This window comes from Engraulis encrasicolus, chromosome 11 (genome assembly GCF_034702125.1).
Source record: "Engraulis encrasicolus isolate BLACKSEA-1 chromosome 11, IST_EnEncr_1.0, whole genome shotgun sequence".
Taxonomy (NCBI): Eukaryota; Metazoa; Chordata; class Actinopteri; order Clupeiformes; family Engraulidae; genus Engraulis; species Engraulis encrasicolus.
The window spans coordinates 41,298,670-41,368,982 of record NC_085867.1 but is presented as its reverse complement, the minus strand read 5'-3'; the positions used below and the strand labels follow the sequence as shown (position 1 = coordinate 41,368,982).

The 70,313-nt window shown below is 42.0% G+C and overlaps 2 protein-coding genes across 2 annotated transcripts; one reads left to right on the top strand and one right to left on the bottom strand.

Moving 5' to 3' along the window:
- Positions 1-23,153: 23,153 nt before the first annotated feature.
- LOC134458363 (sphingosine 1-phosphate receptor 3) lies at positions 23,154-28,812 on the top strand. Its single transcript, XM_063210650.1, has 2 exons — positions 23,154-23,260; positions 23,801-28,812. The coding sequence occupies exon 2, from the start codon at positions 23,960-23,962 to the stop codon at positions 24,977-24,979; it is 1,020 nt and encodes a 339-aa protein (XP_063066720.1). The 5' UTR covers positions 23,154-23,260; positions 23,801-23,959; the 3' UTR covers positions 24,980-28,812.
- A 1,282-nt stretch (positions 28,813-30,094) lies between these two features.
- Positions 30,095-67,063, bottom strand: shc3 (SHC (Src homology 2 domain containing) transforming protein 3). The gene is made up of 12 exons (XM_063210649.1): positions 65,965-67,063; positions 55,100-55,170; positions 53,722-53,785; positions 51,418-51,537; positions 50,221-50,274; positions 49,403-49,454; positions 45,933-46,062; positions 44,065-44,224; positions 38,399-38,450; positions 37,541-37,747; positions 31,379-31,737; positions 30,095-30,860 (listed from the first exon to the last, which is right to left on the bottom strand). Exons 1-12 carry the CDS (start codon positions 66,628-66,630, stop codon positions 30,735-30,737), a joined length of 2,061 nt encoding a protein of 686 aa, XP_063066719.1. The 5' UTR covers positions 66,631-67,063; the 3' UTR covers positions 30,095-30,734.
- Positions 67,064-70,313: the final 3,250 nt, after the last annotated feature.

Here is a 70,313-nt window from a genome sequence, read left to right as displayed (position 1 = left end):
TGTGGTAGGTGAATGAAGTGCTAGAAATGTTGAATTAAATGTATGCCAGGGCTGAACTATTAATCTGGCGGGGCAGGGCAATTTCCCAGTGGGCCAACTGTCCTTGAGGACCGATGCTGTTGCATTATGTTTATTTGTTTTTTTTCCCTTGCAGACTGGCCTTCAGTTTATCTGGGTCAGCCTGGTGGATTGAGCGACTGATAATATCATAGAAAAGCAGGGGGCTGTTAGCCAGGCGCGCCCTCCCAGTGACGCAACACCTTCAGCTTTTCAACTACTAAGTACTTTCTGAGTTCCCGCAAATATGGGAACTCCTTTCACTTTGTCGGGAAGCAAACAACCATAAGCAAACTAAGGGAGGCGGGTCAACCGTGCTGTTTGGGAAATGTTAATTGCTATGCTCTTTGTCAGGCCAAGTCTCGAAGAGATTTGGACGTCGATGATAATCAGGCTAGGGCAGGTTTTCCCAAACTGGGGTGCGTGCACCCCTGGTGGTGTGTGGCCTGCCATAAGGGGGTGCGCGAACTGAATAGAGCAATGGTGGATATGTGAGTTTTTATCTAGCATTAATGAACATTAAGTAGTTTTTAATATGGTGCATTATATGCTGGAAGGCTCCATCTGAAGTGTAGTTTAATTCCAAGACTATTGGAAAAGAGGATTCCCCAAAAACGACTGTGCTTAATATGCAGTGAATGAGTAGTGAATACATACTTGCGCGGCCATCAGCACACCTAAATATTCGCTCAGGGGGTGCGCGAACCACATTGAAATGTACAAGGGGGTGCACAGGGAAAAAAGTTTGGGAACCCCTGGGCTAGGGGGTTGTGTGAGGGGCTGGCATATAATTTCAAAAAAATGCCCGGGCCGTTTTTCGTCCCACACCAGCCCTGCTTAGAGCGCGGGCTCTTACAGTCACTCACACCCGTAGTATCCTCTTTGCCTGCAGACGTGATGTGATGTGATGTGATGTGATGTTGTCTGATGTGTTTTTGTCTTCAAATGCCCCCCCATCTCCCCTTCTCAGAACACACACACACACACACACACACACACACACACACACACACACACACACACACACACACACACACACACACACACACACACACACACACACACACACACACACACGTTTCACGTACAGTAATTCAGCTCAGCTGTTATCTCGCTCTCATACTCTCTCATATTCTCTTTTACTTTTCCTTCTCTATCTCTCTATCTCTCTTTCCCATACTGTTCATCACTTTCTCTCTTTCCCATACTGCTCATCACTTTCTCTAGTTATCAGTCTCTGTCCTCCTCTCTCTTACCCTATCATTTGCCTCTGTCTCTCTGCCCCTCCTTTTGACCTGCTGATCTCCCTCCCTCCCTCTCTCTCTCTCTCTCTCTCTCCCTCTCTCTCTCTCCCTCCTCTCTCTCTCTCTCCCTCTCCTGTCTCTCCCTCTCTCTCTCCTCCTCTCTCTCCCTCCTCTCTCTCTCCTCTCTCTCTCTCTCTCTCTCTCTCTCTCTCTCTCTCTCTCTCTCTCTTTCTCTCTCTCTCTCTCCCTTCATCCCCACCCATATCCGAGTAGCAAATGGGTTGTAATGACCTCTTACGAAGTCATTACGTAAAACTCGTAGGCCATCGTCACGGATAAGCAGTGGTGACTTCAATGGCAAAGGATAGATGCAGTGATAATCTGCACACTCCTCTCATAAGCACCACACTGAAAACACTCAAAAAAAGGTTGGAGTCAGGTCCCAGGGCCAAGTTTCCACAAGTTTTTAGGATGAGAGGTTTAAAGGATCCAAACACAGGGTTATATGACGTTAACTGAAAAAAACAAAAAACAAAAAAACGAGGGTTAATCTTGAGGCACTGAGGCATTCAACTGTTCGGTGTGTACAATCGACAAACCATTCATACTTTTATTTTATTATTTCATTTAGAAGGTGCCACACACACACACACACACACATGTCACACACACATGTCACACACACATGTCACACACACACACACACACACACACACACACACACACACACACACACACACACACACACACACACACACACACACACACACACACACACACACACACACACACAAACAAACACACATTCACACGCACAAAAACAAACACACATTCACACACACACACACACACACACACACACACACACACACACACACACACACACACACACACACACACACACACACACACACACAAACAAACACACATTCACACACACACAAACAAACACACACACACACACACACACACACACACACACACACACACACACACACACACACACACACACACACACACACACACACACACACACACACACACACACACACACACACACACACACAGTGTCTATTGTTATTGCAGCTCCTGTGGTTAGTATTTACCGGCTAGCATTGAGTCAGAGACCGGAGCTTATTTACAAGAGTCTGAATGGCAACATGATGATGGGCACTGTGCTCTAAACACACATTATATTCGGACTGGACATGGTTGAATAGCCCGCTGACCAAACACATGTCCTCGGGAAGGGCACGTTTTACTGAAAGTTCTTCCATAACTTTAAAAAAGCTAACATAAAAAATAAAGTGTTATACTCTCCTCCCTCTTTCTTGCAAGAAAATGTGGAGAGGTTGAGCTGTGGTATCTCTCTCTCTCTCTCTCTCTCTCTCTCTCTCTCTCTCTCTCTCTCTCTCTCTCTCTCTCTCTCTCTCTCTCTCTCTCTCTCTCTCTCTCTCTCTTCTTCCATCTCTTCTTCTGTTCATCTACTCCACTTTTTCTCATCTACCCAGCTTTCTAATCTACCCGACTTGTCCCACTTTCTTTGTTACTAAAGTAATGTAAAATTGTAATGCCTTACATTTAGGCCTACATAGTATGGAAGCATGGGCCTTAGCAGCTGTTATACTTAGGGCCACCACCAGGGGGAGACATGCCCATTACTTAACAGGGGACACTTACTGTGCATTCCAATATGCAGACTTCCATCCTCCACTTGTGCTTGTGGCCTCACATGTTGCTAACGCCCCGCCTCCATGTAGAAAACAATTAAGTTTCCCGGCTGTCAGCCTAGTCACAATACATTTTTGGGGACTGTGCTTCTTTCACCATCTCAATTGCAAACCAGGAAATGACATTAGAGTAGAGTAGAGTAGAGTAGAGTAACTTTATTAATACCCAGGGGGAAATTCAGGAATTAGAATTGTGATTTTGCAAGATACTGTACTGAATTAATTTTCTGTCGTCAATGACGTCATCTTGAGGTCACACGCAGGCAAGTGAGTAAGGGAGGACAGAAGTCCGCATATTGGAATGCACCCTTCCAGGTGTGTCAGCTGACCTAATGCTATACAGGTGTGAGTTCCAATATGCAACCTTGCGTCCTCCACTTGTGCTTGTGGCCTCGTACCAGGAAGTAATATGTCATGATGACATCACTGACAACAGCATTATACTTCAATATCTTGCAAGGGCTCAATTGTGAAGTAATTTTCTCATTTGCAAACTGGATGGTGAATGTGGAATAGTCCCCCAAAAACTGTTTTGGCTACGCTGACAGCGGGGAAACTTTATTGTTTTCTCCCGGAGGAAGGGCCAGGGGGCGGGGCGAGGCCACAAGTGGAGGACACAAGGTCACATGCACCCAGGGACACAGTATAGGGCACAGAGAGATAATGCGAGCGGGCAAAGCGTGCGAGCAAAACATTTTTTTTTGCAGTTATTTATTTTAAAAAGCTTGAAAATCAATTAGATTATTGCAAGTAGTGCATGTGCGCTATTTTGTGCACATTCTGCAAATTACTCTGTAAGCTAAACTTGAGCTGAATTTCGAGGTAGCAAGGTTGTTTTTTTCTGTGAAACTCATAACGGGGCTCAGCTAATCAATACCCAGGCACGTGCCCCTGTAAAATAGGCCTGGCGACGCCCCTGGCCTACACCCGTCACCAATGACAGAGATTCCTGTATTCTCTGTCGTAACGATATGTTATATTGTATAATAGTCTTACATTCAAGATTCAAGGCTCATTTATTTGTTGCCTGCCCTCCTGTGTTTGCACAGTTGGCAAGGAAATTAATGTAGTGACTGCTCTCTTAAATATAATAAATAAGTAATAGGAAAAGATAGGAAAAGGTTGAAGCAAAGGTGAAAATGTTTAATATTATATCTTTATAGCATTACCTTGGTAACTAGGTATGAATAGATTCAACAGTTGATGTTACCCTGTAGTCTGTTGTGAATGCAACTCGAGTCACTGTGGTGCAACAGAACTCCTCGACCACAAAGTGGCACTGTTGTATACTTTCAGAAAAATCCCTGTCGTCACCAACCACAGCTTCACTGTCAGTGATTCAAGCAAGAAACACAAGCCAAACTGCAAGGCGCTTGTTACAAAGTGTTTCAGTGAGCGAGTCAAAGTATTTCAATTAAATGAGCCCCTGTCATACACGTATGTAGCCTATGTTAACTTGGCCTATGCCAAATCGTAAAGTTGTTTTTGTAAGGCCAAGCACCTCTAAGCTCACACATAGACCTATCTGAATGGCCGAGCATTTTCCACTTACAATATGTTTCTCGTTATTAAAACATATCTGGAAAAAAAAAATCTGAAAAAGGAAACCATCTTTTTCATTGAATCGCAATGATCTTCCTCTATGCATGATTTATGTAGGTCGAGGTTATGTGTGGGGGCCATCTTAAAACAGTTTGGGATGGACCGCTGTTGTGTGGGGAACATGAACGCAATATAATTACACAGTGCTATGGGAACCTCAGCGCTTACTTACTTTGCCCATGAAGTAAAACAGCACTAAGTGAAACCATGCCAGCACATCTGCAAGAGTAGCTCTTTTTGACGTCTTCTTGACCCACAAATGCTCCAAGCCACATACTTACGTACATCTCAGGCAGAATATCAGGTTTGTAAGGGGAAAACTGAACAAAAGCTAAGGGAAAACGTGAAGGGAAAACTATTTAACACAGAACATGAAAAGTTCTCAGAACAATCTAAAAGTTTTGAGAAGAACCCCAATGTTCCCTGAAGAGCCTTTAGGGGCTATTCCACAGTGGCAATGGAAGGGGTTCTCAAAGACTTGGCTTTATGAGGTACCTTCAAGAAAACAAGATAACCAATTTGTCACATAAACTCCTCTGAGAACATTTTGGTTCCCCAGAGAACTTTTTGTGGTTCTTCAACAGTGGAAAACTGAATGCTACATTACATTATTATATCACATTACATTACATTTAGCTGACACTTTCATTTATTCAAAGCAACTTACAACTATTTTCAGGGTACTGGTTATAGTCCCTGAAGCAATGTGGGCTTAGGTGCCTTGCTCAAGGGAAATTTAGCCATGGATGGAGATGTAAGGAGAGGTCAGGGGGGATTTGAACCGGCAACCCCTAGATTGAAAGACCAACTCTCTAACCACTAGGACATGGCTGTTCTTTGGAGGACCTTAACATTTTTGGTTGGGCCCAGGTTTGGAGGAAGACGTGAATAAGTGAGCCATACTTACGTCCAGAGGCGGACTTTCCATTAGGCAAACGTAGGCAATTGCCAAGGGCCCCGACCAAATCTGTCCCCCCTGGGGGCCCCAACTGTCACACCAGTTGCGGTAAACACACTCAAAAAGTAGGCTGGATCTTAATTTTTCACTGATGTAAATTAATCAGATATATATGAGACAAAACACTAACATAGCATCAACATTTTATGTCTATACAATGACTTTTGAGGGCCCCATGTTTACATTTTGCCAAGGGCCCCAAAATGGCTAGATCTGCCCCTGCTAACGTCTATGTGAGTAGGTAAACCATACTAACGTCTATGTGAGTAAGTAAGCCATACTAACATCTATGTGAGTAAGTAAGCCATACTAATGTCTATGTGAGTAAGCGAGCCATGCTAACGTCTATGTGAGTAAGTAAGCCTACTATGTGAGTAAGTAAGCCATGCTAACGTCTATGTGAGTAAGTAAGCCATACTAACATCTATGTGAGTAAGTAAGCCATATACTGTAATGTCTATGTGAGTAAGTAAGCCTACTAACGTCTGAGAGTTTCTGCTGTGCAGTCCTGACCAGCTACCAGGAGAGCATTTTTAATCATGGCCATAGCGTGGACAAATATAGTCTGCACAGATGTTCACGGCTTCTCTGCATTCTTCCTGCATTAGGTCCTACCCTGAGCACTGCCATTGCACATCTTGTATGAAAATCACGAGTCATAATAATTAGATATTAAAAATCCAAGGGAGGGAGTCAGACCAATGTTCCAAAATGTTCCGTGGTTAGGTTTTTGCAGAATATGCTATGTGCAAAGTCTGTGGCTTTGAAGGTTTCTTTTGAAGCCCAACACAACAAACTGTAGGCTACTATAGTGCAAGAACACAGACAACAGATGCTGTGTGCATAATGCATAAAGCACCCGCACCATATACAGTACTTGGAGACCTGAGTTTGAGTCCAACCTTGACTATTTCCCTGTCCTACCCCATCTATCTCTCGCAACATTTTTCTAGATTTATTTTTCTAGATTTTTTTCTTTATTTATTTATATTTCTATCTTGTCACTAAGGCACCTAACAGCCCAAAAAATATGTTAACAACAAAAAACCACTAAAGACCACTACATGACAAAGCACAACACAACACAACATGACACGACACACAGCAAAGCACAGCACAGCACAGCACAAACCAACACCATACACAGCAAAGCACAGCATGGAATGACACAACACAAAGCACACATCACAAAAAAAAACAGAACACGACGCAACCAGGAAAGATCTGCAAAGTATCGGTTTAATTCCAAACTCAGGCCCAGCCACTATGCCATGCAGGCCAGAGAGGGGAGGGAGGGAGGGAGAGCGCCCAGCCCTGCCCACCTCAAAGATGTGGTGCTGCCTGCCACAGCTAGTTTATAGCAGAGCTATGCTAAACGGAAGGCCTTTCATCATGCACATTTGCTGCCTTATACAACCAACAATTTCGGGAGCTGCTGGAGGAGGGACTTTTTGGAGAGGATTGTTTTCTACTCAACATTTGCTGCTACCGTATTTTCTGTCTCTGTGTCTGTGTCTGTTTCTGCCTCTCTCGCTCTCTCTCTCTCTCTCTTTATGTCTGTCTCTTTCTTTTTTCTTTCCGCCACTGTCTTTGTCCTAGCGTTTGTCTCGGTCTCTGAATTGCTCTCTGTCTCTGCATCTCTCTCTGCTTTTAAAACATGCATAGTACACGTGTACATTCCTCTTGTTGCGCTGTCATGCTGTCAACCGTTTTTCTTTTTCTTCTTCTTCTTCTTCTTCTTCTTCTCTCTCTCTCTCTCTCTCTCTCTCTCTCTCTCTCTCTCTCTCTCTCTCTCTCTCTCCTGTTCAATGTAGTTTGTTTCAAGACCTCTCTATACATCCAATTAATTATAAATTAAAACTTAAATGCTAAATAATGGTGTTACTTGTTCCATAGGTTATTTAGGAAAAATATCATAGAACTAGAAATGCACTCGGAGAGTGCAGACCTCTGCAAACTGTTGGATAGAACATTTGACTGTGTTACATTCTAATTTCCCCCCCAAGTCTTTCTACCTTGTCTCTGTAGAGTTACAAACTGGAATGTCAAAATCCGCCCCAACCCTGCAATGGTGAAGATTTTTTTTTTTAATTCCTGGATAGGGATGGTGATCCGGATCACCACCAAAATTGAATCACATTTTCCTTTTGTCATGTCCAACAACTCCACAACATTTCATCAAAATCTGTGCATAACTTTTTGAGTTATTCTGCTGACAGACAGACAAACAGACAGACAGACAGACAAACAGACCAACGCGACTGAAGACATTACCTCCTTGGGTGAGGTAACAAATCTATTAGTGATGCTTTGAATTGTCTCATGCGACAAACTGGAGCATTTGAAAAAAAGTGTAATGCTCATTTTCAGCATCTCAGTTGGAAACCAGCTAGCCACGACCTATAGAGACACTATTAGGGGACACCCTGTTCTTTATTTGGGTCTCACTATTACATCACACAGGCGTTCTAAACTGAGCTCAGAAGTTCAAAAATGGGTTCTGGAGGAAATGTCCCGAGACAATAGTCTCCACAACCCTTCACAGTCGTCCTAAATGCTCCACTGACCCTCCGTGACCTTCAGCCATTCTTTGTCTTTCTTCGAGCCCTTTTTCTCCACCTTTGCAATAACAAACGCTCCCGTGAGCCCTGAGTGGGGCGGATGGATGCAGAGGATGCTTTTTGAAAGACTGCTGTGCCATTACATCAGTCAGGCCATTGTGTGGACGTTTCCTGATTCAGCACAGAGGATATACCATGCACTCCACACAACATTTTGGATCAATTGTTTGGTGTCATTGGTGGCGTTGACACAATGACATGGAATTAGTTGCAGTCAATTTATCATCATTGACACATTGTTTTATTCACACGTTGTTTCTGTGGTGCTAAGATAGTGGTAATACCATAATAATAATAATAGGCTATTATATGATATGGGTCTAATAACATTCTTAGAAAACCCAAGATACAAGCGCACCTATAGAAGTTTCATAATAATCTAGTGATGTGGGGTAGTGTGGTGTGGTGATGTGGTGGGATGTGCTTTAATGAGGTATAGTAATATATGATATATAAAACATGGCACCTGATCAGAATTTCCACAATATTTCATGCCATGATGTGACATCTCACATGCCAACATTGATTTTTTTTCATTATTATTTGTTTTAGGGCTTTTTAGGCTTTATTTGATAGTACAGAGAAGATGGAGACATGGAAACAAGTGGGAGAGAGACACGGTGTAGGGTTTTGACATGACACGGGCCAGACTCAAACCCATGTGCCAACATCAAGCTCTACTGTAAGACTATTACGTTTAGGCCTACATGAGACGTTTAATTCAGAATTAACTGACTTTAATTCTGAATAACAAATTCCTACTTTTAAAATGTCAACTAACACCTCTTCATTGGTAATTAAAGGAAATATCAACGCAAACTCGACAGAACTATTTAATTCGGAATTATTAATTCGGAATTAAAAACATCATGTAAACGTAGTGTGGTATGCTATCCTGAAAATGTGGCACAGTATCACGGGGTCAGTCCTTTGTTCCCACAGCCCATTGGTCCCACAGCTTATTCCTGCTGCTCCATGTTCTCACATTTCTAAGAGTCTATTCAAATTTAGGCCCTATGTCACTGCACTTCTAGCCTCGCGAGCCATCCTACGTACTTCCGCCAAAGGATTGGCTCCACTACTGTAGTCTGGCCGTGCTACTCTGTGGAGTGCCTGGAGCAGTAGAATTTTGATCGCAACGCCCCCCCAGAAGACAGCAAATAAGCGAATACGCCCCCCACGTGGGGGCGAAAGGGGGAGGACGCTCGTGACAATGACGTACACATCTGCGCCAGAGCCATTGGTCTGCGCTAGGGATGCAAATTATCGATTAATTCATTAATCATTAGTTGATAGCCTTATCGATCGACTTACGATTAATTGATAAGCAGCGTTTTCCCCCCGAAATCTCAATGTTTCTCGAAATTTTAATTAAAATTGAGATTATAATAGAATATTGAAATTAATTCTATTTCAATTCTTTAATCCAAAGGTGATTTAAATATTCCCACTATTCACATCCCTCTTCACACACACTCTTCACATGCCCATTTCACCTGGGTCTCTTGTCAGTTGAATTATCGATTAATTGCGATTAATGTTTTTTAATCGATTAACACATTAAATTAAATTTATATAGATAAACTATAAATAGATTAAAGTTTGCATCCCTAGTCTGCTCTATGTTGTTGTTGAGTAACTGCCAGCGATTGGGTGAGAGGTGTCCAATAATTTCAAACCATAACTGAGTGCAAACTTCCTGCTTCCTACAATCGCTTCAGAGCAAACAAATGCCAGACCATGAATACGAAATGAAATGGTAGTATTATGGGATGGTCAGGACCAGGCTACTGCACTTCCCCACCTCCACCATCTCACTTCCTTTACCACAATGAGCCAATTCACAGGAACTTTTACAGAAAAGTTACAAGATGAGTGCGTGCCATACAGAGTATTCGTGATAGTCAATAAAGATTCTGATTCCGTGAAGATATCATCTGCGGTGAACTCTCTTCACAATTCTACCAGGAAATTTGGCAGTAGGGAAATACCCATGGTCAGATCGGTGCCTAGCACCACTAAGACCAGTCATAACACAGACATGAACACACCAGGTCCAAGTTACCATGACAACTAACTAATGTCAATCCATGCCAGGTGGGAAATTCCAACACAGACCAAAGCAACAAGAACTTGATGATCAATCACCATAACAATTATGAACTTTATGCACGTATGCACACACACACACACACACACACACACACACACACACACACACACACACACACACACACACACACACACACACACACACACACACACACACACACACACACGCACACACACACACAGACACACACACACACACACACACACACACACACACACACACACAGACACACACACACACACACACACACATGCACACGCATATAAACACACACACGCACACACACACACACACACACACTCACAAACGCACACACGCACACGCACACACACACACACACAAACACAAACACACACACAAATTTTATGTTAGCATTTATTCTATTCAACACATGGCTTTATTTCAAGTCGCGCTGTATTATCCAAAAGCAATTCTGACTGGGGGTAAAAAGGCAAAGGAAAAGAAAATGAAGGGCTTGGTTAATGCGGCACACGCTGAGAGAAGCTATAAATCTGGGCAGAGTCCAACAGAAACAGCAACGCGGACCTCAGAGCAGCGTGTTTAAAAGGCCATTCTGCTGTTCTGTCCTCCATGTCTGCTCCTAGGTCTGTCACAACCAAGCAAGCAAAGTAGGCAATTGCCTTGGGGCCCCCCAGATTGAAGGATCATCAGTAATGATTGATACGTATTTGTATGTAGATAACAGCCGTGACAACTTCATGTGTGGCACTGGCAGCAACTCTCTAAAGTCAATGGCCGAAAAGTAGCCTACAATAATACTGCTATCAAAATATCTCTCAAGGTGGCCCCTCCGCAATAGTTTGAAGAAAAGAAGGGGGTTTACTAGGCCCCATGTCTCTCTTTGCATAAGGCCAACGGGTGCCGCTGGGGGGGGATTTGGTGGTGGGTGGTTGGGTGTTATAGATTCTAAGGGCCCAAGCACTGATAGGGGCCCTTAAGGGGGCTCAAGCACTGTCAGGGGCCCTTAAGGGGGCCCGACATTTGAATCTTTCATGGGGCCCAAAATTTCTGGCGGCGCCCCTGCATAAGGCCCCGAAAGAGCTTGAAACGGCCCTGTCTGTTCCCAAACATAATGTTTAGTGGGGCTGCTCCACTAGGGGCTCTATAATTGTTGAGGGGCTTGTCCTTGCCGCACGTCCAAACTAAGCAAAACTTGGTTGACAGAACCTTGAGCTGAAGGTGGTCTGACTGACTCTACCACACAGCACAGTGTGCCCATTACAGATTTTTCTTTCTTTTCTTTCTTTCTTTTTGAGAAACATGCTGGTGGAGCAGTAAGGCAGTTTTATGAGGCTATGTAGTATTGACTGAAATGGCATTATGCAGTCGTATTGCTAAACATCACTTACAAAAAGTATCAAGGCTCGTGTCCTGCCAATATTTTGGGGGATGAAGACTGCCACTACCTGTTTCGCCAAAAGATGTGCACATTACAGTGCAAATGTAACCATGTCTGATGAATAACAGTAAAATATGATGTAGACTGTGGTGAGCAATAGGCCAACAACATGAAAAAAAAATCAGACCCTCCTCAATACCTGCCTCGGGCAGATCCTAAGAGTATACTGACCAAACACTAGTGGTGTGGATCGGCACTGCCCTCACGATCTGATTCGATCACGATTCGGGAGGTAGTAGATCCGATTCGATTCGATTCTATTTGATCCAACCCGATCCGATTCAATTCTACAATGCATTGCAATGCATTACATTTCTACTGAACGCAAAGCAAATGTTTAATCAGCCATGATGAGGCAATACAAGTAGTCAGATACTGAGCAACAATTTATTGGCTGTTTTCTGTATCAGTCTGTATCAGTCTTGCAATGTTTTGAAGTGCTTTTATTTAATTTAACATTCATTTGCTCCTGAAATATCCATGGAAGTAATTGAAACTTTAAAAAATTGCCGGATCGATTCTGGAACTTGCCGGATCGATTCTGGATGGTGCATGCCCCGCATCGATTCGGATCGCCAAATCGATCATTGTTGACACCACTACCAAACACCATCAATAACCTGCTCTGTGGCCCCAAACAGGGCAGCAGCCTGTAGAAGAAGACATCCTCCAAACATGATGGAAGTGGGTTGGCCATACCCTTCGCAAAACCTGCATCAAACAAAGTAAAACAGGACTTCTGGAATCCTCATGGGAAAGAAGAGCTTGAAGATAAAAGCTCAGAAGACACAGCACACTGCTTTTCTTTTTTTCTTATTTTATTTATTGGAGCGAACAACGTGATTCGCCCAGTGCATCATCAGGTTTGCTGATTTTTCCTGCCTCATATCTGCACCTGTATCGCAGAGGGCTTGTGCACAAGCACTCTCTTGAACTCGGAAAGAAGAGCTTGTTAAGAGCTTGAGAGAAAGTTATTTGATTGACCCGCTTTGATGGAAATGCGCCCAAGAGCCAAACATAGTGCAGCCTGCATGAGATGTTCTTGCGATTTTGGCTTTGGCCAACTGGGTTTGCCCTCAAACATATTAGATATGTTTGCAAAATGGCCAGAATTCTCCATTAAGACCACCTCACTAACCAGTAGGTCATGGCTGCCCACCACACAACACTAGTACATTACACAAATCTTTATACACACTTACAGTACAATGATGCAGAGCGTGCATAGTACATTTTTGTAACTTATTGCACCTGCTTTTGCCATTAATTTCTGTAAAAACAGCCAACAGTGGAGCCTGAGAGATAGATCTCATTTGAGAGTAAAGTGTTTCTACCTCTTCTCGTAAGTGTATTTTTTCCTGTCTATAAAAACATAGTGATCTCATTCAGTGATCTCATACAGAGAGACCTCTAGAAGAAGTGTGAAGTCTGTATTCTAGCATCACCCAGCCCATACTGTTCTACTCACCCTGTTTCTGCATGCTCACCAACACCATTAGAAACACACAAAAAATCATAGACTACACACCGCATAAAAAATCACTCGCCACCCCACACACAATCTCACTGAACTCAACCTCAAAGCTGGCACATGCCTCACACATTCAATAACCAGTGATCCCACTCCTTACCTCCACACATCACACTTCTTCCATCCAAAAAACAGTCTAGGGCCCTGTAATACAGAAAAAAACATGTTGCTGCTGCTTATCATCCTCAATAGACTTGACTGCTGTAGTCCTGAACAGCAGTCCTTAGTGCTATTGTCTATGTCTATGTCTGTGTCTATGTCTGCATGGGAAGGTAAGAAACATAATTTAAATTCTTTGTATGTCCCGTGCATGTAAAGAAGTTGACAATAAAGCTGTCTTGACTTGACTTGACTTGATCCGGCCATAGGTACAGGACACTCAGATGGTAAGGAGCACACTTCAACAAAAGCTTTGTTCCATCTGCTATCGCTGCACAAAACAGCCACTCACAGTAACCAGCTTGCATTGGACCCTCCTGAAAGTGTGCATAGCATCTGACTGTCAGTGTTATCAATGTTGTGCTTGTGTTGTCTGGCAGTATCTGAGCGTGCATGCATCTGTTATTCAATGGTGTGATGTCCTATTGTCTGTCCGGAATATATACATAGTGTATGAATATCATCAACGTTGTGCTTTGGATTGTCTGAAAATGTCTGAGTGAACATGAATTATGTTTAGCATCTGAATCAGTGGTGTAGTCTACGTAGAACGCGGGTATACGGAGTATACCCACTTCTAAATTTCAGGGTTTACAGTATGCCCACTTAAAATTGATTGATCCATTGTTTTGAATAGCACAAATATATACAGTATACCCACTTCAAAAAATGCTCAAATATACAGTATACCCACCATAAAAAAGTAGACTACACCACTGATCTGAATACTCAATGGTGTTTGATGTCTTCATGTCTGTCTTGAATTCTTGATGAGAATGAATGTCCCCATGAGGACAATAAGGCTATCTATCATCTATCATCAGATAAACACCATCACGTGCACACACACTCCTCAGTCCAAAGCTTGCATAAGCACCAAAAATTACGTACATCACTTCTTCCTCAAATCTTCGGATGTACAAAGACTGATGTAAAAAAAGTGCATGAATTTCTCTGAATTTAATGGGATGGGTGTTAGCTGTGACAGTTGTTATGACAGAGTTGTTATACGACAGGGTGTTTTGTCACCTAAAATGCTTGTTAATGGATTAAAGCACTTCTCCTTAACATGGTTTACAAAATCAAAAACAAGCAAATGTTCATTTTCATTCAAATATTTTATAAGTAATTTAGGATTTAACTTGACAATTAGTTTGTTTGGAAAGGATGTGTATACCATAGACTTCTTCCTCAAATCTTCGGATGTACAAAGACTGATGTAAAAAAAGTGCATGAATTTCTCTGAATTTAATGGGATGGGTGTTTCTTATTAGCTGTGACAGTTGTTATGACAGAGTTGTTATACGAAAGGGTGTTTTGTCACCTAAAATGCTTGTTAATGGATTAAAGCGCTTCTCCTTAACATGGTTTACAAAATCAAAAACAAGCAAATGTTCATTTTCATTCAAATATTTTATAAGTAATTTAGGATTTAACTTGACAATTAGTTTGTTTGGAAAGGATGTGTATACCATAGACTTCTTCCTCAAATCTTCGGATGTACAAAGACTGATGTAAAAAAAAGTGCATGAATTTCTCTGAATTTAATGGGATGGGTGTTAGCTGTGACAGTTGTTATGACAGAGTTGTTATACGACAGGGTGTTTTGTCACCTAAAATGCTTGTTAATGGATTAAAGCACTTCTCCTTAACATGGTTTACAAAATCAAAAACAAGTAAATGTTCATTTTCATTAAAATATCTTATAAGTAATTTAGGATTTAACTTGACAATTAGTTTGTTTGGAAAGGATGTGTATACCATAGAAACATCTAGGTTATTTATTGAAGAAAAAAAAAACACAGAATTATTTTTGCTTTACATGAAATGTACCCCTAATTATAAAAGGACTCTCTTACAGTATAGGCCTAACTTGATCAGGTTTTGAAATGTTTATGCAACTTACATAACTTTTAATTCATACATTTGAAATGCACTCCCAACTTTGAGTTGTCCTTAATGCATTGGTGAACTCCAAAAAGTCTGTCTGTCTGCGGAGGGATGATTTGTATCCTCTTGCAATGCGCTTTAATGGTGATTGCAGAGTAGTCTCTCCAGAGTGAGTGTCTTGCCATGCATATTTAATGCCCATGACCAAGTTTGCTTTTTGAGCTTCCTGCTTTTGTCTAACAGACAGACACAGGAGACAACCCAGGTCTCTTCAGCGGCCATATACCCTCTTAAGAGAGCATACACATATACTGTATACTGTCTACAGTACTCATTCAGATGAATTAGTGTTGTGTGTTATGGCCACAGGAAACAAAAAGCTGATTAGAACTATAAAAAGTAATCTATATATTAATGACCATGCCCTCGACTTCAGCTACCTTACTTTTTGGGAAATTAACAGCTGGACTTGGTTAGAGTCTGCAGTAACTTAGAGCTTTTTGTTTAGTCTGCAAGGATTGTCATTCATTTGTCTTGGTCATTCTTGGTGATTCAACAAGAGCTTAATCCAGCAGGCTGTTAGGATGCTGAGCTCTCTCCACTCACATCAGCTCCACCCAACAGGCTGCCAGGAAGCAAGGCCTGTGCCTTCCCAAGACAGAATTCCCCAAAGAGCACTTGGACTGAGTGCCAGCCAGGTGTTCACAATTTTCTGTATTTTGTCATGAATAGAATGATGTAACTACCTCACTAGCTGGTATTTCAAGTAGCAAGGAGTCAAATCCTTGACATTCAATAATAAGGATCAACTGATACATCTTGTGCTAATGCAATTACTTTTGAATTTGCACCAATTCTGGTATGTCAACACTCTATGGTGAACTGAAAACATTTTGCAGGCCAACAAGATGACTTTCAAGTTGACTTTCAGGCTGACTTTCGACATGGACGACTTCATTTCCACTATAACTTTTGAACTGATGGAAGAATTTGCACCAAATCTTGTAGGCTATGTATTGTATAGTGTGTTTTAGTTGATACATGAACTGATTACATTTGGGAAGCCTTAAATGGTCAAGGTGGAAGTAGGCTATCTTTATGTACTAACCAGAGGTTTGGGAGATTTTGAGGATATAGTACCTCTGACCGTCAAGAGTGATTGCATAGGCCTTGTTGGTTTTCAGTGTGGTTTGGTATGGTTTGGTGTGGTTTCGGTGCGCTATTTACAGTAACAACTTACAGTTTTTCTCGATTGCTTACAAGCAGTCATTTTAATACACTCTTATGTGAACCATTGAACACTAATATGCACAAGGTAAAACTATACTCAACTTGAAACACAGTAGAAACTTATTTTCTTCAGTGTTCTACTTACTAAAGAGGGTATTTTTCTGTAGTACAGATTTTCTCGATTGCTTACACACATTTTTCGGAATCAGTTCTCGAATTCTCAAAACTCTACACACAAATCTCCAAACCTCACACACAACGGGCAAAACTCACTACCTCTGAAAAATGCACGTCTTGTCTCAAAACAATGTACTCTCTTCTAAAAAGGTCATTTTGGTCTCATATGACACACACAAGTAGTCATTTTAATACACTCTTATGTGAACCATTGAACACTAATATGCAAGGTAAAACTCTATACTCAACTTGAAACACAGTAGAAACTTATTTTCTTCAGTATTCTACTTACTAAAGAGGGTATTTTTCTGCAGTAAAATACTGAAATATTGTTTTTAGACTCGGAGTACACAGATGTGTAAATATTTTACATATTTTTCTGACATTTAAAAAATTGCACTAATTTATTGTAAAATATTGGGTAACCACATGAAAGTGATGTCTTGTATAACATATTTTTTAGTTCAAAAACTAAACAAATGTGTTTTCTCCTTGCATCCACTCATTTTTCATCAATATGACATGCAATGTGTGTCCTTATGGGGTGATGATTTCAGATTGTAAACTGGTATGAAGAGAGTTTGCCCATGTGATGAGGAAGTGAACTTAGTATGGCAGTTGATTTTAGTATTTTGAATGACAGTGTGTTCAATGCGACAACCAGGGTGTTGTGTAGTGTTTTGAAAAGAGTGTGTTTTAAAACTGAAATGTGAGTGTAAAGAAGGAATTGTGTTTAGTGTTCAGTGACATTGGTTAGGGGAGTTGGGAAATGGGTGAGATGTTCCGAGAATTGTGTGCAAAGTACCAGAAATTGTGTGTAAGCATTCGAGAAAAACTGTAATGAGTTTAGGTATACTGGTAGCCTACTGCTAATGGACAGAAGTGTTAGTGGCTTGCCACAGAACCCTATATAAAGCAGTGAAAACGTTTTGTTAAGTCAATGCTTTGCTTAGGCAATGTGGTCGCCATAACCATTAAATAAGGCCACTATTCTGACACATCTTGCGTAATAGGGCTGTAACAATACACTCAATTCATGATTCGGTTCATATCACGATTTTTGACCTACGGTTCGATAAGTTACACCCCATGATTTTTAATATGTATCTTTTTGATGATTGTTGAAAGGTAGAGTAGGTTACAAAATGTTACTAATAAAGTTTAAAAAGTTTAAAAATAATGATATTTATTTGAAGCTCTGAAGCACCATCACATAATATCATGTGGTTGTTTTCTGGACTGACAGAAAACGGTCTGACAGACGGTAACAAAACTTTGAATAGGCGTATCACGATACTGCCTTCTTGCATCACGATACAGTATCGTGACTCGGTGTACACAGATGGTAGATACGGATCCATCAGGGCCTCTAAGTTCAGCTTACAATCTCGCAAACAAACTCATATCAGAGTTTGTTGTGTTTGAAAAAAAATGAAGGCAAACACATTTGAGGAAAAGCATTTTAATATTACATGACAGCACCCATGATTGATGAGTTTTATTTTTATGTTACACTCTGCGGAGAGCACTGTATTTGAAATCATTGCCAGTTCTTCAGTCTCTACACTACAGTCTGTTTCCAGGAGAAGGCCATTACGGCACGAGACCATGAATGCATTGGCTCCCGAGAGAGTCTGAGAGGCAGTCAGAGCAGAGGGCCATGCTACTTTAAGCGGTGGTAATGAAATGTACGATTGGGGGGAGAGAGAGAGAGAGAGAGAGAGAGAGAGAGAGAGAGAGAGAGAGAGAGAGAGAGAGAGAGAGAGAGAGAGAGAGAGAGAGAGAGAGAGAGAGACTAGTTTTACAATGATGGTGACTATTAAGAAGGTTCATTATTTGAAAAGATATCCCTTCCTTGGAGTCATTGGAGCACAACACTGAAGACAGGCCTATACCTTTTGGATGAAAGTTTAAATCCATAAAGTTTTTTGTCCATGGGCTTACAACTCTGTTATTAAGTATTGAGTGATTATTTAGTATCTTCACAGAGCACACTGTCATGTAAGATAAGATAAGATAAGACAAACTTTTATTGTCTGTTTGCACAGAAATTTGTCTTGCATGACACTTCTCCACAATCCACATGTAAACGCACATTAAAGACACACAAAACACAATATGGCCTATAGAGTCTAGTCATCTAGGTCCATAAGCTGATTAGGGCAGCACAGTCGAATAAATATTAAAAAGTTACTAATTAAGTTACTAAGTTAAGTTACTAAAAAGAGGAAGTTAGCCTACTAAAAGTTACAGAAAAGTTAAGTTACTAATTAAGTTACTAAAATAAATGTACTAAAAATGTCTACTATTCTCCCCTTTTGTTAAGCAATGCTATAAAATGAGGGAGAAAAGAGTGTTTATATTTAATTTTTTGACAGCAAGGCGTTCTGAAACGTCTTCCAGAAGGGAGGAGTTTATATTCCTGTAAACATAAAAAAGCTGTTAGCCAAGAGTAGTTAGGGGCTCTGTTTTATGCTAATTGACATCACTTACATGCCCAAACAATGGTGCTGAACCCAATTCTAACTTCCTGAAAATGGTGTGTTTGTGTGTGTGTGTCGGGGGGGCGGGGTCCATCATTGAAGATGATGACACTCTAAAAACCTACTTTAACAAGGCGCCAACATGATTGGGTGGCTAAAGTTGCAGTAAGTTCTCCTTACAGTATTTCTCAGATATTGTGTTTCCTATAATAGTCCGTGATAGTGTGGCAACTTTTGTTAGTATATTGTCACCTTCCAACACTGGTCAAACATTGTATATTCGTTAAACAAATGTATCATCTAAAGAGAAACTGAGGAGATATCTTCAGGCCACTATACAGGAGGTGTAAATGACGTTCGGATTGGATTCCACCATCAAATGTGCCACCCAAACCTCTGCCATTAAACATCTGGTTTAAATGTACTGTAAAACTGCTCTGAAATTTAAACATGGCTACCAGAACAGAGGTCCTTAGTTTATGTTGAGATGAAGCTTTGGCAGGATGTATCTGCTTTGGCAGGATGTATCTCACTAGGTTACGGGCTGCCAGTGCGGGTAATCTGGCATAGAGGGCATTTTCCCAGTGGCCTGACAGCCCTCAGTGGCCGATGCTTTTATTTGGTTGTTGTTTTGCTTTTATCTTTCCCTTAGTGACCACCCCACAATTGAGATGGGGAGTCCCATTGGTGTTTCTTTAATAATAGACATTGGACCATCATGTTATGGTGTAGTTATAGTGTAGGAGGGAGGGTGGTGACTGTGTGAGGGGGCTCGTCCATGTCAAAAATGCCCAGGCCGTTTTTAGTCCAAGGCCAGCCCTGGGGGCAGCTATATTTAATACTGAGCTCATGACCATGTGTTACTCTCTTGAACTTAGAACGTTGACATACGGTACTCTAAACCGAAACACAGCCGGAACAAGGATTTTTCTGTGTCTCGGTCATAACCCTTAATTTGCACTGCGAAAGTCCACGGTTTATGCAGGCCTGTACAATATGCAATTATAAGGGAAAAGTCTGCCTTTAATTCTGTCTCGCCCACCTATTTTGCTTAGCCTGCACCATGTGAATCTGAGCTTCCCATACAGGGAAACCATCTGTGAGTCGCCATTGCCTGCTTTGTATATAGAAACTGCTAAGCATGGTTTACCACCTGAGAGGAAATAATATGGGACCTCCAAATATGATTGTAGATCCCAAGGTGACATGATGGGGGAGTAATTCACCAGTGCTCTCCACCATCCTCCTCTATGACTGAGGTACCCTGAGCACGGTACCATTCCGCCGCACTGCTCCCATGGGGTGCCATTGAGGGCTGCCCCCTTGCACGGCCCGGGTGAGGCATAAATGCAATTTCGTTGAGTGCAGTGTGCAGTGTTCACTTGTGTGCTGTAGAGTGCTGTGTCACAATAACAATGGGAGTTGGAGAGTTGGAGTTTCCCAATCAGGCTTTCAAAATGCCCTGTCAAGGCACATGTATGCGTGACAGCAGAGGCACATCTTGTCACCAGGCAGCCGCTTGGGCCCCCGAGACCCAAGGTCACGACTATTCAATTGAGGGCCCCATGGCCAGATCCGGCCCTTGCATGGCAAGGGTCTGGCCCTCCATAAGGTCTGAGCAAAATTAAAACATAGGCACGCTATCTGTATATGATATTACGTTCTGGCCTTTTACTGTGGGGAATTTGATAAACTGGCGGCGGCCCTCAGTGACTTTTAATCGAATACCCCAGCCCTAGGTAGTGAATAACAGCATACACTTAACTACATTGTTGCTGTTTTGGTTCAAATGTTCATTAAAAAAATGTTGCCTCTGCATGACAGGAAATAAATAAGATGGTGTGTCATGATGACAGTGATAAGTACCGTAGCTATACTGTGTGTCTGCAGCTTTGCCACATCAGGAAGCATGCACATGCCAAAACATCCAAATGATCGCAAACACTGATGGTGTGAAAAAGCAGCAGAGAAAAGGGAAGTGGATGCAGCCATGTAACAAAAATAAAAATACAAGTGTAAATATGATTTATAAAGTGTTGGATTAACTCCATTTCTATCAAACGTTCCCCCTCTTTTTTACTCTTTGGTCAGTGTAACATTTTCAAAGTTAATTCTACTCAATATTGCGTAAACATTTAATGCTGTGGAGATGAAACATAGATTGTATATTACTAACACATAAACTGGTCACCTACAGAATGTTGTGCTGCCTTTGGACTCCATGTTAAAGTAAATTGACTCTCCACAGTGTTGTAAATACTCTATTTGGAGTTATATAAGTTTACTCTGAAACATTAACTCCACATTCTTCACTGTGCATCCACCACCATTATACACAATAGATGAAGGAATCAATGAAATGGCTTCAGGGTTGTCTTTGCCATAACCGAATGTCACTAAGGCCAACAGTCATAAAATGTTTATGACATGGACATAATGTTCATGACTTATCTATGACTGTGTCATGACACTGTTATGACACTGTAATGACATGATTCTGACACCGGCATCTAGTAAAGTGTTACCGAATGTTTTTGGCACGCGGTACAATCAATCCAGGTCTGAATTTTCTCCGGAAATGAAAACATCCATGTTATGATTGATTGAACAGTTTATTTTGGTACGGACACATAAAGGCTATCTAGGACAGTCATCAGATGCATGCACTATGATGTTTTTCGCTAAAGCTAATTCACAACTCTTGTCCCCATCTTTGCTTTTCGTCTCAACTGTGTGTGTGTGTGTGTGTGTGTGTGTGTGTGTGTGTGTGTGTGTGTGTGTGTGTGTGTGTGTGTGTGTGTGTGTGTGTGTGTGAGAGAGAGAAAGAGAGAGAGAGAGAGAGAGAGAGAGAGAGAGAGAGAGAGAGAGAGAGAGAGAGAAAGAGAGAGAGAGAGAGTGTGTATGTGTGTGTGTGTGTGTGTGTGTGTGTGTGTGTGTGTGTGTGTGTGTGTGTGTGTGTGTGTGTGTGTGTGTGTGTGTGTGTGTGTGTGTGTGTGTGTGTGTGTGTTTTCTCTCCATAGTAAAACACAAAGGTCCTACAGTAATGATAGGTATTAGATGTCCTATAATGGTCAAGGTGTGGTGTTATGCCTGCCATTAATGCCATCATAGAGTATGAGCTAATGCTCTCCATACAGTCTACTAATATATACACTCATTGCTTGCTGTGCACGGCTTCTCTCCACCCTTCCTTCCTGGAGCCCCATCATCCTCCCCATCCCCATCCCCATTTGGAGTGCCTGAGCTGGGATGGGAGGGGCAGGCCTCACTGGTGTGGTCTGGTCCTTCAGCTGCCCAGCCAGCCTACCACCACACCCCTCTGTACTCCAGCACCGGTGATCACTACACAAATATTGTTCCTGTCTGTCAAAGAATACAATACACAGATTTGCACGCGTGCACGCACACACACACACACACCAAAAATCACAATTTGGTCACTAGGCTACTTCATTTTCCCTGCATTGGTAACGCACAAATTCAACGTCTCTATTCAAAGCAGTTGCCCAGTGCTGTCTTGAGACGCTGACTATTGTAATCTTATGCTGAAATTATAGAGATCATTGAATGACGTCCTTGCTGACGTTATAAAAATAATATGAACATTAAGTCATAGGCTAAGCTGCCAGCAGTAGCCAAAATCATTATAATTAGGAATATCTCATTACCAATATCGTATCTTCGCATACTATTATTAAGATATTATTAAAACAATTAATTTCAATAAAGTTAATCCTGATGTTGTAAATCCACTTTCCCAAAATCCTCCATCTAAAAAAGTTCGCACTGTGTCTGTCAGACGCTCCTCCTCTGCCACAGAATGGTACTGACGCCAACCCTGCTATCGGAAACAGGGGTTGGAGTTGGAGAGCTGTGTTAATCGTGGAAGACGCAAATGCATTCATGGACAAGCAAACTCCCAAGGAGAGCGCACAAGCCCTACATACGGACGTTTCATTCGCCTGGTTCGCGTCACTGAATTGATTCATCAAACGCACTGACTCCAACCACCCGATGCGTCAAATCACTTTTGTCATCTTAAATGGTAAGTTTCCGAAATGTTTTGTTATAAAAGTATTATAAGTGTGCATGTTAAATAATTCGAGTCCTGATGATTTTTTGAAGTTGTCTAGTTCGACCGTTCAACAGACTTGGCGCGCTTGGTGCTCTGCTCAAAACTGAAACAGATGTTCCTTTCCTTCAATAGTTCAACTACACAAAATAGCCTTTGAATACTGTAGCAATCTCCGTATAAAAAGTTATACATTTACGCATGACATTACACAGTTCAGTGATAATAGGCTATACTAGCCTAAGTGATAGCCTACCAGATTTTAGTGTCCAATCATTATTTTCATATCCAATGATTTTACTGCCACTGCTGCTGTTAGTGAGCTGAGGTAGTGGGCACATTCTGGATAAGGATTAGTTTAAATAAATCAATATAACCTGCAGCCTTGTCTCCCGTTTTGTTGAATGGATGAATAGGGTAGGCCCTACTGATGGCTAACCTTTTCTTCTTGTATTTTATGATCAATTTATGTGGTTTGTAAAATATAAAAATGTCGTTGTTTAATCTGTCAAGGTGGAGCAGTCTGTGCAGATGTTGGCAAAGGTGATGACTACAGATGTGCACAACCCACAGCGTGATTGCAACCAGGTTCTTCACCGTCTCCTCCTCGAATAGAACACACTGCCCAGAGTCTGTACGCTACCACACTGCCACCTGGCGTCTGCAAGAAAGATGAACCCTCTCATATATTTACACTACAACTTCACTGGTAAATTGGATAACCGCAAGGAAAGGGATGACGGGCAGACCGACCCCAAAACAATCGCTTTCCTCTTCATCTGTAGCGTGATTGTTTTGGAAAATGTGGTTGTTTTGGTGGCCATATGGAAAAACCACAAATTTCACAACAGAATGTATTTCTTTATCGGAAATCTCGCCTTGTGTGACCTTCTAGCGGGGGTAACTTACATCGTGAACTTGACGCTGTCTGGAGAGGCGACTCTGCAACTGTCGCCCGCAATGTGGTTTTTGCGGGAGGGGAGCATGTTCGTTGTCCTGGGTGCTTCCGTTTTCAGTCTGCTTGCCATTGCAATCGAGAGACATTTAACCATGATTAAGATGAGACACTATGATACCAAGAAAAACTACAGAGTTTTCATCCTGATCGGCACCTGCTGGTTAATTGCCATCTTACTGGGAACACTGCCTGGTCTTGGTTGGAACTGTCTCGGCGACCTTCCTGACTGTTCCACCATACTGCCTCTGTTTTCTAAGACATACCTGGCCTTTTACATTACGATTTTTATGGCACTCTTGCTTGCGATATCAGTGTTGTACACCCGCATTTACATCCTGGTGAAGTCTAGCAGTCGCAAAGTCACCAAGCACAGCAACTCGGAGAGGTCCATGGCGCTATTGCGCACCGTTGTCATAGTGGTCGGTGTGTTCATCGCCTGTTGGACTCCCATCTTCGTACTGCTGCTCGTGGACGTGGCGTGTGATCACCGCCAGTGTCCCGTGCTGATGAAAGCGGACTGGTTTGTCGCCTTGGCTGTTATCAATTCGGCCATGAATCCAGTCATATACACGTTGGCAAGTAGGGAGATGCGACGCGCCTTTTTCTCCATAGTGTGCGGCTGCGTCAGTAAAGAGAGCAACAGCGCAAACGCTGCCCTGGAGCACAGTCGAAGCAAGTCCAGCAGTACCCACAACAAGCCCAATGACCTGGAAAACCCACAGGTCAACGCCTGACAGAGGCCTACATCTCAGGAAGAAACTGCAGGAGGGAGAAGTGCCGCTGCTTAACTCTCATTCTTTTCAGTGCTGCTTCAGTCCACATGAACTTAAAAGTGAAGTCAAGATGAAGACAGGGCTGGATGATTCATGAGCAAGCCTACCAGACCTAGGCCAGAGGCGATTCTAGGGTCAGGCGGGGCCCCAATCGAAACATAACATAACATTTGAAACAAAACCACCACTACTGTAGTGAAGTGTGTGCTGTTATTTGTCATATAGGGGCTGAGGGGGCCCAAGCAGATGCCTGCCTAGCCTGGTGACAAGATGCGCCTCTGGCTCAGGCCCAGGCTGTCCCTGGAAAGCACCAGGACAAACCGAACCATCCCACCTCCACCGCCATTTTGAAGGGGCATCATGTACCAAGTGGCATAGCATGGTGCATATGACGTGTTAAAAAAAAAAAAACACTTAACGAAACACAAAGGGTGTTGGAATCCAGGTAAAATGACTGGAATCGAAGCACTTTATATTGTGCTTATATCGTAATCTGTCTCTTCTTGTAGGAAAGAGTGAAATGAACAATTAGGACAAATTAGGAGGTATGTTGTGATTATCATTTTGTAAAAAAAACTAAAAAAAACCTTTTTGTCTGTATACTGCAACAATAGTTATGAATATAATGGCTACAGGTATATAGGCTAATGGTTATATACATTACTAGGAACCTTCTCCCTGTTTGTCCCTTGTACCAAGAAGCTTATAGACAGTTCTAAAATCACACCGCCGGCGGCGTATGAGGAACCGGGGCTGTTGTGAGGACAAATAAAAATGGACAGGACTGTTCCATGGAACTTTGGAACTGTGGAACCTTGCCAGTGTAATAGCAGCATTTTTCAGCAACATTATAATTTCAAATAGCCTATGCACAACTCTGGCATACCTCAGAAAATGTTACAGACGTTGCACATGTACGTATGTGAACCCTGCATTGGTTACGTCATTCTTGACAGTGCCTTCCAAGTGAAATGTCTGTTGTTGAACGCCCTCCAGTGTACCAGAGTGTCAAGCTCTTGGGTCTGTAATAGCTTTGCACTGCATTGCATTGCATCTCTGTAAGTCATAGTTATGTATGATAAATGATAATGTTATTCTACTTTGGTGTAAGCCAAGGTTTTTCCACATTTATGGCATGCACAATATTTACCCGTCCCGATTGACTAGCTGAAGGAATGAAATGCACATTACAGTACAATGTATGGCAAGTTTTTTTGTTTTTTTTTGTAGCCTGCTCAACATTGTGGTACCATTTGTTGTGTAACATTGTGAGTGCTATAACTAACCTGTTGCTTTTGCCACTGTATTACAAAAGGATATACAGCACGTGCCTGTAAATGTAAGTGAGAACGCTGTTTCATATCACTGTGGAGCTAGTTGTACAACTGAGAGAATCTTTCTACCATTGTCATTACGCAATGCACAATGCACACAAAAAATTCAGCCTTTAAATTGAACTCATCACATGGACGTGTGAGCAGGGACAGCCGTGGCAATGCCACCCAGACCAAACAAATATAAAGCACTTTAGTGTTGCTTTAAAGGATAAGTCCAGCCATTTTCAACATGCAGTTGTAATGCTCACACTACCCTGGACTTGTCAGTACCTGAGATGTTTTTTTTCTTCAGACTTTTTTCCGAGATCCTGGTCATTGTAATTGGGGCAGTTGTTTTGTTTACATTTCAAAAAAACTTTTTGTTATTTATTCCCAAAAACATCTAAAAGGTTATGCAACATCAGCAGACAACTAGCAAAAAGCGATACCTTTTGGGAAAATAATGGGAGTAGGCCTATGTTAAGAAAGTTTTTATGTCAAACAAAATCTGCCCCCATAAGAATAGCTCAGATCTCGGAAAGGGCTGAGACAAAAAAATGCAGCGTCACCGGGAACTGACAAGTCAAGGGTAGCGTGATCAATACAACAGCATATTGAAATTGGCTGAAGTGCTCCTTTAAGCATCTGTGCAGTATAATCCCTCAATTTCAGTTGTTGCACAGGGAAGAAGAATGACAGCAATCTGGTGCTCACATTCACAGTTTTATTGCCAACAGTCATACAGAAAGATGATAACTCATAAAACTGAAATTAAACATGTAAACATTGTTTGGACTTTATTTTCTGATTGTTTACTGTTTGCTTGTGTGTTTGTGTTGATTCTTTTTATCTGTCCAAACTTCCCATGATCCATTTGTACTGCAGTACTAAGGGGGGGGGGGGGCAGTCAAAATGAAACCAAAGAGAGATACTACAGTCTGTAGAGCAGCAATACTTCAGTCAGTCGTGGTCACCACCTCAGTGATCAGAGAAGCTAGCACATCCCCTTTAAATTGGGTTTGGCTATTGCACTTTCGAAAAGGAACTTCCACTGGTAGAAATTAAAGGCACATTCTCCTAAATAGAAATGTGGTCGTGGTCATGTCCGTAAGCCGAAAGGAATAAATACAGGAATTGAATAAATACAAAATAATCATGATGAATTTTGCCAGTGTCCTTTGTAAGGCTAGGCTTGGGACTGATGAGAAATTGTCATCATGGTAAAACTATACTCAAGTTATACTCAGTAAAATGAATGAACTATTATTTTACAACTTTTTTGTCAAGTAGACTAACATTCTTAATTATTTAATTTGGACTGGAAATTAATAGGCTTTGACCTTGTTTCTTCTACGATTGTTCAGATATTAATTCTATGTATACTTTGTGTTCAATAACATTGTGAATATACAGTACAGTATAAGCAAGAACTGTACGTTTTGATTTTGTCCTCCTTCGTGGACTTTTTGTGGCTGACAAGTCTACTCAAATGTCTGAGAAATATGCCCAATATGCCAAATATACAGCATGTCAAAATTGAAGAAATAGTAAACACATTCGTACACTGGTCAGTAGTAAATTGTGTATACTCGAACAATCAGATTAAAGTGAAATGTAAGGATGAAAGGAAAATAAAGCAAAGTAGAGTTCATTAACTAATAATTATGACCCGGTTAGAACTTCACAATCAAATTTTCAGCCCATTGTGAACGAGCATCAGTGGCACACTGGCAGCACATTATACGTCACCGAAATCAACATTTTTTCTTCTTTTCTCCTGAAAGCACTTTCTAAAAAGAGAACTGAACTTGTTTTAATAAATATAAAGATACATCATACTGAAGTTTCACCGACTGCAAAACCGACTCTCATAGATATCAAGTGAATGTGGCCTTGCATGTGAGTTTAATTTTTCAGTTCCATTTTAAAATATAAAGAATAAACCATATCTGTGTATACAGTATAGCGTATACTGTAAGTGTCTTATACATATTTGCTACAGTGTTTGTACAGTATTAAAGTACTGTGTATCAACACGCCAGAGTAGTCCCTACTGGTCCTTGACCCTTATACCTCTTAATGGCATAGACAGCGATTTGCAGAGTGTAGTAATTCTTTAGCGTTAAACTGTGAAATCACATTACCATCATATTGTGTGGGAATACACATTCAGTGTGCTGGATAGACCCTGCTGAAAAGAATTTTGTCCATCTGAAAGAGTACCATTTTGGCGTACTTTATATGAATTTAAATATTAGTATTAATGTTGTTTTTGGACGTGTTTCTACCACTGAATGCATTCTACACCATTGAAAGTCGGCAACATTCTTTGGAACCTTCAGCCCCTCAACATTCCCTTCGCACGGGCATGACAGTACACCTTTAAAAGTGTCCTTAAAGGATCCTCTGTTAACACCGGGAGCCTTACGCACACATCCTGAAGTTCGCACTCTAGGTTGTGGCCCTGGAGAGAAAGAACCGTCTATAGTATACTGATGACATATACATGTTAAACTTGCTGATACAAATTATCATTTATCTGTAGCGCGTTTTCCCCTTCCCATTGTTGCTATAGCCAGATGGCAATGCATAGCAACCAACAACAAAGTAGCAAACGCACAGTAGTTAACAACTTTGGTTTTGGGAAACAGACCTACCCGGATGACCAGAGGTTTGTGGCATGATGGTGCTGTCATTTCATTTCATTTAATTTCCATAGAATTGAGTGTTTGTATCGTTAATACATAAGTAAGGCTGCATGTTGTGAAGACCAAGACACTTTGGTAACACTTTATTTGATGTGATCTACATAAGGGTGTCATGTAGCTGCCATAAAAATGACATGAAACATGTCAGGAACATTATTGACACATTATTGTTTTTTATGACTGTTGTCGTAATGAGTCATTTAGGTTTTGGAATGGCATTAACACACAAACCATGTCAACTTCACATTTCAAAAACCAAAATGACACATGATGACAATGAACACTACTAACATGCCATTTATGTTCATACCATGTCTCATACCATTCTTAGGACGGTCACATGGCAGCCTTATGCAGAGCAAGTCAAATACAGTGCTACCGACACTTTCATTTTAAAAAATTGACCCCAATGGCACTGGGTTTGCGCAAGACCACACAAGTGTTTCACCTTTTTTTCACTGTTCACACAGACAATCTAAGTGTTGATTGTGCTATTGGTAATAATATTTGTAATCTGAAATAAATAACAATAGAAATAGCAGTAATAATAAGAATGATATAGTAATAATAAGAATAACGTGTCTTGTTTGTAAGCCCACAATAAAGCCATGAAAGCTATAACTGATATATAAATATCCATATTTATAAATTAAGCCCTGAACTAATTGTACTACACATCGTTTACACTTTTTCAAAAGAAGGAACCAAATTCATAAATATTCTGAAAAGCATTAAATATTTTTTCTTTACAGTGTGAGCATAGACAAGCACCTCAGGAGGGGTCCAGGGCCTACCAACAATGACCACAAGAACAGTTAGAGTTTTCCAAGTCATGCGAGTGTGCGGTGACGAGTGCACTTCAATAGAAAAAAAACATGTTTTCTTAAAGCTGTGTGTGTGTGTGTGTGTGTGTGTGTGTGTGTGTGTGTGTGTGTGTGTGTGTGTGTGTGTGTGTGTGTGTGTGTGTGTGTGTGTGTGTGTGTGTGTTTGTGTGTGTTTACATCTGTGCAGAGCAAGTGAGCATGTGCCTGACACTTTGTAACTACTGTGAAGCAAATACATTGCACATCGTTTTCCATAAAAGCAGAATCAACAGTGAATTGATACGCTACCAAATGAGTTTTGTCACATTAGCTGCAATTAAGGACAAATCCTAAAATAGTTAAGATACAAACAGTATATTTTTCTTTTTTTATATACCTTTTTCTGCCCTAGCTCATACCGACAATGGTGTAAATCGTGTTGTGCTTGATAGACAAAACTAAAACTTTTTTGTTTTTTAGATTATTCTAAAATACTTTTTTTCTTCTCAATCCCTCCTTGAGGTCAATTTCCTCGTCATCTTAAGTATTAACAGTTGTCCCTTTTTGCGTTAAAACTCCAAATCAACAGGTATATGTCCAAATGCACCTATGTCTTCTCAAAAAATATATAATTTCAATCACAACAAAATAATAACAGTTCTATAAATCATGTCATTTCATTTGTTTCATCAACAAATCCTGCGTTCGTCCAGGGTCCTCTGCCCAGGTGACCCATTTTCACCAACCTAGGTCGTGGTCATCTACCAGTAGGTTCATCAACCGTAGATTCTCTCTTCTGTGTCTTCAAGTTTCAAGCATGGGTGAAAGACCCACAAGTGTTTTTTGTGGTTTGTTTGTTTTGTTTGTTTTGTCGGAGGGTGGGTCGTCACTATTTCCTATTGACGGGCTGCTTCAAACAGAGTTCGCTTCCAGCGGAGACAATAGGCAGACTGTTGTCACGGTGATGGCCAATCAGGTGACTGATGCTCTCGAATATGTGGTCTTTTGTTCGTACCTTCAAAGAGAAACGGTTTGGGTTTTATTTTCAAATGAGACACCTTTTTTCCCGCTTAATGCTTAAATAAGTTGACTGAACAACATATAGTCAAGATGTATCCTTCTTGCATGATATGCATACAGTGTACACAATGATTGAGTTAGAAGCTGTGATGGGCAAAATTGATTCATTAGTTACAATTCAGCGCCTCATACTCCAAATGACTTGGTTTTACATGTCTAATTCAGCCAGGTGATTGGCTGGTTGAATGATCACCTGGTTCAGTTGGACTGGTAAAAAGGTCATACCCCCATCACGCGCACACACACACACAGACACTTTCAATATATATTTAGTACTCTCTATGATACTATAATATAAAGTATCTCTACGCTATTCCACACACACACACACACACACACACACACACACACACTTTCAGTATATTTAGTACTCTTTATGATACTATAAAGTATCTCTATGCTATTCCGCACACACACACACACACACACACCCAGCCTGGCCTGATGGCTTACCGTTCCCTCTGGGTCTACCAGCAGCAGGTGCTTGGCCAGGCCGTTGTGCATGCCGGTCAGCACGTATGATCCAGGGTTGGTGGTGCTCTTGCGCACCAGGAAGTCTCCGTCGGCGCGCAGCAGCTTCTCGGCGTCGCGCCGGCTCATCTCGCGATGGTACCACGGTTTGCCCTCCAGCTCCTCCTGCACGCCCCGCACCGCCACCGCCCGCGACAGCAAGGGGCTGGAGTTGTCCACGGAGGCTGCCTTGTGGAGAGCCTGAGCCGGGGCGGGCGGCGGAGGCGGTGGCGGTGGGGCCGAGGGTGGGGGAGCTCCCGGATGGGGCTGAGACTGGGTCAGGATGGCGTCCTCGAATGGCTCTGGGGAATGGTAAAATTATTAATTAAGTACAAAAATATGAATTCATTATGAAAAAAAATATATTTTAAAAGTATGTCCTCTGATGTACGTGTTGATATTATGCAGTATACAGAACAATGTTTATACCTCTTATACTGTATGTACAATATGGGTCATTTCACGTGAAATCAGACACTTTGGGACCCGACCGACACAGATTTCAATCATACTTGCTGTGCCTGTTTAGTTGCAAGGTAGCACCCCAGAACTGCATTTGTGTGAATCTGATAACAATATTAAGGGAAACAGACTAGCAAAGGTTCACATGTGAGGGTAGGACACTATGCATTCAGCCTTGATTATGTCAGTCAGTGTGTGTCACAAAAACATGTCTTAGGTGTTATTTGAAAGCTCTTTTCTGGCTCTACAAAGTAAACAAACAGCATGGAATACAACAACCCTCAGAATATGAATTATCATAAATTGAAAAATTTAAAATTGAATATCAAAAAAACATATATTTTAAAATGGCCAGTTCCTTGTCTAAACATAGCCTGCAATGTAATGAACAACACCTGAAATGCTGGTCTTTGTTAATTTCAGAGATAATGGGACTCAAAAATATGACATCATACATATCACCTAGTAATAATATGGTAATACCATAGTAATATCACATGACAGCGTGTCTATCGGAATATGTGAAGGATGGAGATAGCCCATGAGGATGCAGGAAGTTCAGTTTCACCTCTCCAGTGCTCGGCATACATTCCTCAACACATGCTAGCCACTAGTTGCCATCATATGCAGCTACAACATACCCTTTGATGCTTGAACATTTAGAAAATTCCTTTACTGAGCGTATTCTTTCAACACTGCCTTCTCTGAATGCTGAAAATGGTCTACCTTCCACTGTGGCCATTGACAATGGGCAAAAGCTATGTAGTTTTTAAGTACCTGAAATAGGGACCGACGAGGGAGCAGGGCCCATCAGGGAAACGCCTGTTATGCCAGATGGCCAGTCCAGTCCTGTCCCTGACACTACTCTATTACGACTTCATTACATCTCATTTCAACCTTTATGTCCCATTATCTCCGAAATGCATAAAGAACCAAACACCCCATTTTCAAGTGTTGTTTATGACCTTACAGGCTATGTTTAGACAAGAAACCGTCCATTTCAAAATATATGTTTTTTTGATATTCAATTTTTTAAATTTCAATGCATCATAATTCATATTCTGAAGGTTGTTGTATTCCATGCTGTTTGTGTAACAAATGCAGTTCTGGGTTGCTACCTTGCTACTAAACAGACACAGCAAGTATGACTGAAATCTGTGTCGGTCGGGTCCCAAAGTGTCTGATTTCACGTGAAATGACCCATATATTATGTAAGGGTTAACGTTCGGCGAGAAGGTCGCTACCGTGGAATAGCAGCACGACAGAGAGAATCTTTAGACCCCGACGCGGAGCGGAGGGGTCTTGTTCTCTCTGAAGTGCTGCTATTCCACAAAGCGACCGACTCGCCGAAAGTTAACCCGCTTATTATATGGATATACTTAAATGATTCACACATGCGGGGACATTTCTTTAGACCTATTTAATGTTAAGATTGTTGCTGCGCAAAACAAAACAGTGCCGTTGTGCAACACCGCTAGGCAACAGCTAGGTAGGCTAGCCAGGACAACAGGTGTTGTCTATCACAGCAGCTGATTAGAGTGACAAAAGACCGGACACCCTGCGGAGTGATATGAAACATTCGCTTTAGCCACTGACTTGTATACAAGCCAGTGGCTTTAGCAGTGAACGTCTTGTTGCCATTGACAGCGGTAGCCAGGACAACGGGTGCTGTCTATCACAGCAGCTGATTAGAGTCTTGTTGAAAAGTCGCTTTAGCAGTGAAAAGTCTTGTTGCCATTGACAGCGGTCTGTTATAGACCAACCCGTCCGTTATCGAAAAATAACAGACGTCCGAACGTTGGGGAGCCCCGTTGAAATGAATGGAGCATTCGACAGATGACGTCACAACCATATATTATATGTTAATATTGTTATACCAAAGTTTTGTGTGGCCATTAAATATTGTCTGTGAAGAATTCAGTTAGCAATGTCATTTTAAGCATGTGCAGAACGGATTGGGTTAGATGGTAGGCCTAAGCCTGGTTTATGCTCCGAAACAAACATGTCTGCGCTGCGTGATGATGCAGACAGCCACGCAGTTATTTTTTCCCCCTCCGCAGTGACTTGGTGTGTGCACCCCTGAAAATGTGACTGCCCGCAGACAGCTACGCAGTTACAGTAACGGCAGCAGGAGCCACTGTGATTGGTCTCTCCAAGTCAGGTTCCCACAGAACAGGCAAATGTTGGTCAGTGAGTTATTGTCGGACACAATACTGCCCTACAAAGCAAAAAGGCAGTAACTGCATTGCTGTTTAAAATGAGACACTATGACTTAAATGACATACAGTGAGGAGAATAAGTATTTGATCCCTTGCTGATTTTGTTGGTTTGCCCACTAATAAAGACATGATCATTCTATAATGTTAATGATAAAATGTATTATAATATAGAGAGACAGAATATCAAAAAGAAAATCCAGAAAATAACTTTGAAGAATATATTTTAATTGATTTGTATTCCATTGAGGAAAATAAGTATTTGACCCCTCTAGTCAAAAAAGACAAAATACTTGGTGGCAAAGCCCTTGTTTTCACATACAGAGGTCAGATGTTTCTTTCAGTTAATGACAATGTTTGTGGGTATATTAGAAATGATTTTTGTCCACTTTTCTTTGCAGATCATCTCTAAATCACTTAAGTTGTATGACTGTAGCTTGCCAAATGGGAACTTCTGTTCCCTTCACAGGATTATTATAGGGTTAATGTTTGGAAACTGTCTAGGCCACTTCATGACCTTAATGTGCTTCTGCTTGAGCTACTCCTTCGTTGCTTGGGCTGTATGTTATGGATTATTATCATTTTGGGAGGCTAATCCATGACCCACCTTCAGTCTAGTGGTGGTGGGAAAGAGGTTGGCATGCAGCATTGTACGTTTACATGTCTCCCTCCATCCATTTCTTGACGATGTGAAGTTGTCCTGTGTCTTGGCCAGACAAACAACCTCAAAACATAATGTTACCACTTTCATTTATGATGTTGGAGAAGGTGTTGTTCTTGGGATCATAGGCAGCATTTCTCTTCCTCCAAACACATAGAGTTGTGTTAATGCCAAACAGTTTGATTTTGGTGTTATCTGATTCCAGCACCTCCCAATCATATCCTAATGCAGTTTGACATTCATTGGCAAACCTCAGGTGAGCCTGAACAGGTTCCTTCTGAAGCCGGGGTACCATACATGCACTGCAGGATTTTAATCCGCTGTGGTATCAAGTGTTTCCAATAGTTTTCTTAGTGATTGAGGTCCCAGCTGCCTTGAGATAATTTCCCAGCTCCTCCCATACAGTTTTAAGGTGCTTTATCTCCTTTTTTTCTGGTTATTAAATTCCCACAAGGTCAAATCTTGTATGGAACCAGAGACAGGCCTAAGATTGATGATTGATGATCATTTTGTATGTCCTAAAATTGGGAAGAAATGCACCAACAGTTTGCTCTTTAATATCCAGGAGCCCATTTCAGCCTTATTGAGTTCTAAAATCTTGTCCCTGACATCCTTTGACAGCCTTTTGGTCTGTCCCATGTTGGCGAGTTTAGTTTGATTGATTGACTGATTCTATGGACTGATTCTGCCGATTCAGTGTGTCTTTTGTGCAGTTTACTATTAACAGGTGTGTTCAATTCAGATAACAAGTTGATTGGAAGTGCCATTTGATCTGCGGGATCAGAACTCTTAGTGGTTGGCAGGGGATCAAATACTTATTTCCCGCAATTAAATATAAATCAATTATTATATATTCTTTAGAGTTAATTTCTGGATTTTCTTTTTGATATTCTGTCTCTCCATGTTAGAATACATATTATCATTAACATTAAAGACTGATCATGTCTTTATTAGTGGGCAAACCAACAAAATCAGCAAGGGATCAAATACTTATTCTCCTCACTGTATATATCAAAGTCTAAAGTTAAATAAAATGATTAATCTGCAAAATAGGTGGTAATATAAAGTAACAAAACGGTCACATGACAATAATCTCCCAAAAAACACTTATACTGAATTGCAGTATCATTTTAAAGTCAACTGACTCAGTTTTGAGCTTGGCGCAGTTACTGCCTTTTTGCTTTGTAGGGCAGAATAGATAAGGAGGAGACGGTTCATAAGGAGTTTCTCCTGAAATCAATGTGACATAAGGTTCTAATCTGCCATACAATGACAACTATGCCCATTTACAAAAGTACCCTAGTAAGCTTTCAACCAGGAGGCGAACATTACCTGGATAACTTTCTTTAATCTGGTCATATTTGCAGTAGGCAAGCGATGGTTACTGCACTATCCCAGAAGTCAGTGGGATTTTGACTACTGTACGGCCATTGGTCATTAATGCCATTGAGGGCGGGTCCCAGTTATGTTAATGACGGTGCTGTAGGACATCCGAATTACTAGCTTACTAGTGGCTGACTTTCTACATATATACTGTACAATTACTGGTCAGAGTGCCGAGTTGTAGCCACTGGTAAGAAGGCCGGGCCTACAACAGGTTTCGGATGGACCCTCTGTCTATGTGTCCATTCCAATATGCACACTCCCGTCCTTCACTTGTGCTCGTGGCCTCGCCCCGCCTCCTGGCCCAAGTTTCCCAGATGTCAGCCTAGCCACAAAAACTTTTGGGGGACTGTTTTTCATTCAGCATCCCAATTGCAAATGAGAGAATGACATTAGAATTGTGCTTTTGCAAGATATTGAATTATTTTTCTGTCGTCAGTGACATCATCATGAGGTCACAAGCAGGCAAGTGAGCAAGGGAGGATGGAAGTCCACATATTGGAATGCACCCTATAGAGCTCTCAAGTGGGTAACATCAACTTGTAAGTGGCGGATTAGCACTTAACGACATCCGTTTCCTAACGGAATTCCAAGAATGTTACGGGCCATAGAGATTCAGGTTTGACAAAAATATAAGACAGCCGTCAACAAACGACTTTCGCGTGTCCCCGCATCCTTCCCTTATTAGTGACAGGTACAGCACAACCACATGGATGTGTTTACCAAACGAAACAAAACGATAACAATGTAATGTTGCCATCCCAAAGCTAAATTGAGATTTTTTTAGAACTAAGTATCTCATATACCAGCCCTTTTACTTCCTTAAAAAATCTGTGCTCACATCTCATGTGAGCTTCCCGCTGTAAAGACGGTCGCATAAGCAAACTTCAGTTCGATGGATAGTTTTTTCAATTACATTACTAAACCAAGGCGTTTGGATTAAATGGCGTTGTGTAAGTTTTAACAAAATAGTTTTGTCAGGGGTGAAAAACTACATGTATAAGGGCTTGTTTAGAAATATTTCCAACTCTCGTATGAAAGTATATTGTGAGTCGGTTACCATAGGTCCCATGGTACCATGGACACAGCCAGTGAAATGAATATCTCCTGAGTGAAATCTCCTTCCTGTAGTTTTCCTGTTTTCCCGCTTTAGCATGTTGATAACGTGTTTATGTTGGCGTAATGATCAACAACGAATGAACAAAATGATCAACCATGTCATCCCTACAGCCTATTTTTAACACCCTCGACAGTTTGCCTCGGGGTTTGCTAATCGCGTGTTTGCACTTCGCAATCACACCTTATTTGAGACTGGTTCCCATTCATTTCGATCGCTCGTGGGAACTGGGAAGTCGTTAAATGCTAACAAGAAAGACTACTTACTCATGTCAAACATGTCCTTCTGGGGACTGCTGTCCTTGTTCTGTATCGGCCCTCCAGCGCCCCCGTCTGGTGTGGAGTCTGCCTCCTGCCCCTGCAGCGCTGCCAGCACCTGGGCGTCTATGTGCTGCGTGTTGACGTAGGTGGGGGCCTCCCCCCCTTTTGGTAGCGAACTCTTCCCCTCGGGCATGCTGTAGATGTCACTGGAGCCTGAGGCAGACCAATTGGACAAGGAGAGGGAAAATATGAAACTCAAGTTCCCATTGGTCGTTGGGGATCATATGTGCATATCATCAGTGCAAAAAATGCAAAGGATGGAATTTTAACCCATCACCTAATGCATGGAGAAGCCAAATGTGCAAAGAGGAAATCGGGTACACTTCTGAACAAAATAGACCTTATGTAGCGTCATCTATAAAACACAGTTTCAGCAACTGCTTTAAAAATGTGATGTGATCAATTGTGATAAATGGGAACAATCACAAGATCAAGATCAAGTCAGCTAGACTAGAGCATCTAGTCTTGCGTAACTCCCATTTAAATGCATAGTTTGCTTCTTGGAAATGATGTTTAACATCACAGTTTCGATAATAACAATAACTTAATATCACAGTTTAACGAAGTTTGACTCATTATTCAATTGGGGTCCCTCCACCACGCCTCTATAGTCATGTAGCAGTCTAGCATGCACCCTTGACCTCATCATAAGCCTCCCAACGCCCCCTTGTCCTCATTATAAGCCTGCCAACACCCCCTTAGTCTTTAAAAACAAAATAGACTATTGCCCCCCATTTGTGAGTGCCAGGGGCTGTAGAGCCCCTGTTGAGAAACAAAGTCATAGAGGATACAAGTGGTGCAGACCTTGTTGGATGAGCATGGGTCTGCCCTGGTAGTACGTCTGATCTACAGCACCCTGAAACAAAAAACACACCACGTTAGCATGTACTGTACAATACATCAGAGCAGTATGTACTATATACGCCACACACACACACACACACACACACACACACACACACACACACACACACACACACACACACACACACACACACACACACACAAAGACAATTTGTTGGCTATTTCAGTCCTACACAATTTGATGAAAACACACCACGTTAGCATGTACTGTACATCAGAGGGGAGCGTACCTATGTTCCCACAGCCCATTGGTCCCACAACCCATTGGTCCCACAGCCCATTGGTCCCACGTCACTAAGACTTTTTTTCATTATTTAGGCCCATTGGTCCCACAGCCCATTGGTCCCACAGTCCATTGTTCCCACAGCCCATTGGTCCCACATTGCTTTTTTATTTGATTTTTTAGGCCCATTGGTCCCACGGGACTCACTAGTTCGACGCCCTTTCGGTACTTACCGCTTACGTCATACGACCCTAAACCTAACCCTAACCCTAACCTTAACCCTAAACCTAACCCTAAACCTAACCCTAACCCTAACCTTAACCCTAAACCTAACACTAACCTTAAATCGCTTGTTTGAAATGTTTGATTACCATGTGAAGTACAGAGAGGCCTTTGGTCCCACAGCCCATTGAACTGTTTGTGATGTGGGACCAATGGACTGTGGGACCAATGGACTGTGGGACCAACGGACCTAAAATTAAATTAAAAAATCTTAGTGATGTGGGACCAATGGGCTGTGGGACCAATGGGCCGTGGGAACATTGGGCTGACCCCCATCAGGGAAGTATGTACTATATACTCCACACACACACACACACACACACACACACACACACACACACACACACACACACACACACACACACACACACACACACACACACACACACACACACACACACACACACACACACAAAGATAATTTGTTGGCTATTTCAGTCCTACACAATGTGATGAAAACACACCACGTTAGCATGTACTGTACATCAGAGCAGTATATACTAGGCTTGGGCGATGTCCCCCTAATTGGCAGCTGACGATGTTTACAGTGAGACGATGCGATGGACGATGACATCGTCGTCGTTGGGGGGGTATTTTTTTATTACATTTTTTTTTATTTTAATTATCATATGTTTCGTTTTTTTGGCTTTCACTAAGCTACTATTTTAATATATTTGCTTTAAGAGTAGGCCTAAGTCAAATATATTAACAGTTTTTAAATTCTTACAAAAAAAAATGTAAACCTCCTCCAGCTGCGCTACTGTCTGCAACAGAGATGGTCGCTCCTCTGCTGTCTGTGAGAGCGACTCTCCCCTACCGACCCCTCCCCATCGCCCTTCTTGTCTCTCGTGTCACCATCAGCTGCTTCAAGCCCGCTCTTCCAAACTCCACCGCGTGGAAACTTATTTTCAGTAAATTTCGCGATGCAGCCTACTGCAGGCTGCTACTAGAGTGTGTTATTTAACGGCGTAGTTCTATTTCAAGACCAGCTGTGTCACGGCGTTTTTTGCATACCGGTACATAACTTTAGCCATGCAGGGAAGCCCAGAACGTTTGTCAAATGGAAGAGATGAGAACCCACGCGTGCCTTCTCGAGGTTTTGCAATGGATTTTAGCCCGAGTTAGCAAATTACCCGACGCGAATGTTTCTTAAGCACACGGCGAGACTTTTTAATTCATCAATGGAAACAATTGCGGTGAAGCCACAAAGACGCGGGCAGACATGAATCGATTGCGCTTCCTCTTGGCAGTGGGCTAATCAGAAGTGTAGCCTACAATCTTGTGTGGCTACTTCACAAGACATCTCCATCGCGGAGAGATTAAACATTTTGAGTCGAATTTCCGTTAAACATGAAATGGTAAACTGTCGCAATTGCTGAACGATTTGTTGCTTTCACTTTAGGCTACTCCGGAGGGAGAACCAATGCCTCATGACTCTCCGTTGTAGAAACTTGGGTCACATAAATAAATGTAGGCAATCAGACACTTACTTGAACTCATATGCAGCAAACAATAGTAGGGGTTAGTTCACAATTTTTTATTTTATTTTATTCCATTACGTTTTTTTTCGTAGCTATAAAATTCACTCTGCTTGAGCTGTTGACAACCTCGGTCCGTTCAGTCCTGCTACCTGCGCAGTCCGCTGCTACTAAGGATTTTACGGTAATGTTTCAGTTTATTGCAATGCCAAGCACCGTAATGATGGCAATAGCAGCGGCTTCAAAAATACAAATTCCTTGGCATCACGATGTTGGCTGTCCATCGTGATGCCAGCTGTCCATCGCCGATGGACGATGACATCGTCTATCGGCACAACCCTAGTATATACAATATACTCCACACACACACGCACGCACACACACACACACACACACACACACACACACACACACACGCACACACACACACACACACACACACACACACACACACACACACACACACACACACACACTAGACTACACTACACTACACTACACTACACTACACAGATGGACAAATCACAGTATGTAATACTTTTTACTATATCTATGCATGTGACAAATAAGATTGCAATCCTCGAAATCCTTGCAATCCACTCAGAAATGTCTGACGAAAAGTTGAGATCGGAACGTAATTACATTCTAAAGCTTTGGAAAGATCCAGTGGCAAACGCAACAAATAATGTCTGGTCAAATATTCCTACCACCTTATTATGCAGTACAGGAAGCTACTGTTGATTCAAGTTTCAAGTTGATTTATTTAACACAGGGACAGCATATATTAATAGCAAAATATACAAGATTATAGCCATAGGGCCAATTTCCATCTTTAGTCCCTTTGACAGGTTAGATGGTCCCTTGAAACCATTGCAACCATTAGATGGCAGGCGTCTATTATTTAGTCAGTGCAGTGCCTGCCTGGGTTTCAGATGCAACAATATTGCCAAAATGATAGCGAAAATGATAGCCATGAAGATAACCAAAATGATCACTACAATATCTGAACTCTGTGATCTGTGAATAATAAAAAAAACATTCCCCACGCCAATTGCACAGTAACTAATTAAACAAGCTAACCACGGTTTGTCGAACTATTACTGTATTTTTGTAAAAGATGCTGAACTACTTTAAAGATGCAGTGTGTAATTGTAGTAGCTTATTTCCAAAATAAAGTATATGCTACACATTCACACATTTGATAAGTAAAGTAAAGTAAGTTTTGCAGCCAAAGATGTCTACTTCAAAATGGAGGGTTTACTCAGAGGTTGCAATCAAATTACATATGAAAATGTATGTATGGGGGGTGTACATTTCCAAGCCATAATGAATACTTGATGGAAGCTTGTGAAGAATTATGGCAATAGCAAATATTCACAAAAAAGATGAAATTTGTGAATGAGCAGCATAAATTCTGGAAATTAAACTACTGTTGATGAAACATCTGCTAAATGTAACGTAGAGTTCTGTATGCAATGCAATGTAATGTAACACTGTCTTACAAAATGACACAGAGTAGACTTTTTAAAGGTGCACTGTGTAGGATGGTGTCCAGAATGGGTATTTCAACTATGATGCTCATTGAAACAGCGCTGCCTATAATTGCCAAATTTGATCTTTTCATGAACATATATATGAAATAATAGACTAACATTTACTAGTTTGACCAAAGCACAGTAAAATGTCTATTTCTGGAAATTCAAAATGGCGGACATGGAGAAGATCCACCTTTTAATACATGAAAACTATTTTGTCCAGTCATAATGATTACTTAGAATTTGATGGTGGTGGTAAGTACTCTTGAAATACGTAGGTAACATTTGTGAATAGGCAGCACGAATCCTGGAAATAAACTACTAAAAATATTACAGGAAATACAGGAAATTAATACAGTATACACAGCGGAGTGTCATTGTTTCTGACGATGCAGCACATAGGCTACTTTTTATCTCAAAATACGTTTTATGTAAACTTATTCTTCTTAATGTGTTTTTTGTACATTTATTTTCCTTTTTGTCTATGTGTTTGTCTGTGCCACTCTGTAACTACTAACCCCAACTCCGATGAAGTTGGGACGTTTGGTAAACAGTGAATAAAATCAAAATGCTATCATTTTCAAAACACTCAATCTATTCATTAGATGGAGAATAGTGAAAAGACAACATATTAAGTGTTAAAACCGAGAAAAAATATTGTTTTGGGGGACATATGTACTCATTTCTAATTTGAGAAATCCAACACGTCTCAAAAGAGTTGGGACGGGGACAATAAATGGCAGCAAATGTCGAGGAAGACTAAAAAGAAAACAAAAGACAACACTTAACAGTTAAATACATTAACCGATGAGATGATTTTATATAAAAAACAGTGTTAATTCCCATCTTGGACATGATTTCACCAGCTTAAATGGTGGGTGTATTCCTTGTCATGTTTTGCAATGTTTTCCTTTCTGTAGTGCTTATAGTGTGACAGGTCTTGACCAAAAACCCACCATTTTATCACCTGCTGGTCCTTATGATGGAGCCAAACTGTTAAAACATAGTAGAGAATGCAATTTGACCTTACTATGTGGCAGTAATCGAAGATCTCCCTTCAAAATATAATGCATGAGTGGCTTTTCATGCTGTTTAAAACCCATTTATACCATTCAGCACTGTATTTAACTCTACAGTTGAGTGAGAACATCTTAACCAATGCACTACTGCACCCGCATGCCATCATGGAGGCTGACTTTTGAAGCTAGCACTAACACAAGTTGGATGGTCCATTTTCACTGTAGCACAGGATGTGCAATGCTCTATTATTGTCAAAAAGAATGGACTTCTACAACTTCTGCTGACTTCTGTAAGCAAAGGACAGTTTCCCATGTCTTCTGGGTCTATTTCAAGTGAGCTCAGGTGCTTAGGAGAATGTTAAACCCCTGTGTCATTTTCATGCATTAAGCATTCTTAATATGGTCAATTTTCAATAGCTCTAGCACTCCAGGAATTAGAGTGAGACTACAGCCAATATATATTTCATGATGTCATGAACCTATACAATGATTTTATTAACAAAAATATGTCTTATATACACTCAATCGTGGTAAATCAAAGGGAATTCAAAAATGTATGTAATAACTATGGTAATTATTCCCTTTGCATCTTTAATTCTGAGTGACTCAGCCTCTCTGTGATGATCTTATACCTGGACACCTATATTGTCCGTCAGTACAATTCATTTTGAAATGTTATTCTTTGTTGTTTTATCTTATTTGGATGTTTACTAAATTTCACTGATCCCCGTCCCAACTCTTTTGAGACGTGTTGGATTTATCAAATTAGAAATGAGTACATATGTCCCCCAAAACAATATTTTTTCTCGGTTTTAACACTTAATATGTTGTCTTTTCACTATTCTCCATCTAATGAATAGATTGAATGTTTTGAAAATGATAGCATTTTGATTTTATTCACTGTTTACCAAACGTCCCAACTTCATCGGAGTTGGGGTTTGTATATGTATGCTGCCATTTTCACCAGGACTCCCTGGCAGAAGAGACTGTAGTCTCAATGGGACAATCCTGGCTAAATAAAGGATACATGAAAATGAAATTACACAGTGCAGCTTTAAGACAAACCCACCTGTCCGCCCTCTGCTCCAGCAGCTGTGTGGCTGTTGAGTCGGGCGTCGATGAATCCGCCGGGAGGAGGCATCTTGCCGGGGATGTTGTTGTAGTAGGGGTGGTCATGACCACCGTCCTCATCCTCCTCCGTCCATGGGGACTCCTCCATGCTCAGCACCCTGACAACACAAACATCACATTACATTTCACTGCACTACAGTTCGCCACCCACCTGTAACTTTCTAATCTCAAGACGTACTTGCTTTCCAGCCTACCAGGCAACGGCTGCCCCTGGCAAAAGAACCAACACGATTGGACTGCAAGGAGGACATTTATATTCTCTTGCTGTATAAATGAGAGTTTCGTTGCAAAACGACTTAGACACCATTTTCTGACTTTTGCATTTTATTTTTGGAAATGACTGTTCAGACATCCTTTCATCTATGTGTGAATTTGTGCCATTCAATATTTTGAGAAGATACTTTTTAAACCTATATAAATTTCATTTTGCAATGCAATGCCCAATACAAAAAAGTCAAGTTCCCAAAATGTTCCAAGATGGATATGTCATTTTGCAACGAAGCTCCTCAAATAAACTAGTATTATCACTGTGAAGTGTCTCGTGTCATGGTAGTCAAAGGACATAGTTTGTCAACAGCGGGCCATATTCTCTTCATTTTGCAGTTGTCAACAAAGGAAATGGCTCCTCCACCTGGCTGAATGGTTGTACTGCAAACTGTATTTTGGCTCAGCTGCTTCTGTGAACTGGCCTGAGCAATCCTGTGACAGGACTTTTCTACTGGAAGCTGAAAGAGGGATAGGCTTATGACTTGGTACGTGAATTACATGGTTGTGTGTGTATATGCATGCATGGTTGGATTGTGTGCATGGCTGCGTGCATGCATGTGGGTATTTCTATGACCAAGCTGCAATTTCTAAGACCCTTTCTGTACAAGCTATCATTAATGTTTTCCACCATTGTTTGACTCTAACGCAAACTCAACATGGAAGGTCGGAAGATCGCCCCTCACTTTGTCAATATTGTACCATATACACGCACCTGCGCACAATGTGACTGGTGCACTACCGCACACAAAATGGACACAAATTCACATGGCAACGCGCTCATGCCCAAAACACGCGTCCGTATCCTGCATCAAGCACGTCCCAGGCTGTACACTGCAAATATGCAACTGTAAGTGACTTTGGATAAGAGTGTCAGCTAAGTGTATTGTTATGTAATGCATTGTACTTTCTGGTGCGAGTACGTGCTTTATTTTCCTAGTCATAATGAATATGATGACAATTTGATGGTGGTGGCATGTATTCATGAAAAAGGTAACATTTGTGAATGGGCAGCATGAATTCTGGAAATAAACTACTAAAAGCATTACACAGTGCACTTTTAACCCATCTCACTCTCCCACAGCGGTGTAGTCTACTTTTTTGAAGTGGGTATACTGTATATTCTAGCATTTTTTGAAGTGGGTATACTGTATATATGTATGCTATTCTAAACAATGGATCAATCAATTTTAAGTGGGTATACTGAAGTCCCTAAGTGGGTATACTCCGTATGCCTGCGTTCTACGTAGACTACACCACTGCTGTCCCACTAATCTTCTGTCCCTCTGCCAATATCCCATCCTAACTAAAGGCTAAACAGCCGCAAAATATCTTTGGTAACACTTTCTATGAAAACCATGATGATTAATTATATATGCACTTATAATGCACCCACTGTAGATATGGGCTTCATAGAAAGTACTTAGCGGTACTTACTTACGCCTACTGCCCAGCTTTGGGCATATGCCACGAATAGAAAGTACTACCATATACAGTATTTGTACACAGATGACAGGCTAGTGAACCTTACAGGTGTCTCACCTGTCGTGCATTGAAGACAGCTTGCTGGAGGGGCACTGCAGGTAGATTTGGAAGCGCAGGTCGAAGGCTTGGCCAATAGTGCTGATCACATCCTGGGCCAGACCATCAGAACATTCCAGAATGTGGCACGCTGCAAAGATAAACACATACTGGAATGGTTGGAGAAGAAGGATTCAAAACTGTGGTAACACTAAAGACTATGATTCACAGGTTGGCCATTAACACATGCCTAATTACTGTTTGTACAGTATAAGCGACTTAAAAGACTTGTGTTAAGGGCCTACTAGGTCCTTATTGCAATTATACCATTAATAAAGGACTTATTGACTGTGAGCAAGACATTTGTGAATACACATCTAACAAATGTCTTAGCAATGTTGTTATGATGTAGTAACTAGTGATGGCAGTCTGGCTCAAGCGCGCCGGAACGTGTTTCAAACCATCAACAGCGAAAACCATTGAACCACTGTTCCGAAGTTTGCTTCAGTACAGAAAAACCACGTGATTTATTACGTATGAAACAGTAAACTGGTTCAGTTTTCCAAAAGCAGCTGCAGTGTTTCGCGCTGCCACACGAACCAGCGGGCGCGTGCAAATGTGTTTGGCCTGTTGCAGAGCCGTCTGCCAGGTTGCAGTGAAGAGAATAGATAGCCTATTTTATTGACTGTCATTAGGCCTATACAGTGCCTCCCAAAAGTCTACACACCCCTGTTCAAATTCCAAGTTTTTGTCATGTAAAAAAAAAAGACTGAAAGACAAATAATTTCACAACTTTTCCCACTTAAATCTAAACTATTATCATGCACAATGCAGTTTAAAAACAAACCCACAGCTTTAAATGGAAACAATAGAAAATAAAAAACTTGAATTAACATGGTTGCATAAATATGCACACCCTTGAACTAATACCTTGTTGCAGTGCCTTTCCTTCTATTACAGTACTCAGTCTTTTTTGAGTAAGACTCTATCAGCATGGCAAATGTTGATGTGAATTTTTTTTCCACTTATCTTTGCAAAAGCACTCCAAATCTGACAGATTGCGAATGCATCTCATCTGCACAGTCCTTCTCAGATCGCCCAACAGATGTTCCATGTCATACAGGTCTGAACTCTGTCTGGGCCATTCCAAAACCTCAATCTTATTCTAATGAAGCCATTTTTTGTAGATTTTTGGCATGTGTCTGAGGTAATTGTCGTTCTGAATGATTAAGTTCATCTGCATCATCACCTTTCTAATAGGGGGCAGAAGGTTTTGTGCCACTACAATGGCCCCTGTGGAACTGTTCATAATTCCTGCCTCCCAGTTACAGCAGAAGAACAACAGTCACATAGCATGATACTGCCACCACCATGCTTCACTTTACACATGGCGTTACCTTGGCAATGTAGTGTTGTTTTTGTGCCAAACAAACCTCTTGGAATTATGTCCAAAATGTTCGACCTCGGTTTCACCTGACCATAACATATCTTCTCACATGCATTTGGGAGATTACAGAAGTATTTTTTGCTAGATTTACTCCACCAAGAGATTGAACTTGGTCATAATTCCAAAGGGTATATTTGGCACAAAACATCACCCCAATAACACCATACCTAACATGAAGTATGGTGGTGGTAGCATTGTTCTTTTGTGCTGTTGGGGCCTTCATTATGGAGGAGAGAATTATGAAAATTTCCACAGGGGCCGTGGTAGTGGCACAAAACCTTCGGCCCCCTGGTAGAAAGGTGAAGATGCAGAGGAACTAATCTTTCAGAACGACAATTTCTCCAAGCACACGCCTAAGTCTACAAAAAGAATGGCTTCACCAGAATAATATTGAGGTTTTGGAATGGCCCAGACAAGCCAAAGGTGCTGCAACTAAGTATTAATTTAAGGGTGTGTATATTTATGCAACCATGTTAATTGAAGTTTTTTATTTTCTATTGTTTCCATTTAAAGCTTTATGCTTGTTTCTCAATTGCATTGTACAGGTTAATAGTTTAGATTGAAGGTGGAAAAAGCTGTGAATTTATTTGTCTTTCGGTCATTTTTTTACATCACAAAAACCTGACATTTGAAGAGGGGTGTGTAGACTTTTTGAAGCCACTGTAAGTCCCACTTGATAGACAAGTAGACAACATCATCATAAGTTATGAACACAACAAGGAGAAGACATTAATGTTCAGCAACGCTTTATTCTGATCGCCCAAAAAATATCCTGATAATAAATGAATAAATAAATAAATGTGGCATCGTAGCCTTTGTAATGTCGTCTACCTCAACTGCCTCATCAGCCTAAAATGTAAAATGTCGGGAAGTTAGTGTGCAAAAGTAGGAGCTCAGTCCAATATTGGGGGTAATGTCGCAGATGATGAGGGCACAACATCTCATCTTATCGAATTGAGCCCGTTTAATTGCAAACATGGCTTTTCACCAGGAGAGGGCCCTGTTACTGAAGCTTCAAGTACTAACCCAATTTTTGAAGCAATGTGCCTAAATGGTTCAGAGCTTCAACAAATCTTCATTTGCCCATCACTAGTAGTAACACACTGTGAGCGGAATCACTAGCGATCCCATCTGCATGAGAACTGTACCATTTACCCTTTATAGACGGTAGGACCCATGCAATTCCGTACATGGAAGAGCACTAGCTATTCTTCAAAACTACTGTATGGAAACCAAAAGCAAAGACCATACACTAGCACTGGTGGCTGTAGCATCAGCCTTACGGCGCATTCATGTGCTCTGGGAATTATGGTAAATACCAAACGCAGGCATGGGAAGTACACATGAATGCCCCCCTTGTGGTATTTCCCCACTGGAAAACTCATTGAAAATTTGTATATACAAATTTACGAGACTGGATAATATCTACTTCCGACTGGGCACATGAATTCGCAATGAGTTCTGGCTAGGCCATGGGAGTCAAGTGCTTACTGCTTCTGATGCACTACAGGTGATCTACATCTAATCAACTCTCCTTCCTCCTGATTGGTCAGTTTAAAAATTGGTACCCCCCCCCCCCCCCTCCTGAACCCACTACTTCCACTCCACCTTGTCATGTATAACATAAACCAATTTCTTGTTGGGAATCACACTTGATGACTTGATGTCCAGTTAGCCGACTGGAAGGACAGCAACTTCTCCCGTTTTGACGTAGCCTTTGTCATGTTCCCTGTTCTGTTCGTGAAGGAATTGTTTGCTCTCCTAATCTTAAATATGGGGAGCTACTTTCCCTACACTGCTGCTGTCCCTTGAATCTCTGCTTGCCTTGGTTCTCTTGGAAAACCAGGGGACTCCTCTGAACAGAGCCATACCGCCAAATCTAATTCATAAATATTCAATAAAGAAATTGCATGCAGAATTTCTTGTCTTGTGTTTCTTCACTTCTAGGACTTGACAGGAGGACTGCTGTAATCCAATTCAAGTGAATATCGCACCATGAGTCTGTTTAGCGTTTGTTTAATAATCAATGAGAACTACAACATACCTCTGCGGTTAACTGGATCTTTTGCAACATATGCAACATAATCGGTTGTATCCTGCAAAAAAGGTCAAAAGCCATATGATTAACAGGGAAGGAAAAAATATTTACAAAGCAGATGTGTAGCATTGGCAGAGGTGAGCAATCTGACATCAGAAGCTTCAATTCAGTACCAATAACTTTCGAGTCATTCAAAAGATCACATCCTATAAAACTAGCACTACTCTTTGTCCAGGTAGAGGCCCTATTGAAATCACTTGTATAAAAAGACTACTTGCCAGCTCTTAAAATCTATTGTGAACCCAAAACTGTTGGGTACACCAAAGTTGAATTGCAAAACGCAGACAAGTAGAAAACATATACACTTTCAATCTTAAAAGTGTTTTTTACTCACACAATATAGTACAGAAGCAGAACCAAATGGTAAATGGACTACATTTATATAGCGCCTTTCCACTCCTTTGAACACTCAATGTGCTTTAAATTCCATGCCTCACATTCACCCATTCACACTCACATTCACACATCGGTGGCAGTGGCTACCACGCAGGGTACCACCCTGCCGCCAGCAGCAATGTGGGGTTTAGTGTCTTGCTCAAGGACACACCGATGGGATCAGGCAGAGCGGGGCTCAAACCTGCAACCTTCTGGTTGCCAAACAACCTCCTCTACCACCTGAGCCACCTCCGCACTGAGCCACAACCAAGTGATATACTATAATACGTAGTAGGCTACCAAATTGAAGCTTCTGAAATCAGGTTGACCCTCACTGTTCATTCATTTAGCACACTGACACTCATGGAAAGTAATTGTAGTGTTCTTACTGGATCTCCACCAGATGCAAAGGAGATGGACTGCATATGATGATTAGCAATAATCTGCAATCACAACAGACAAATACAGTAAAGTTCATTAAAGCTCCTCAGAAGGCTATTGTGGTAAAAGGGTCACTTGCTCACTGCATAATGCTACAAAATACAGTATATAGGGTGTTTGATACCTTGGTAAATTCCTTATATGGTGCATATAATGCACAAAAACTGGACAGTGTGAAAGCTAACTATGGGTTACACAACTTCACTCACGACACGGTGCCAGACTTTCACTTTTCAAGTTGTAGTCTTGCTTGCCTATTAATTCTATTTTTTTTTCTTCTCTCTTCTCTTTCTTTACTCTGCTTTTTTGGCACACCTCAGCTGACAGGTGCGTCGGAGATGGCACCATGGGTCACTCAGCAATAGTTTAAAGAAACTCCCGCACACTGACCATTTCGCTGTTCTTTCTTTAATAAACGACGTTTCGGTGCTAGACCTTCATCAGGCAATCTCTTTACTCTTGTTTAGCACATCGCATGACAGTTATGTATGATAATGTGCTATATAAACAATACTATGGCTTTTATATTTTACTTGTTTTGACACATATTGGGCAGCCGTGGGTAAGCGGTTAGGGTGTCAGACTTGCATCCCAAAGGTTACCGGTTCGACTCCCGACCCGGCAGGTTGGTGGGGGGAGTAATTAACCAGTGCTCGCCCATATCCTCCTACATGACTGAGGTACCCCGTGCATGGTACCGTTCCGCCGCACTGCTCCCTTGGGCACCATTGGGGGCTGCCCCTTTGCACGGGTGAGTCATAAATGCAATTTTGTTGTGTGCAGTGTGCAGCGAACACTTGTGTGCTGTGGACTGCTGTGTCACAATGACAATGGGAGTTGGAGTTTCCCAGTTGGGCTTTCACTTCTCTTGACAGACGCGAAAATTCCCAAAACAAACCATGTCTGCATTTACGTGTCAGACAATGTATTGTCTTTCCCCAAAGACCAACGCACTGTAAGCGTTTTCAATTTGAACTCCTTTGTGTGTGTGTGTGTGGTGTGTGGTGTGTGGTGTGTGTGTGTGTGTGTGTGTGTGTGTGTGTGTGTGTGTGTGTGTGTGTGTGTGTGTACAGGCAACTGTGTTTAAGGTGTGTGTATGTGTTCAGTTATCAACATTATCTTTCACTTATGATCACCGCACTCACCTGTTTGGAGTCTGGGGTCATGAGGTTCAGGCTGCTCGTGGAAATGTTGAGGTTGATACTCATGCCAGCAAACTGCAGATTACTTTTGCCCAAGATGTTGGACAACGCTTTGGAAGGAGGCTGAAAAGGTGAACAAAAATCAGATTTGAAAAAAACAAAAACATTATAATTAAAATTTGGAAACCAATCACTGCAAAAGCACCGAATCAAAACCCACGATGGCTGCAACTCCACCACAAAAGAACAACAGTGGTCAAAACGGCAAAAAAAATCGTCAATGGAAAGAATATCAAGCCATAAAACAATAATGTTATGAAAGAAAAACAGAAAGGCTGGATTAAAAGGCTTATATACTGTATTGTACATCCTATACCGCACAACGCAACAGCGCCCTCTAGCAACAACATGAGACATGTAAACCCACATGCAAATTCACACACGACACGAGTACACAGACACACACACAGGCACAGACACAGACCCATACATACACACACGCGCGTGCGTGCCCGCACACACACACACACATACACGCATGCACACACACAGATACAAATGCATGCATGTACGCCCACACACACAAATATCCACCACATACACATGTCATGTACACACCACACACACACACACACACACACACACACACACACACACACACACACACACACACACACACACACACACACACACACACACACACACACACACACACACACACGGTGGGTTTGCAGGCAGCTCAGCCTCCTGATTAGTGGTGCTCTGCACTACATGAGTCACCAGGCTCGCTGTTGGCTGTGTGCACGCCTACGCACGCTGCCTCTACCACACCACCACCAATACCACCACTACCACCACCATCATCACCACCAATATCACCACCACTACCACCAATACCAGCCCCCCCCCCTCTATTTTTCATCATGCCATACTCTCTCTCTCTCTCTCTCTCTGTATGCCACATCGTCTTTCTCATCCCCTCCCTCCCTCTCTCTCTTTTGTCATGCAATGCTCTCTTTCTCTCAATTCCTCACTCACTCTACCCCTCTTTCACCAACCCCCCACACTCTCTCTGTATCGCGATACCTTTCTCTCTCTCTCTCTCTCTCTCTCTCTCTCTCTCTCTCTCTCTCTCTCTCTCTCTTTCTGTTCCCCACGGTCTCTCTCCATCTCTCCATCCCCACTCTCTTGTCAGTCCTCACTCTCTCTCTACCTCTCCTATCATTCACCAACTCACACACTCTTTCCCTCCCTCCACCCTTCTGTCTCTCTCAGTCTCTCTCTCTCTCTCTGTCTCTCTCTCTCTCTCTCTCACCTCTCATACACCCCTCCCCTCAGCTTCTTCTTCCTCCGTTCCCTGTCCACAACCACTCTGTTCTTCATCCCATTCTACATACAGTTTGTTTGCGCTTTGCTACATATTGACTTTTTATTAACATCTACGCCCCCACCTCCACCACCACCACCACCACCACCACCAACAGCCCTACCACCACCCCACACATACACACAACCTAATTGCCTTTTTCACATAGCCCCTAATCTCTTTGTCTCTTTTGGTCTGCATTCCCCTGACGTGTAGTCTATAGTATACTGCCATAGAAAGGCAAAGTGCAGTAATAACTACGTGTACATTTTTTTTGTTTAACTTGAGGTTAGACAGATAATGGTCTTCATTGCAGACAAAGCCTTATGGTCCAACTGTGTCCTTTTTTTAGAGTAATGTCATGTTTGCAGCAACTACTATATATACTTATATGCGCAGGGCTCTAAATTAACACCAGACAACCGGCCAAATGCTGGTGAAAATTACGTTTGGCTGGTAGAAAAAAAACTTACTAGCTACTTTGACTGATAGTGAGTGTATGTTTGGGTAAGATTAAATATCTTGTAGCCATATTGGCTAGTGGTGAAAAAGTTAATTTACAGCCCTGCTTATATGATACCCAACCTAATACCCAGCCTTTGAAGGCAGTTGTCTAGGTGTCAATGTTGGCGTAGTTACTGCACTTTGCCTTTGAAGGGCCGTATACAGTACTTAAACACTTACGGGTTTCTTTTGCCTTAAGACATGTAAAAGTTGTTATCTTTTACCTGACATATTTTGGCGGTGTTACTTCCGTCTTCATCAGAGGGTAACACCGTCGAAACATGTCAGGTAAAAGATAAAAACTTTTACATGTCTTAAGGCAAAAGAAACCCCTAAGTGTTTAAGTTAAACAGTTAGACATAATGAACTAAATACATATTGTATACAGTACTGTATGTCTGTGTTGAGGACGGTGTGCCGTGCTCGTTATACTGTACCTTTCTCTTACGCAGAGCTGCTTTGGCCCCAGGAACAGCCTCGCATACTAGGCTTATGGCCTCCCTGGTGTAGAGGGGAGAGAGAGAGAGAGAGAGAGAGAGAGAGAGAGAGAGAGAGAGAGAGAGAGAGAGAGAGAGAGAGAGAGAGAGAGAGAGAGAGAGAGAGAGAGATTGACAGGGGGATCAACAAAAGGATGACAGAAAGAGGCAAAAACAGGTGAGCGTAAATCAGACCGAGGCCTTTTGATTATACAACTACAACACACACTAACACTATAACCACTGTGCGACAACACAGTACCAGTAAATACATACAATAGCACTATTACATTATTGACAGAGGAGGTTATAACAACAGCGATCATCTGAAACACACATAACTCATAACATCATAAATTACTGTAAGATGTAACGCCTCGGATGAACAGTGCATTACACCATGCAGTAATTATGCATAAACAAAACGCAAAAGATATTAAGTCTACTTTCCAGGACACACTGTACTGTTTATTTATATAAAGCGCATACAGTGAAACTAAACAAATGGAAAGTAATACCTTCCAAGCAACGGATCTGTGGTAAAGGTAGTCTATTTATAGCCGTTTATTGACGATGGCACAGCTCTGCCGTCAGGGGACAGCGGTACTGAGCTGTATTGAGCTGTAGCCTAGCCTAGCGCTGTGGCTGTGGTTGTATGTGCAGCTAGCGACACAGTACAAAAAAACGTAGTGTTAATTCAAAACTTAGGAGAGTACACTCTGGGGCCAAATACATTCAAGAAGATGTTAAATCAACTATCTAAGAGTTGAATTAACACGGGAACTTTTTAACTGTGTACCCACAGAACAGCCATGGCTGCCATGCCGTACTACACTGTTGCATGAGTCAGTCAGTCAGTCAGTCAGTCAGTCGACCCAACTGAATCGGCTGTCAAGTGGAAAAGTGGACGTGACACACCACACCACCACAGTCCACACACACAGACACAGACACAGACACACACACGCACTCATCTGACAGTGCTGCAAGCTCGGAAGCATTAGCAGTCGGCCAGGCCATGCGTACCATTCACATATAGCATTCCACTCGATAGCCTAACCGACCAACGAGCCAACCAACCATCTCCTCTGCCCCTGCCTCTGTGGCAGGCAGCACCACAGAACAACACAGTAACACCACGTGACAAGGGTGATGTTCATGTCTGCATAGAAGAGAGAGCTCTCTATCTTTCTCTCTGCCTCTCTCAGACACAGACACAGACACAGACACACACACACACACACACACACACACACACACACACACACACACACACACACACACAGACACATACACAGACACAGACACAGACACAGACACAGACACACACAGCTCTCACCTTGTTATTTGGGATCTTGTGTTGAAATCCAAGGATCTCATGGATCGTAGGACTTCTATGCAGCCTAAATACTGCAAAAGATAAGAAAATAAAGAATAGGGATCATTGTTTCAATAGTTAGGAGAAGAAAGTTAAACTCTAAAAACAAGGGTTGTAGTCTGTGGTGTGGCATAGAATTCCATTTTCCTTAGCATCAAGCCACAAGTGATCACAAGACGGTGTTAAATAGCTGTTTTGCACTTTGGTGAATTTGACATTAATTTTAAAGTAGTTAAGTTCAGTAGTTCATTTGAGAATGTTTTGTTTGTTCCCATAGACTTGCATTGCTACGCTTAATTTGGCTAAACTGTTAAACCACTACGCAATGCAAACACATAAACAAAAATGATATGCACATTCACGAATAATGCTTGGAAATACTGCAAATATGTGAAAATCAAAAAATGGCGGACTGTTCCTTTAATGGGGTCTTAGGTGCAAAAGGGTCTTGGGTGCAAAAGCGGTCTTGGCAGAAAGTTTGGTCACGACTGCAGTAGGCCTACAGTAACCTATAAAGTAACCTTAGCCTACTAAGTTTGCTTTCACCTGGCTGTGTAAAACATATAAACACATAAGGACACATAATGCTGCAAATGTTGTTGCATTGTACTTAATTTGGCAAGTAGACTGCAACAGTGTGACACATTTTGCATTGCAAATGATCTACTTCGATATAAGATACAAACAATGGCGTAATAGCGGAACATACAGTACATTCCAAGTCCATTTCATCCTTCTCATTCTGTACATACCGGTATTTTGTTCAAAATATGGCTCAAAACAAAGGCTCCTCCCCATGCCGCAAGGGAACAAGACAAGGACTCCTATGTGTGAAGCCTACCTGATTCACCTGTTTCTACACTCACAACAACAGCCAACTCTCTGCAGCCTCTATCTCTTAATCTGCTCGCATCTTGATCTCATGCGGTGAAAATATACACCCACATGCAGCAGCGAAGCCAGCGAGCACCAACTCTGACTAATACCACTGGCACAGAACAATTTGTTCTGGGAAAAATTCAAGCTTAGGAATCTCACTCCTCATCACACCATTTTCATCAACACAGTCAACACAGAGAGACACATGGATGAGGGAGGGTGGCATGCAGCATGGCAATGGAAGTAGCGTTTAATGTTATCGATCAACCCCCCCACCCCCCCATTCTCTTTCTCTCTGCTACTCAGCTGCACCACAGGCTAGCGACTAGAACACATCATGCTAGCTAAGTAGCTTGCTATGGACAGATTGATGAGCCTCACTGAGGTCATACTTTTCTCTGGGGCTCGCAGGCAAATGCATGGACATGCATGGATATGCATGGAAATGCATGGATACTACATTTGCCTGCAAGTATAAAGATGCTTGCACACTGTAACATCACAAAAGCTGGCTATGCTACAGATTGAAGGGGGTCAGCTGTATGTTCCCACAGCCCATTGGTCCCACAGCCCAATGGTCCCACAGCTCATTGCTGCTGCTCTTGCTGTACCCAAATGTTTAAGAAATTATTCAAATATAGGCCATATCTTCCGTGTTCATACATTTCCAAGTAAACCGAGAGCATGTGCCGTTCTCCCCGCCATGGAACACAAGGACTTCATTTGAATAAATTCTTAGAAATGTAGGAACATGGAGCAGCAGGAACATGCTATGGGCCCATTTGGCTGTGGGACCAATGGGCCCAAAAAATAATCTTGTGATGTGGGACCAATGAGCTGTGGGAACATAGACACCCCCCCGATTGACGAGCTTCTCTGAGGTCAGGCGCATCCTACTTTTTTTGCCCATAGATTTGAATGGAAGGATCTTCACTGTGGCAGAACAGCCTGATCTCCAAAAATTCCGTGCTCCTGGACACGGATGTTAAGGACACAAAATCCGTGTCCAGGAGCACGGATTTTGCCAAAATTCCGTGCTCCTGGACACGGAATTGTTTTCCGTGCTCCTGGACACGGAATTGTTTTCCGTGATGGGCACACGGAAGTGCTTTCTATAGGCTATTACCACAGCACTGGGTTAACTCTATCATTAGAAAATACATACCAAATGCTAATCCTAAACAAAATAATGCTACAGCAATTTAAGTTGTGCCCTGACCAAAACATTCCCTAACCTTAACCTGTCATTAAAGACATATTTTTGAGAAATACCTTTTCCAGTTGGTTGCTAGGCTATCAAACTCATATAATGAATGAAAGAAAACTAGCTGTGCCCAGACCAAAACAACCCCTAACCCTAACCTGTCAGTAAGAAATGTTTTTTTTTAGACAAAATACTGTGGAAGACTGTGGAAATAGCCTATAGAAAGCACTTCAAACAATTCCGTGTCCAGGAGCACGGAAAACAATTCCGTGTCCAGGAGCACGGAATTTTGGCAAAATCCGTGCTCCTGGACACGGATTTTGTGTCCTTAACATCCGTGTCCAGGAGCACAGAATTTTTGGAGATCATGTTGCGCAGAATCTCAATTTGAAGGTTAACCGAAAGGTATCCACAAGTTTACATGGACTGAAATATCACACACCTTCCAAATATTCCAAACATATTGACTAGATTGGCCTTATCCTCCTTAGCAAGTGGTCAGTTATCTATATTTGCTAAAAAAAAAAAAACCCTGTGACAATTGATTTTTAATCGCGTCCAATTCAAGTCAAATCAAGTCAAGTCAAGTCAAGTGACTGTATACAAGGCTATGTCATTCAGTCCATTGGGAGTGGTATGCTATTTGGACGGTGGCGACGTAGGCGACAAAGGTCTGTTTATGAATGATGGAACAACTATCCCACAATCATAACCACCATTGTACAGTCGTTTACTTGTAAGAACATAGCTGAAAGGTAATTATACTTAAAAGGACCACTTCAGCCAATTTCAATATGCTGTTGTAGTGCTCACGCTACCCTTGACTTGTCAGTACCCGGTGATGCCGCATTTTTCGGATCAGCTGAAATCTCAGATAGCTCTTCGCAGAATGCGGCATCGAAACAAGACCAATGGCATGGATGGGACCTCCTCCATGTCGTTATTAATCTGACTTGATTGGGACTCATCTACCTTACTTAAATTGCGCGTGCAGTCCACATATTTGCGAGGCAGGCCCTGCTTGAAGCTGTAGTGTGCATGCGCCTGCCGCAGATTGCTGCAGGATGCGCCATCAAGAACAAGCTCAATATCTTTACTGCTGATTGAGAGCATTGTAGTTGGCTGGGCCTGCCCATACGTTCTGTGGCACCGAATTTTCCAATCACGCCAGTCTGACCAAACAGGCTATGGCCATTTCCCAATGTCTAGTGTGCGCCCTTCGAAATAAGTCAGCCTTCAGTCACTCCCAGTCATTGGATACTCTTTGGTGGTGAAGTCTGTGGTGTATCCAATCATTGGGCGTTTCACCAAGGCTCGTACACTTGACATTGGGATATGGTATATGTCTGCTTCTTCCGTGTTCCCTGTACTGAGTTAGATGACCAATGAAAATGGAACATTACCGACGACAACATAGGACACAAATGGGGCATATACTGTACATTGGGTGGGTCATTGGGTGCAACAGGACGATGCAAGTCAGCGAGCTACAGGCCATGTCTAAGGATGATACATGAAATTTTAGCAACACTTTGAATTCAACTATTCAACAAGGTGCACAAGTCATGAGCCTATGGCAGGCAGCAGAGAGGGCACAGAAAACACTGTTGCCAATTGGATGATTGGTTGAGCATAACACCTGGAGAGAGTGAATAAGTCCCGCCCCCAGTCATTTCAATGGGGAATGCTAGGCTAGTGAATTCAGCCAAAACTGAACAAATTTTCAGCTTCCAAAGTGGAGTTTAATGGAGCTCATTTCCGACATCTAGTTTACTCAGCCAATTACGTGCCACGTTACTGACTGATCAGAAAAGCTATATGGAAGACGGGCATTGGATGCATGGAGGTATTATAAGGTGCCCAACGACTAAACTACAGACTACATAGGTCTGTGTGCCCAACACTAAACTCGCGCACCCACCAATCATAAGTGAGGTCGGAACTGAGGGAATTTGTGAAAATGGCGACGAGGAAGTGCCTTGCTAATCGGCAAAGCTAACCAGCCAAATTCTGACCCCCTGGGTTGGCCAGACCAGGGATTCCCAAACTTTATCATGAAAAGGCCCCCCATATTCCGGCAGATTCCATCCAAGGCCACCCTGACATGGGCCATGCCACACTATTATTTTCTGTGCACCCCCTTTCACAACTCGATGATGGAGTTGATGCATCCCTAACCTTTTCAAGTGCTACATATAAACGTCAAGAAGAAAATAATTTAATTATTTAGCTTATTTTGCCATACAATTCTTGACAACTGGTCGTGCCCCCCGCCCATTGAGAGTAAGTCAATGCCCCCGCCCCAGCACTCCTCTGCAATTTCCCAAGGGTCCCTGGACCCTCTATACCAGAATATTCTATGCCGTGAGCTTTTTCAAAATGTTTCAAGCCAAGTTAGCATTGCAGGGTACATTACACTTTTTTGTCAGCATAAAATGTATGCGCAATATGATTATTTTTTTAAGACTATAGCATGAAATGACACAATAACTACATACACACGTACACACAACTTTTGCTGCTATCACTGTATAAATTACACAGACACATAATCTAGTAAAAAAAAAACTGATCAAGGGAAAGACTACAGTAATTGATTGTTTGTTGTCATACAACAACAATTATTTCTGTCATACATTAAATAAACCCTCCATATTTTGTAATATAAAACAAATGTCCAGCTAATTTGTCCAAGATTGGCAGGTGGAGTCCATTCAGCTGATCTCCAGATCTGCTGGGAAGACTGGCAATGGTCTGATTAGTGCTAAGACCAGATCAGAAAACTGACAAGTGACACAAACTAAAGTTGAACATTTACTGTGCCACTGTGAACAAATTCAGACTTGCAGAAGTTTATTTTACCAAAACATTTCAACGTGTGCACTGATTTTCTCAATGGATTTCAACACCCTGTATGTCATGTTGCATGTTGAGGAACTACATGTATAGTACAGTAAGCCCACATCATGTGACATACAGTACATGATGTACAGTACAACTAGGGTTGGGCAATATGACGATATATATCGTTATCGTGATATAAAAGTGTATATCGTGACCTTTGTTTATATCGTTATAGTAATTTTATCAATTTTATACAATTGAATATCATTTAATTACATTTCATGTTGTCACAATACACACTATAAGTTAATGTAACTGTAAAAATAAGAATAAAAAGATCCATTTTAAAGAAAGGTTGTTTTGCGACATGAAAAAATAAAGAGCAACAAAGAGAATAACTGAAAACGTATGTAATTGTGCTATACCGTGATATATATCGTTATCGTGATATAAAGTAATCCATATTGTGATATTGTTTTTCTTTCCATATCGCCCAGCCCTAAGTACAACAACTGTTTTTTTTGCAATGCAGAATGGAAAATGAGAAAAATCACCGCAACATCAAGCCGATCTGCCTGCCTTAAGCGCTTGGTTATGACCAGCTGATTCAGAGATGGTTGGATCAGACTAGTAGTAGGGTGTCAGACACATAACTGCATAACAGCACAACTGCCTTCATAGTCAATTCTAGTCAATTTGGTGCCCTAGGCGACCCGAGCACCCCTCTTTCCTTTCTGTGGAATTAGAATTTGGTATCTGTGGACACAATGTCATCTAACTGAGGACAGCTGATCTAGTACCTATACTATGTACTGAGTACCCATGACTAATCATTTGTCGAGGTAAATCTTGATGCAATATTTCGTTTAATGTTCTAATTCTGTGGGACTTGGCACCCCAAGACATTTTGGCGCCCTAGTCGACTCCCTTGTCTGCCTATGCCAAGCGCCGGCCCTGTTCACACCTCTACTCCAATGTACATCATTCTATAAAATGTGTTGATAAAGTCTATAATGTGTGCAAGGTGCGGTCAAATTTGAGTCGACCATTTGAGACAGCACACTCACAATTTGATTATCACAAGTGAACCCTGCTCCTCCTAGGTATTAAGTATGTACAATAAAAAGGCTGCTTGATTCTTGATGCCCTGATTAGTTCTACAGAAGCTGTCACATGTGTGATGCGAGCTAACCAATTAGCTTCGTTTTACCGATAACCCTAAGCTGAACCAGCCTTCCTGCATCACCTGAGCAGGATGGATGACTCATTCTCTGTGTAAGCCCGCTATGGACCTAGCCTTCATTTCACCTTCCTGCATTTGTGTATAGACTAAGCTTACCACATTTACAATCGCCTCAAGCAGAGATTCTTTAAGTATAGAGATATGCCAACATAATAGGTTTCTATGGGCACCTAACATGACCAGGTTCCGGTCTGCCTAAAAGGGGCGTGTCATAATGCTCCTAGCATTGAATAGAACAGTCCTCAGGTCTGCCTAGGTCTGCCTAAAGGGGGATTTCCCCCCCAATAATAGAACCCGGAAACAATGGGCCAATGGAACCTCTCTCTTTCTCTACTTCAATTGTGTTTTTACATTATAATGACTTTAAAAAATACTGTAATATTAACTGTACTGTAACTATACTGTAATACTATGATCATTTCATAGGCCTATCTTGAGAGTCACTTTCATGTTCACTTACAACTCACAGATCATACTGAACTAGGAATCATGATTTGTGCATTTAACCTACTAATATTAAACGAAGACAGGAGGGAATCAGGAGTTTGTTTCTAAAAATGGTAGCTGCTAATGGTTAAGTGATATATTGTTTTGTTTTTTTAGCCTATATCCTGCCTTTTTTTACATACAGTACACAAAGCTGCAGTCCACTTTCCCAGTTATGATTCCTTACCAATGACGTAACAAAACAAAAAAAGCAAACCATTTAGCTGGAAGTTGAAATAAGGCCTTAGGCCTTCAGATTCAAACACTTAACTTCTTACAACTGCCACACATCCCAAGTTTTGTGATGTAACCTAGACCTATTTCTTGACAAAGTTTATTAGACCGTGTTATTGTTACACCCCATTTTGCCAGCTATGGTTTTCGGCAATGACACAGAATATGCTCCCATTTTAAGTGGAACAACAAAAACATAGAGGGAGTACTGTACTGTATGTGGTGAAAAGGTTTTAGGAGTTAGAGGAAATAAAATACTGAGTGTGTGTCGTGTGAAAAGGAATAAGGGTGGGAAGGTTTAAGAGGTTAGTCATTTAGCCTAATCAAAAGTTACTCATGCTTTTCAGTAGAGTGACGTAATAATGCATTCTGTCTGTAATGTATGCATAGATACAAAGGCATGAGAAGGGGGTGTGCTATGGCACAGCGCACTAATCCACCCCCCACCCCCCGTGGTCTTGCATGTTCATGTTCATGCCCATGGGGATCCGGGTTCGAGTCCAGCCGGGGTCATTTCCAGGTCCTACCTGTCTCTATCGACCACTCTCTTCCTGTCATACTCTCAACCAGAGAGAGTAGAGAGAGAGAGGTTCCATTGGCCCATTGTTTCCGGGTTCTATTATTGCAAGGGGGAGGGGGGGAAATCCCCCTTTAGGCAGACCTAGGCAGACCTAAGGACTGTTCTATTCAATGCTAGGAGCATTATGACACGCCCCTTTAGGCAGACCGGAACCTGGTCATGTTAGGTGCCCATAGCAACCTATTACATTGGCATATCTCTATATACTTAAAGAATCTCGCTCTCAACTGTCCTGTCATTAATTAAAGCCATAGAAAAACTGCCAACAGTTATCACTCATACTGTATACTGTATGTACCATACAATCATACATGTGAACTGTACCAGGACCTCCGCTGCATGGGGATAATGGACGTTGTTAAAGGGTTTTAGGAGTGTACTGTAGGAGAGGAAATATGTGTGTCATGAAAAGGCTGGACTTAAGGGTGTGATGGTTAAGAGGGAATCAGAATTAATCTAATCAAAAAAGTTAGAAGAAGCCATGACAAGACTGCAGGGAGAACTACACACACTACACTGTAGGGCCTATGCTGCATGGGGCAATGGAATGGATCCCATGATGACTCATCCTCTGCTACTTTGTTTGCTAAGTCTGATTTAACAGCCTGATTTTACAACACGTCGCTGCCGCGTGAACTCTGGATTCCTGATGTAAGCAAGTAAACTCAGAGCCTCAGCCGATAAACTCGCATTCGTTCCAATGAACGTTGCCACTCATTAACCGCGTGGGCCCGATAGCTAGAACCCTGAGGTACAGTTTACAACAGTGATTCCCAATCTCAGCCAAGGGTATGGGTATCAGTAAGGGTACGCAAGCACACTGCAAGGGGTATATGGACAAAATGTAATAACAGCAGATGTATGGAGCATTTGGGGATAGAGGAAGAGATTTAGACCATGAATGAGAGGACATGACTATGCTTAGGGGGTACACAATTCAGAAAAAAAGACTGGAAATCACTGAACTATACCACAGCGGGAAGAGTAGGAGCATAGGAGGTGGTTATCCCCATAGCAGGAAATAGTCAATAAAAACATCACGGTACATCCTCAGATTCATAGAAATTTAACATATTTGCAATAAGTATAGTGTCTTCATTTTCAGCACGTGCTTCTTCGAGACTGACTTGTGATTTTGTGATTTCTGTCAACCTCATCCACATGCTGGACTAAAGAGTTCCACAAGCAAGCAGAAACCTTGAAAGCACTTTTTACAATGTCAGTAGCCCATTGAAAAATATGTTGATGACATTTTACAATCAATTATACATACTGTAGCTAGCCACGTGCTGTTGCCTGCCAGCACACTTTTTAAAACTATACTTTCGTATATGCGTAGGGGAGAGTTATAGGTGAAACCCTAAGCACTCACATGTTGTGGCGAATGTGTGTCACAGGAAACACTGACTTGTCAATGTCAATCATTGTCCTTTCAGTCTAATGGCCCATGCTGTGTGTGGCCGAGCACATGCCTCTAATTAAAAGTGCCACGAGCAACACTGCATGTCGAATCCAGTGTTAAAGGCAGTAATAGTGAATGTGTTGTGGTGGGGGAAGGGAGGCTCAAAACAAAGATTACCTAAAAATATGGCTGAAAAACACTTTATATGTCATAATATGTGAAATGTGAAAACCCAAAGTTATGAGAATCAGAAGAAGGAGATGTGTGGGGTGGTGGGCTATCGCTCAGAAATGCTGATGGAAAGATTGTTGGACAGACAGATACTGGAAATGTATAGAAATGGAACAGCATTTGATAGGCGAGGAGAAACAGGAATTGACCCCAGAGCTGTATTGACCGAGCGTGTCAGAGCTACTCTTTTCCGGTCTCTGAACATCAGCGGTGGTGTTATGGCACAAGTCCGGGCCGGGCAGGGTGGCCTCAAATGGACGTTACAATAGAATGATAACTGAAAAGAAAATAAAGGTCCGCAACACTGTTAAATGCTCCCAAATATTTAATGGCACAGTGCCATTAAATATTTGGGAGCATTTAACAGTGTTGCAGACCTTTATTTTCTTTTCAGTTATCTTACGTTTTGTCCAGCACCTGTGCCACTGATGTGCGTGCATTCTTTGACTTTCACAATAGAATGATAACCATTCTACATTTTGCCAGAATTGGGCTGTACTTAGATGATGTAATAGCAATGCAACATAGGCTACTATACATAGTAAACATGTGTGTGTGACAACATACTATACATAATACACTACTCATCACCAACCTGTGACATTCATCCCCATATCTCTTCAACTACTATAATACAGATGCATGCGTGTCTACAAATAACTCGTGAATTTGTGTTCCTTGGACGTGCACAATTCCACATGAGTGAAATGGCCATCTTATTGTGTACAGACTGGCACAAGGTACTGTGCTCAGCTGTCCTCATCATGTAGCATTAGACATCTGTGTACTGTATTTTCCAGTGCATGTCATCTCTTTTTAGCATGGCCAGTGACTGACTAGCCATGCATGACACCAAAAAACCCCTTCTCTTCGCGCCATTTCATCATCGTATTAAAAAAAAACAAAAAACAAACAAACAAAAAATCCCCCTGTCAATGCTAGCAATTGGTGGTGCTGAGTCTGATCCTGGTCTGTCTCTCTCCACAGACAGCTGAGCACCGTGTACTGTACAAACCTGCTACCTAACAACCATTTCCCTGCATCCATGATGCCCTCACAGCCACACAAACACACGTACACGCAAGATACCAGCGTTGATGTGGCTTTAAACAGAACTACAAGAGCTCCCTACCTACGACTTTTATGTTGCCACAAATATGACAAGGACACTTTTCATTCTCCAGTGCATTACAATGGCCTGAGAGAGAGAGGGACCGTAACGTAACATAAGATAATATAACTCATTTAGCAGACAGCTAAAATCGTGAATTTGCTCAGCACCAGAGGGGCTTTTGTGTATTTTTTTTTGCCTTCAAAGATGTTGTATCTCTCTGCCTGTGCTTTTGTCTCCACAATGACCTTCTCTATCGTGTCTGAATTATTAAATGAATGTTTTCTACCCTTGTCCCTAGCTCACATCATCTCTCTACCTTGTTGCATTTGCCAACACAGAGAAGGGCTTAATACAGCATGACTAAACCAGCAAACATCCTCACTCCTTCAATCATTTCCACCCTCAGAACAACCGTTCTAGAAAGAGGTGTGGGAGAGAGAAAAAAGAGAGAGTGAGAGAGAGAGAGAGTGTGTGAGAGAGAGAGAGTGTGAGAGAGAGAGAGAGATGGAGAGAAAGAGAAATAGATGCGAAATAGGGAGTAGTCGACAAATACAAAACGAGTAAGAGGGGAGGCAGAAAAACAAGGAATAGAAAAATAGATTGACTTACCTTTACAATATACGTCACACCAGGACCTGAAATCTTCTCGCTCGAGTGAAGCCATCCTTTGGGGGGCTTGCTCACAAGACCCCCAGCAGCAGTGCTTGGGTTCCAGTCCTCCATCGTGCCACCTCCTCCTCCCCCACCACCACCACCACCACCCTGCTGCATGTCCTCCAGCCTCCCCTTCTTGCCGGCACTCATGGTGGCTGCGGAGTCCTGGTGCTGCTGGGAGCACGGAGCTCCACTGGAGGCAGAGCCACACGAGGCAGTGCCTGTGGCAGCCGACTGAGCAAAGTGGCCTGGGTTACCTGTCCCTCCTCCTCCTCCTCCTCCTCCTCCTCCACCACCTCCTCCTTGCAACTTGGACACAGCCAGGTCTTTGACGGCAGAGGGCAGGCCCTTGATGCCCAGCAGGCCACCGGAGTTGGCAAACTTCAGGTTGGACACCTTGTTGATGAGCGTGCAGAGGGTGGTGCCGCCATCTTCGGGCTCGGTGGCGCCGGGGGCGTGCGTGGTGGCGGGCAGGCCCTCCGCCGGCGGGGTGTAGGGCGGCTCGGCAGAGGAGGCCGGGGCGGCCGAGAGCTTAGCGTTCATGGAGAGGCCTTGCAGAAGCTCGTCCACGGACGTCACGGACTCATTCCTGAAGCGGTTGTATTTGGTACGGTGAAGCATGCCCCTCTTCTCTGCCTCTTGCCCTGCCTTGGCTTGCCTTGCCTGCCTACGGACGCGCTGGCAGATGCAATGCCCAGCTGATAGTTTCCTCCTTTAACATAGCAAACGCTGCACAAAGATGACAAGGGCTACACGACTGTAGATAAAGTAGACCATACCTTTAAATGTCTCCGCCACCCCACCTGGTCTCGCTAATTTGAGTTGATGGCTTGGCTTGGCTTAGCTTAGCTTGGCTAGAGGATGTTGGCGTTTTTTTAGGTTGCTGCTGATGTTGAAATCCAGCTCTGCAGCTCAGTGGCAGCAGGAGGAGATACAAAGCAAAACAGACAATCCATGGAAATAGGAGGATGTACAGAGTACATAATCTGTTTTTTTCCCTTTCTTTCTTTCAAAAAGGCATTTCCATGCTATGGCAATAAAGAGGGCTTGTAAATGTCACTACCGTGGTCCAGAGGAAGAGAGGAGAAGAGAGGAGAAGAGAGGAGAAGAGTCCAGTCCAGCAGGGATGGATGGAGATGACCAGCCTGCTTTGCTCCCTCCAGTCCCTCCAATGACTGCCAGCCGGCTCACAGCAAAAGCATGACTCACTGATCTGAGGAGATGCTTCTCAACAAAAGGCTCACTGAACACTGAAAATCACTTCCTGTTACAAAAAAAAAATCCTCCCACTTACAGCACACTAGAACCAATCAATTCTCAAATTTCGCAGACTGATGCTTCCTCTCGGATGCAGGAATGATTTTTTTCTCTTTCCCTGTTCTCTTTTAATTCATCCGTGTTGAACAAACGGAAAGGGAAGCGTAACTGAAGACGGGGAGTATATATTTGAGAGGAAATCAAACCATTGACCGGTTGCTCCATTGTCCGTCAAGCAGTTAACACCATCAAGAAACGTGCCAATTCATTCCATTTGTAGAGGGAAAACATATCTATCAGACACTAACACAAAAGGTAATAGCAAATAGCTATAGGTAAGCAACTCAAAATGCCATGCTCAGATGTACTATAAATATCACACTATTGCTCACTGCAGTCCTTGTGTTGACAGAAAATCTAGATCTCATTTTTTTCAACGGTGATGACATTAAGCCCATTTTTTAAGAACGCAAAAGCCATCAAAGATTAAAATGGGTACATAGTGTGTCATCATAGTATTTTTTCGCCATAACTGTATAAAACACCCTCATAACCTCCAGCAGTTATGAAACATAATCTATATTTATTGCCCTCAACTTCAGCAGCTCACCTGGAAATATTAGTTGGCTTACGTAATCCCGCAACACCCATAATCACCACAAAGTTACAATAAATCAGCAAATATATAAAATAAACAAACATGAAGGATTTCCCCCTGTTATCCAACTGCGATGTATTTTCTTTCTTCATTACAATCTAAAGCACACAAAAAAACACAAACATTAAAAGCTCAAGCTATCCCTAGTTATACAGCTATCTCCATCTAAAAACCCCTGAATAATTCCTTACCTTAACTAAAGCAGCCGAGCTATTCAGGCTGTGTGGATTTTTTTTTCTGAATAATTCATCAGCACACAACACAATGTAAAGATGTGATCATAGCAGACAGCAGACTGCTGAGCCACGAACACACAGCACAAGAAACCATCCACATCCACCACAACAGCCATCACAAGCCCTCCTCATCATACACTAAGCATAGCAAGCAAGTCATCACCTTCACCAGCACACTACCACATCAAATAAAAAAAAACATCAAGCCATCAATCTGTGACAGTCTCAAAGGAGAAAAAAAACGCCATTCATGTTAAAGGTCCAAGCGAGAGGCGGATGAGCGTGAATCTGGAGACGGAGTCATTCATAAGCTTCCTGTGTTCGCATCCTGCTGCTGCAGCCTTACTGCAGTGCTGCCTCCCAACATCTTCCTGCCTGCCTGCCTGCTAAAGAGAGAGAGAGAGAGAGAGAGAGAGAGAGAGAGAGAGAGAGAGAGAGAGAGAGAGAGAGCGAACACACGCACACGGTTGCGCGCTCTCTCTCTTCCTTGGAAACAACAGCAAAACAGGGAGGGATGAGATGCGAGCTCCCTCTGAAAAGCTGCGGCTTTCAAAAAAAAAAAAAAAAAGCAGACAATAGGAGGGAGGAAGAAAGAACAAGACAAAATACGCCCACAAAAGAAAAAAAAGGCAAAAAAGAGAGAGAGAAGAGCGAGTGAGCAAACGAACGAGGAGAGGTGATGTGGAATATAATTTCCCCCCCTTCCCTTGGCGTGAATGGGAAAGCTGCTGGCATACCAATGTTTCTGTGAATGGAGCGAGGCCTCCGTGCCACTGCAAGGCAATCCCTGGGGACGGAATGGTCTCGTCCAATCAGAGGAGGGCAGGATGACTCATTCAGGGATGGCTGGCTGAATAGTGGAACAGACCATTACCAGGATACACGGAGGTGGTCACATGCTTTCCATCATCTCTATGCAGCTAATTGAATGGTGGTGGGTATTTTTTTTTTTAAAGCGTTTTGAATTTGAAATAATAGTGCTAATATACAGTGTATATATTTTTTTTCCTATTTCTAATCATTTTTTATTAAATTGCTTTTTAATACAGTGTCAATGTGCTGGCTCAATATTTTATTGCGGTATTGCACCAGATGATTCATCAGTTTTTTGTGTAGGTTTTGAAGATACGTAATATCTGTGGTGTTGTCTGAATTATTCATAAATGCTAGGGAATGGCAGGAATTTACAGATTGAACTTGACGTGCTTTAACCTATCCGCGTACCCACATTAATGTTCACCAGTCAGACAGACAAAAAGGTAGGCAGGCAGGCAGACAGACAGAGACAGTCAGACAGACAAACAGGCAAGCAGGCAGAAAGGCAGGCAGACAGGCAGGCACTGCACATTCACTGTCTAAGATTTTATAATTCAAACTGAAACTAAAGTTCACTACTGCAGACACCACTGCTGGAGTGGGAAAGGGCAGCAGATGTTTTGTAGAAGACAAAAAGGAACATGCAAAGCAGTAAAAAATAACCCAATGTAATTTAGTATAGTTTGTAATTGATAAAGTTTTGCTTAGCAATTCTTAATATTTGTATAAATGAATTACACATTTTCCAGCTGAAACTGATAAGTTACACTTTAATTGTAATTAAATTATATAATCACGTTATCTGTAGGCCTGATTAGTTACCCGACAGAGTTCGCTTCCAGCGGAGACAATAGGCAGACTGTTGCACGGCGATGGCCAATCAGGTGACTGATGCTCACCCTTCTCTCTCCACTGATGCTCTCGAATATGTGGTCTTCTGTTCGTACCTTCAAAGAGAAATGGTTTGGGTCTTATTTTCAAATGAGACACCTTTTTCCACTTAACGCTTAAATACTGTAAGTTGACTGAACAACATATAGTCAAGATGTATCCTTCTTGCATGATATGCATACAGCATACACAATGATTGAGTTAGAAGCTGTGATGGGCTAAATTGATTCATTAGTCACAATTCAGCGCCACATATTCCAAATGACTTGGTTACATGCCTAATTCAGCCAGGTGATTGGCTGGTGGAATAATCACCTCTTTCAGTTGGACAGTTAAAAATGTCATATCCCATCACACACACACACACACACACACACACACACACACACACACACACACACACACACACACACACACACACACACACACACACACACACAATATTA

Excerpts from the sequence above, each read along its gene's own strand:
- LOC134458363 (XM_063210650.1), top strand. The coding sequence starts at position 23,960 with ATGAACCCTCTCATATATTTACACTACAACTTCACTGGTAAATTGGAT.
- shc3 (XM_063210649.1), bottom strand. The coding sequence starts at position 66,630 with ATGCTTCACCGTACCAAATACAACCGCTTCAGGAATGAGTCCGTGACG. Across the intron at positions 53,786-55,099 it reads ACAAGATCCCAAATAACAAG|GGAGGCCATAAGCCTAGTAT; the intron begins GTGAGAGCTGTG and ends CCTCTACACCAG. Across the intron at positions 49,455-50,220 it reads TTGCATCTGGTGGAGATCCA|GATACAACCGATTATGTTGC; the intron begins GTAAGAACACTA and ends CCTTTTTTGCAG.